At 42.8% G+C, this 72,089-nt stretch overlaps 2 protein-coding genes across 2 annotated transcripts in view; one reads left to right on the plus strand and one right to left on the minus strand.

Moving 5' to 3' along the window:
• Nucleotides 1-25,279: 25,279 nt before the first annotated feature.
• On the plus strand, nucleotides 25,280-52,387 carry LOC117002796 (cartilage associated protein). Its single transcript, XM_033072230.2, has 7 exons — nucleotides 25,280-25,859; nucleotides 32,946-33,095; nucleotides 33,710-33,881; nucleotides 36,147-36,275; nucleotides 37,209-37,354; nucleotides 39,326-39,409; nucleotides 51,700-52,387. Exons 1-7 carry the CDS (start codon nucleotides 25,413-25,415, stop codon nucleotides 51,757-51,759), a joined length of 1,188 nt encoding a protein of 395 aa, XP_032928121.1. The 5' UTR covers nucleotides 25,280-25,412; the 3' UTR covers nucleotides 51,760-52,387.
• A 7,812-nt stretch (nucleotides 52,388-60,199) lies between these two features.
• The window catches only part of SUSD5 (sushi domain containing 5), a 21,425-nt gene continuing 9,535 nt past the window's right edge, over nucleotides 60,200-72,089 (minus strand). The window contains exon 4 of the mRNA XM_033053065.1: nucleotides 60,200-63,606. Within this exon, the coding sequence (XP_032908956.1) occupies nucleotides 62,327-63,606 (1,280 nt within the window). The 3' untranslated portion in view covers nucleotides 60,200-62,326. The remainder of the gene's footprint in view (nucleotides 63,607-72,089) is intronic.

Consider the following 72,089-nt stretch of genomic DNA (forward strand, 5'->3'; position numbering starts at 1 on the left):
TGCCATCATCAACACCCAAGAAGAAGATAGGAGCTGCTGCAGCAACATCAGTTTGACAGGAGCAGCTTCTATTTGGGACTCCATACCAAAACTTAGCATGGAATTTAATGTCTGTGACGTTGCTTTCGAGACTGATGCGCTTTTGTAATAAACAGCCTTTTAGCAACTACTAGCTGCTTTGCTCATTTAAGAAAACAACCCAACTAAGTTGGTGTCTAAGAATACTGGAGGTATAACCTCACTTTTACTTTTGTTCCCTTGGGTCCTTGTTTCTTCTCAGCGTTCAGCATACTTGTTTGGTGTGTTGTATTCTTGGATCATTTCAGAGCATTTTTTTTAATCAGCTTTTCAGGAGATTCAGTTGCCACGCATAAACAAACAAACCAAGAATGACTGGTACTGTAATGTCAGCAGAAAGTTGCCACACCATGCTGCTGCCAACACGATGTTGCTATGGCACATGGAAAGCCTGACTGTCTAGAGCAACTCATTGACATACTTGTTTCAAGAGGGTTCTCCTGATCAAAGGGTTTTCAGATGACAGGCAGTTCCTTGGCACTAGTGGTCCCATATTTTCTCTTTTCAGTGCACAGTCTGTGAAAGTACTGCACAGCATCACTAAAATCCAGTGGCCTATTCTATCTATTCTTGCCCAGACGTAGTCTGGTTGGTGACTCACCTAACAAGTAAGCAGAGTTTTTTTCCTAGTTGCATCTGATCTGGCTTTTGTATTAATGTATTGTTCATGTTATCTCTTAGTAACTGAGTTGATTTTGAAATGAAAATGCCATTAAGGTACTAGGAGTTGGGTAAAGCTCATGTCAATAGCTTCAGCCAAAGAGGGGATGTCTAGCTGTCAGCTGTCTAGCTGGCAGCTTTTGTAATTGAACCTGCAGGGGGTCTTTTGCTTGCATGGGTTGGTATGTGGCAGTATGATCTGTAATTTCCTCAGCTGCTGGTTCAACAAAAACAACTTCCAAGGTGCAGACTGGCAGAACTTCTGGGAAGTCTGTCTAAAGACTCTGAGGTTACCTTCAAAACTGAGGGAAGCAACTTATTTTCTAAATGTTGTGATTAAAAGATTTGATGGTCTGACTTTACAATGGTTTTACAATAACCTAGTATATTGTGTTGTTTTCTTGCTTGCTATGTAAAAGAATCATTACTATTGGAGGGGAATCCTGGAAGAAAAATGCTCTTTAGTTGAGTTGACTCATTCTGTGGGATTTCCCACAACAGACAATTTTCTGTAAAACATCTCTTTTATCTTTCCCTTACAGAGGAAGTCACATAAGGATACAGAAAAGTCCATGCTTTGGTGAGTGGCAAAATAACCTCTGACATTCCATTCAGAATCATGGAGCAAGACATGAACTTTGCCTGCTGCAATAGGAGCCAGCATTGTAGCCTGAAAGAAAGTCCATTTCAGTGTCTTTGCATCAGCAAAAAATAAGTCCTTGGATGTTTTGTAATTTTCTCTTGACGAGTTTTTAAGCAGATGAAAGTCTGATTTTGCAGACAGAAATTTGCTTGCTGTTTTGTTTTTAGCCATGGTGGAATATATGATTCACAACAATATGCAGTACTCTCTAACTATACCACTCTAATCTAGTTTTAGAAACTCAGAATCCCATTTCTATCCAAGTTTATGATTTCTCCTCAATATAGCTGGATAGATCGATTCATATTAATAAGATTGTAAATAATATATATCACCCTGTCACGCACACTGCTGTCTGCCCATGGAGCACAACACCAGAATCAGAAACTGCTTGGGTTCCCTCTGTTTCTATAGAAGATGATGATAAGGAGGAGGACAACCAGGTTCCATCTGTTTTTGGACCAGAAGCTGAGCTTCCAGAATCAGTAAGGGTCAGCTTTGGTCAGCACCATGTTTGGTGTAATTCAGATCTGTCTGCTTCTGATCAGGCAGCACTGGTGACTCATGGCTGAAAATTTTGAGGGCTGGAGTCCTGCTGTGACAAAGTGCTTCTCCCACTGACAGCTGTAAAATCAACTCTGAAATTTCAAGTTTAGTCATCATTTTCCTGGTATTGTAATGGGGATCATGACTTTATATTAGCATTGGAAAAGAGGTAGGATTGTGCCATCAAACGCATCTGGTGTAAAAGTGATCTACTTTGTATCTGTGCAGGCTCCCTGACATTGGAAGAGCCAGTGGTCCGAAGGCAGTTTCACAGTAACTGAGGAGGTTCAAGACAACTTGCTAAAGTCAAAGTTATTCAGCTGGCCCTGGACATTGCCAAAAAAGAGAAGTGGTCAAAGCTCTACCTTTACACTGATTCATGGTTGGTAGCCAATGCTCTGTGGGGTTGGCTGGAAAGGTGGAAAAAGGCTAACTGGCAAGGTAGAGGAAAACCAGTCTGGGTTGCTGATGAGTGGAAAGATATTGCCATCTGGGTAGAGAAGCTACCTGTGAAAGTTCGTTCATCATGTAGATGCCCATGTCCCAAAGAGTCAGGCTAATGAGGAGCACCAAAACAACAAGCAGGTAAATCAAACTGCAAATATAACGGTGTCACAGACAGATTGGCAACACAAAAAAAAGTTGTTCCTAGCCTGATGGGTCCATGATGCCTCAGGTCATCAGGGCAGAGACACCACCTATAAGTGGGCACGAGACCGAGGAATGGATCTAACCATGGACAACGTTTCTCAGGTTATCCATGAAAGCGGGACATGTGCTGCCATCAAGCAAGCCAAGTGGGTGAAGTACCCCTGGTGGGTGTTGGTCCAAATATAAGTACGGGGAAGTCTGGCAGATTGACTACATCACACCGCCTCAAACCCGCCAAGGCAAGCGCTACGTGCTAACCTTGGTGGAGGCCACCACTGAATGGTTGGAGACCTACCCTGTGCCTCATGCCACTTCTCCGAACACCATCTTGGGCCTTGAAAAACAAGTCCTTTGAAGGCATGGTACCCCTGAGAGAAGTGAGTCCGACAATGGGACTCATTTCAAGAACAGTCTCATAAACAGCTGGGCTAGGGAACACGGCATTGAGTGAGTGTACCACCTTCCTTATCATGTACCAGCTGCTGGGAAAGTGGAATAATGCAATAGCCTGCTTAAAAACACCTTAAAGGAACTAGTGGGGGGTACTTTCAAGAACTGGGAGATTAATATACCAAAAGCCACATGATTAGTAAACACCCGAGGTTCCACTAACCAAGCAGGCCCTGCCCAATCTCTGCCCTTGGAAACACCAGATGGAGATAAGGTTCCAGTGGTACACATAAGAAGTATATTAGGAAAAACTGTTTAGGTGAATTCTGCTTCCAGCAAAGACAATCCCATCTGTAAGGTTGTTTTTGCTCAGGAACCAGGTTGCACCTGGTGAGTAATGCAAAAGGAGGGAGAAACCCAATGCATACATCAAAAAAACCTTGTTTTCGGGTAAACTACCCATAATACTGTACCTGTATCTGTAACTGCATGTATGCATATAATTTAAAGGTTTTAATCTGATGTACCATGTTGGTATGGAAAATGATTGGGGTGGATAATGTTGGGGGTTGGTTTCTTTCCCTTTCTTTCTCTTTTCTCTCCGTAAAATATTTCCCCATTGCATGCTAAGAAGCCTTGATGGCTAGTCCCTAGCACTGATGGATAGTGACAGGAGGAGGGGGAAGACACCCTGTTCCTTTTTTTTTTCCCTAGAGCTTCTCTCACAGAGATTAAGCGGGAAGGGAGGGAACACCGCAAAATCAGAAGCAGGTAAAGGGGAGGGGGGGGCACTTCCTTGCTTACTCGCTCTTGGAGTTGGAGGAGGACAGCCACTGCTGCTACCCCCATCCTGCCATCCCAAAGCCAGGACCCACCTTTTCTGTAGTAGGACCCTGCACTGCAGCCCTGCTCAGATGCTGTCCTGCTTCAGTCTGCCATCTCCAAGCATCCTGCTGGAGCACTGGGACCAACATTCCTAGAATCTGTGAGCAGACACTGCCTTAAAGGGGGAGGATCCAGTGATGCTGCAGTGGAACCCATAGATGTTACATCTGCCCAGGTTCCAGCTGAATTGCCAGGGCACACACAGCCAGCAGCAGTCACCCCTGTGGAAACTAGAAAGTTTAAAATGAAAACAAGGCACCTAGACAAAGAGGACCAGAGAGGAAGGCCCTCATAACCAGCAGGGGAGACAGAGGTTGAAATCATAACTGAGTCCCTGTCATATGAAAATCTCCATAATCTGCGTAAAGATATTGCATGATGGGGCTGGGAGGATTTTACAACTTGGTTATTCAGGTCAAGGATCTTATGGGTACAGGTGCACTTGGATGATACAGAGGCAAGGAATTTAGGATCCTTGTCCCAGGACTTGTGGACCAGATATTTGTAAGGGAGCCAGGTTCCCTTCCCCTCTGGGAGTGGCTTTTAATGAGTGTAAGAGAGAGGTTTGTCAACAAAGAAAGAATGCAGGAGTACCACAATAGAATGCACTGGAAGATCCTTGAGGAAGGAATTCAACAGCTGAGAGAAGTGGCAGTATTGGAGGTACTCTTTGGGAGGGATGGACAGCATGATGATGACCCTGACAAGGTCAGGTGCACAGGGCAAATGTTGTGGAATCTGGCAAATCTAGAACCATCTCAATATACCACCTTCATTGCAATGATTAATGCTGATGAACACTGAGAAACAGTGAGCTCTGCTGCTAACAAGCTTAGGGATTTTCACAGTATGATGAATGGCGCAGTGCAGGCTCACGTTTCTGTCATGGTCAAGGATTGCAATACAGGCGGGGATGAGGGAGGAGATGAAAGAGGTGAGGGGGATGAGAGGTGAGGTGAGATAAGGGAAGAGGTGAGGAAGATCAAAGCAGCACGTGTGCAAGTCTCATACCCCAAGGTTACAGCCCAATGTCCCCCAGTTAGTGAAAGAGGGTACACCCCACAAGCTGACCTATGCTTTTTTCTGAGTGACCATGTGGAAGACATGGGAAAATAGGATGGGAAACACACTTCTGTTCTGGCAGCATGGATGCGTCAACTCAGGGAGGGAAATGCTAACCAAGGGAGCTACACTAAAGTGAAAGTAGCCTCAACCTCCCATGACCAAGGTGCTGGGCATTACAGAAGGGAGGATAATCTATCAGACCCACTTGAAGGAACATCCACTATGTATGCCCAGGAAAGGAATAATAGCTAGGGCTAGAGGGGCCCTGCCTCTAGCCAGGGAGAGGCATGGGATAACAGAGTCTATTGGATGGTGTGGATCTGATGGCCCGGCACATCAGAGCCACAAGAATATAGGGTATTTGTTGATACTGATTCACAATGCACCCTAATACCATCAGAACATTTGGGGGAAGAGACTGTTTCCATTGCTGGGTGACTGGGGGATCGCAGGAATTGACTTTGCTGGAAGTTGAGGTGAGCCTGACAGGGGAGGGGTGGCAGAAACATCCAATTGTAACTGGCCCACAGGCACTGAGCACTTTAGGCATAGACTTTCTCAGGAATGGCTATTACAAAGACCCAAAGGGATTCAGGTGGTCTTTTGGAATAGCCGCTGTAGCGGTTGAGGGCATTAAGCAGTTGAACACCTTGCCTGGACTGTCAGAAAACCCATCTGCAGAGGGATTGCTGAAGGTGGAAGAGCAGCAAGTGCCAATTGCCACCTCAGCAGTGCACCGCCGGCAGTAGTGGATGAATCGAGATGCTGTGATCCCCATCCACAAGATGATCCATGAGCTGAAGAGCCAAGGGGTGGTCAGCAATACTCACTCACCCTTCAACAGCCCCATCTGGCCTGTGCACAAGTCTGATGGGGAATGGAGATTGACTGTGGACTATTGTGCCTTGAATGAAGTGACTCCACTGCTGAGCACTGCCGTGATGGACATACTGGAACTTCAGTACGAGCTGGAGTCCAAGGCAGCAAGGTGGTATGCCACCATTGACATTGCCAATGCATTTTTCTCCATTCCTCTAGCAGCAAAATGCAGGCCTCAGTTGGCTTTCACCTGGAGGGGCGTGCAGAACACCTGTAACCAACTGCCCCAGGGGTGGAAACACATCCCCACCATCTGCCATGGACTGATGCAGGCTGCACTGGAAAAGGGTGAAGCTCCAAGAACACCTGCAATACATTGATGACACCATTGTGTGAAGGAACACAGCAGTGGAGGTATTTAAGAATGGAGAGAAGACCATCCAGATTTTGCTGGGAGCTGGCTTCACCATCAAGAAAAGCAAAGTAAAAGAAAGGACCTGCTCAAGAGATCCATTTCCTGGGAGTAAAGTGGCAAGACAGACGGTGCCAAATCCCCACTGAGGTCATCAATAAGATCACTGTGATGTCTCCACCGACCAGCAAAAAGGAAACATAAGCTTTCCCAGGTGCAATAAGCTTTTGGAGAATGCACATTCCTGAGTAAGCCAGATTGTGATCCCTCTCTACCTGGTCACCCGCAAGAAGAACAATTTCCACTGGGGTGTGAAACAGCACCCTATGGGCCTGCCTGCTTCCCAAATACCCTGCAGAGCTGGCCTGGGATGCTGTTTCATGTAGAACAGAAAGATATTAGAGGCTCTTTATCCCAGGGTTGGTATCCTGTTTTATTCTTAGGCTTCCATGTGGTCCGAGCGGGAGAGCAGGATAAAAAGAGGAAGTTCCAGTGGAGGGCTCAGGTTTTTAAGGGTCAGGAAAGGGGAGGGGTCAGCCTTGGCTTCAGGCCAATCCCATCGCAGGGGTCAGTCCATTGGTCTTGCAGGGGTTACAGGGTTAAAGGGACATACCATTCTTAAAACAGTAGGGTAGTGGGTTACAACATCTCACCCTTTTTTTGTTTAAAAGAAGAGAGAAACGTATTAGGTTGTTAAAAGGAAAACAAACATTTTAAAACATGTTAAAAGTCTCTGAGTCTGCCGGAAGGTCGTCTTCTGTGTCAGTTCTCTCTCCTCTCCGGCTGGAGCTGGTTGTTTGGCGACAAAAGGCTTCACCCATTTCTGGGGAATCCACCGAGGGCCTGAGGGAGTGGATACGCACGCATAACCACGTCCCCAGGTAACAAGCTCATAGGGACCTTTGGTTTCCCAGGTTTCTGGATCCCTAATCAAAACTGGTGGATGCTCAGACAGCTTGAACTGTTTGCCACTGTTAAAATGACGAACCACAGGAGGATTCATGTTTTCAAATGAGCAGTTCAAGAAATTGATAGTGAACAGGGCTTTACACAGCTTCTGCTGTGGAGACATCCACACAGTTGAATTGCTCTGTCTAGCCAGAACATGCTTGAGCGTCTGATGTGCACGCTCAATCACAGCTTGGCCTGTGGGGGAGTGGGGGATGCCGGTCTTATGTTCCACTCCCCACTGCTGGACAAATTCCAGGAACTCCTTGACACATACGCTGGGCCATTATCTGTTTTGATTTCCTTAGGGATCCCCAATACTGAAAAAGCTTGCACCAGGTGTTGTTTGGCATGCACAGCTCTTTCTCCTGCGTGGGCAGAGGCATAAACCGCACCTGAATATGTGTCAATGCTTACACGAACATATTTGAGGCGACCAAAACTGGGAATGTGTGTGATGTCTGTCTGCCACACCTCACAGCTGCCAAGGCCTTGGGGGTTAACCCCTGCACCTAGCGATGGCATGGCCTGGAGCTGGCAGCTGGGACAGGTGGCCACAATGGCTCGAGCCTGACTCCGTGTTAGCTTGAACTGACGGATCAGACCTGGCACATTCTGATGGTATTGCTGGTGGCTCAGCTTTGCCTGTTGGAAGATGTCTGGGAGGCGTGCTTGTTCTGCTGGGGTGGCAAGGGAATCTGCCTGACGATTCCCTTCTGCGATCTCACCTGGCAAATCGGTGTGTGACCTCACATGCATCACATAGAACGGATGTTCTCTATGAGAAATCAGATAGATTAGTTTTGACAGCAACCTGAAAAGCTGCTCATTGTCAACCTCTTTGAGCACTGCCTGCTCCGCCCTGGACACTACTCCCGCTACATAAGCTGAGTCTGTTACCAAGTTGATTGGCTCTGAGAACTTCTCAAAAGCTCTTACCACTGCAGCCAGTTCAGCTACCTGAGGCGAACCCTCCACAAACTCAACATCAGCTTCCCAATGCTGAGTCTGAGGATTTCTCCAAGTCATCACCGACTTGTGGGAAGCCCCAGAAGCGTCTGTGAACACTGTGAGAGCTTTGAGTGGTCTCCGACTCCTCTTCTCACGAGGAATGAGGTGGAATTCCTCATTGAACAGCTTGTGAGACGGGGCATGGACTGATATTTGTCCACTGTAGCTGTCCAGAGACAACTGGAGACTGGCATTCCTCTGGAGCAAGTGCTCGAACATCTCCTTTGTCAGCCTCTCAGGAGAGTTCCTTCCCTCCTCAGAGAGTTTGACTGGAAGGTGAATACATGTGAAGTCACAACCTGCCAGCTCATACAGTCTCATCCTTGCCTTATGAATCAGCTGAGCTATGAGTTCTTGAGGCTTTGTGATGGTTTTGGATCTTTGGTGGGAGAGGAAGACCCACTCTATGATTAAGAGCGAATCTCTCTGCCCCTTGATCCACTGGAATATCAAACCGTGTAAGTGTGGTAGTTTTCCCAGAATTATGAATTTGAAAGGCAGTTCAGGTTTGTAGCGATGAGCCTGCCTCTCTGCTAGAGCTTTCTGCACCTTTTCGATTGCAGCTTTTGCCTCTGGGGTCAGTTCCCTGGGAGAAATCAGCTCTCTCTCCCCCTTCAATAAATTGAAAAGGGGCTCTAGGTCCTCATTAGTGAGGCCTAGCCAGGGCCTAACCCAATTTAAAGACCCACACAAGGAATGGAGATCTGCTAAGGTCTTTGGGTTACAATTAATGTCCAATTTCTGAGGAACAATGGTCCTTGCAGTGATTTCCAGGCCCAGGTACTTCCAAGGTGGCATCCTTTGGACTTTATCCTCCTGCAATTGAAATCCAGCAGAGGTTAAAACCTTAACCACTAGGTCAAGCGTGTGTTGGAGTATAGAGTCATCGGGGGCACACACAAGCAAGTCATCTACATAATGCAGGATGATAGCTTCCTTTCTCTGAGCACGCACTGGAGACAACAATGAGGCCACATACCACTGGCATATGAAAGGACTACACGTCATCCCTTGAGGGAGCACTTTCCAGTGGTAGCGCTTCATTGGGGCTTCTCTGTTGATGGTAGGAACAGAGAAGGCAAACCGTGGAGCATCTGCTGGGTGTAAAGGGATTTGAAAGAAACAGTCCTTAATATCTAAAACTGCCAATTTCCAATTTTGAGGGAGCATCGTTGGAGAGGGCATCCCTGGTTGAAGTGATCCCATGTCTGCTATAATTTTGTTTATTTCCCGGAGATCATGTAACAATCTCCATTTGTCCTTCCCTGGTTTCTTAATTACAAATACCGGGGAATTCCAAGGACTTGTAGTTTCTTCTATGTGTCGTTTTGCCAATTGTTCTGCTACAAGCTCCTCCAGCGCCTTAAGTTTTTCTTTACTCATCGACCACTGAGCTGTCTAGATTGGAGAATCATCTAACCATGTCAATTTGTGGGCAGGGCGCTCCTCAGTGGCCGCCTTTAAAAATCCTGAGAATTTTTTGGGGATTACTATTTTCATTCCCCACTGAGACATGGTATCTCTTCCCCACAGGGGGCACTTATAGTCTGTAACAAATGGACGGACACTAGCTATTTTTCCATCCGGCCCCTCAATTTGCACGATGCTTTTTGATATTTTTGCCAATTTGATTCCCCCTATACCTTGGATTTTGCCTGCCACGGGTTGCAATTCCCATTGTGACGGCCACATCCTTTCGGGTATGATCGTCACATCTGCCCCTGTGTCCAGCACCCCCTCCACATGGAGATGGTCTGAACCATGGGTCAGATTGCATGCCACAGAGGGTTTTTCCTCACCCACCACCTCTGCTCAATAGACTTCCGGTGATTTTCCTTCTGTTGTGATTTCCTTTGGAACAGGAATGGCCTGGGCGAGGATTTGCCCCTCGTTCAGGTAATAAGGTGGTTGTGAGCAGCGTGCTAAGAGAACGAAACCTGAGACATTTTCTTTCTTGGATAATGGAAGTAATTCCATCTCCAAGGGTGTGTGTGCTGTGTCCCCCATAACTAAATACTCACAGCACAGTTCCAAATGCAACAGCGTCAGGTCCAGTGAAGTGTTAGACAGGTCCACTGTAATTGCTGTCCACTCTGTTGACATAAAATAAACACCTTTAGTGGTCTTAAGATTGAGACGACCAAAAGGCGTCCAACCCTTGCCAATTGAATATTTAACATTTATGCTATCATTAATCCCCACACCATTTGTCCCGTCCTCCCCCTTAGTTTTAAAGAGAGAGGTTTTTTCCCGTGTGGAACCTGCAGTATTTATATCTTTGCGCGTTATGGTATTTATGGCGGGTATGCGCTGTACACCTAGTTTTTTTGTTTGATGGTCTTCTTCTGTTTCTGGTTGTGTGGGCAGTCCCTTGCATAGTGTCCTGTTTTCTTGCACTGGAAGCAGGTGATGTGCTGCAGCTGCTGTGGTGGTACCGGTTGCTTCCTTGGTCCTGGTGTCATAGCTGCTGCAGACCTTGATTGTGCTGGTCCTGGGTTTCTCTCTGGTGCACTGAACAGTTCTGCTTTTCTGGTGCAGGTTTCTATCATCTGTGCTAAGCTAGGTGGTGGGTCGAGGGGAAGACTAAGTATGACCCTGCGACATGATTCATTAGCGTTTTTCTGAGCCATCTCCTTCAATAGCTCTGCCTGCACCTTTGGGTCCGAGACTTGTCTCTCCACCTGAGCACGGAGGCGATCCAGAAACTGCAAGAAACTTTCTGAAGGAAACTGTTTAATATTAACATAACTACCTGTAACTTCAGCAGTAGGTAATTGATGGAAAGCTTTTTCTGCTGCTAGAGAGATCTTATCCAAAACAAATTTAGTTAATAAACGTGCCTGTTTATCAGGGTTTTCAAATTGTCCCTCTCCTGTTAGGTGTTCCTGTGTAATATCATTATTATCCTCATCTTTTGCACTTTCTGGGCTTTGTTGTAGTTCTTGCAAAAGCACTCTTAAAGATCTTTTCCAAATACTTTCCCATAAATCAAATTCAGAAGGGGATAACAAACATCTGAATAAATCCTTAATATCATTGGGTACCATCTCATGAGAACTAAATGTTGCTCTTAAAAATCCTTTAAACATTTCACTGTGTCTGCCAAATTCTCTGTGAACCTTACAAATTTCCTTTTTATCTTGGTATGTCAGTGGCTGATATGTTCTCCTGCCATTTCTCCTACCCATATAAATGACAGGAGCCACATACGGTATCTGAGTTTCCAGATCTAGGGTTTTACGGATAGGCACTACCCCTCCCCCTGCTCTGGGTTGTGTTATCTGTGTATTCTGTCCCTTTGCAGAGACAGTGTCCTGAGGAATGGGCGGAGCCGAGGGCCTTATCTCAGAGGGAGGTTGTGTAAAACCTGTAAAACCAGTTCTTCCACACCCACCCCCCTCTGTGCTAGCCTGATAGCTTGGGGGAGGGGATGGCAAAACCTGAATAGAGTGAGAATTGCCCTGAAAACCCAGGGGCCAGGATGAGTTTAGGGGTGGATTTGAGGGTGGTAGCAGGGGATAAGGAGTATTATGGGAAGAAGAAGAATTGAATGCCATGTGGCTGGAGCCATGTTGGGGTTTGCTTTCAGCCTCAGTAGTAAAAGACATGTGGCTGTCAGCATGAGTTAGAGAGACAGAGGAGTCAGATTTCTTAGGTGAAGAGGGAATAACACATGTAGAGGGACAGATACAAGAACTGGTTGACTCTGAAGCAGTTTGCTGTGGCTGCCTGTTATTTTGTGTTTGAAGTAACAGTTTTCTAATTTGCAAAAATATTGGGACGAACATTAAGGCTTTTTTTTCCCCATGTTCGACTTTTAAAGTTAATAAATCTCCAATTTCATTCCAAAAGAAAACCGAATTCATATCTGCCAAATTAAGATCAGATCTTTCTACAGACAGCCACCTAGCAAACCTATGTAGTTCTCTGTTAGTAATAATCACATTTGCAATTTTTAAAAGTTCTCTAATTTGTGAAGCCACGCTCTGTTGCAAAGTAGATTGCTGTGTACCCATATTTTTCACAGCAATTTACTCTAATATCTCACTACAAAGCACAGTTAAAACACAGTAAGAGAAGACTGCTAGTTGCCGGCTAAACTGGCACCTCCCCCCACAGAGAATCACAGGCTGCAGCAAAAACGGCACCTCTCTTTGAAATCAGCTGTCTGGCGTGATACTGTACACACGGCAGAAACTGTTTCAAGGTGGCCTTGCTACCCCCACCAGCGTCTCCGGCTGCATACAGCTCCAAAACCCCCAGGGTAGACGCTGTGCAGCCCAGCTCCCGGCACCTTGATGTAACAGAAAAAGCACCTCAAAATCCCCCTCCCCACGGAGGAAAATTTATACTTACCACTCTGTGCGAAGTACCGAGGAGCTGAAGAACTGTACTTTGTAACTGTTCCTGAAACCGACCACCCTATTGCTGAATGGTTTACCGGTTTCGTCCCCTTAAGCTAGACCTGCTAGAAAGCAAGTTTCGCCCGCAGGGTAGTTGGGCTTCCCGTCGGCTTTTGAACCTTCTAAGGGCACAGCCTCTCACGTGGATTTTAATTTAAAAAGCACCACGTTCCGGGCGCCAACTGAAACAGCACTCTGGGGGCCTGGCCCTGTACCTCAAATACCCTGCAGAGCTGGCCTGGGATGCTGTTTCATGTAGAACAGAAAGATATTAGAGGCTCTTTATCCCAGGGTTGGTATCCTGTTTTATTCTTAGGCTTCCATGTGGTCCGAGCGGGAGAGCAGGATAAAAAGAGGAAGTTCCAGTGGAGGGCTCAGGTTTTTAAGGGTCAGGAAAGGGGAGGGGTCAGCCTTGGCTTCAGGCCAATCCCATCGCAGGGGTCAGTCCATTGGTCTTGCGGGGGTTACAGGGTTAAAGGGACATACCATTCTTAAAACAGTAGGGTAGTGGGTTACAACAGGGGTGCTGAGCAGCAGCAGGCCTTCACCCAGATCAAGCAGGAAATCACTCATGCAGCAGTCCTTGGCCCAGTCAGAACAGGACCACAGTGAAGAATGTACTTTATTCTGCAGCTGGGAACCACAGCCTGTCCTAGGGCCTTTGGCAGAAGGTGCCTGGTGAAACTCAAGGCTGGCCACTGGGACTCTGGAGCCGAAGCTACAGAGGTTCTGAAGCCAACTACACTCCAACAGAGAAGGAGATCTTAACCACCTATGAAGGGAGTCCAAGCCGCCTCAGAAGTGATTGGCATGGGAGCACAACTCTTCCTGGCACTGCGACTACCAGTGCTGGGATGGATGTTCAAAGGAGAGGTGTCCTCTACCCACCATGGCACCAATGCCACATGGAGCAAGTGGATTGCCCTCATCATGCAACATGCCCATATTGGAAACCCGAATCGTCCTGGGATTTTGGAGATAATTACAAACTGGTCAGAAGGTGAAGATTTTGGTCTCGCTGATGACGAGAAGCAAGAACAAGTGACCCGAGCTGAAGAAGCCCCACTGTACAACCAACTGCCAGCAGATGAAACATGCTATGTTCTTTTCACCGACAGTTCCTGCCGCATCGTGGGGGTAAACCAGAAGTGGAAAGTAGCCGTATGGAGCCCCACACGACAAGTTGCACGAGCTGCTGAAGGAGAAGGTGGATCAAGTCAACTTGCTGAACTCAAAGCCATTCAGCTGGCCTTGAACATTGCTGAGAGAGAGAAGTGACCAAAGCTCTATCTCTACACTGATTCATGGATGGTAGCCAATGCTCTGTGGGGCTGGCTGGAAAGGTGGAAAAAGGTTAACTAGCAACGTAGGGGAAAACCAATCTGAGCCACTGATGAGCGGAAAGATATTGCCACCTGGGTAGAGAAGATACCTGTGAGAGTTCATCATGTGGACGCCCATGTCCCAAAGAGTCAGGCTAATGAGGAGCACTGACACAACGAGCAGGTAAGTCAAACTTGCAAAGATAAAGGTGTCACAGATAGATTAGATTGGCAACACAAGGGAGAATTGTTCCTGGCTTGATGGGCCCATGATGCCTCAGGTCATCAGGGCAGAGAAGCCACCAATAAGTGGGCACGAGACCAAGGGGTGGATCTAACCACGGACAGTATTTCTCAGGTTATCTATGACAGTGGGACGTGTGCTGCCATCAAGCAAGCCAAGCCGGTGAAGCCCCTCTGGTATGGTGGGCGTTGGTCCAAATATAAGTACGGGGAAGCCTGGAATATTGACTACATAACAGTGCCTCAAACCCGCCAAGGCAAGTGCTATGTGCTAACCATGGTGGAGGCCACCACAGGATGGTCAGAACACCATCCTGGGTCTTGAGAAACAAGTCCTTTGGAGGCATGGTACCCCTGAGAGAATTGAGTCAGACAATGGGACTCATTTCAAGAATAATCTTATAAACACCTGGGCTAGACAACATGGCAATGAGTGAGTGTACCACCTTCCTTATCATGCACCAGCGGCTGGGAAAGTCTAACAATGTAATCAATGGCCTGCTTAAAACCACCTTAAAGGCACTAGGTGGGGGGGACTTTCAAGAACAGGGAGAGTAATCGACCAAAGGTCACATGATTAGTGAATAACCGAGGTTCCACTAACTGAGCAGGTGCTGCCCAGTCTGAGCCCTTGGGAACACCTGATGGAGATAAGGTTCCAGTGGTACACATGAGAGGTATGCTGGGGAAAACTGTTTGGGTGAACTCTGCCTCCAGTAAAGACAATCCTGTCCATGCGGTGGTTTTCGCTCAAGCAGGAGATTGTACCTGGTGGGTGATGCAAAAGGATGGAGAGACCCGATGCATACCCCAAGGAGACTTTGTTCTAGGGTGAACTGTCAATGATACTGTGTCTGTAACTGCATGTAGGTATTTAATTTAAAGGTTTTAATTTAATGTAGAATGTTAGCATCAAAAAAATTGGGGTGGACAATGTTAGGGATTGGGGGGGGTTACTCTCCGTCTTTTGTGGAGAATTTTTCCCATTATCATGTTAAGGAAATCTGCTGAGCAACTCCCTCAGCTTTTAATTGCTCAAGAATATAGAGATGGGTGGAGGCTGTCTCTCTGGCTGAATCGCTGGTGGGGTTTTGGGGGGCCTGGGTGGCTGGTTGTTTTTTTTCTAGCTGGGGACACACTTGCCGATCCGAATGCCGAGGAGAGAGTTTTCTCTGCAGTCGGATTTGTCCTGTAGCCCTGCACTGCTACAGTCTCCTTCTTCTCAGAACAATGTAGAGCACTGGGAACCAAATGGTGTGCAGAGTCTTCCTTCACCCTTCTCCCACCTGGGACCTGGCCCTGCTGCCTCCGCCTTTGCCTCCCTGCTCCCGCCTGCTGCTGCCGCAGCTGCAAGGGGCCTGCCCCACTCCACCGGAACCGTGCGGAGGAGAAGAGTATCTGCGACTAGGAAAAAAAAAGGATGGAAACTATGTTTTGTTCTGTTTTGTCGCTGATTTTTTTCATAGCTGTCATTGTTCTTGTTTGTCTTGTAGATATATCACTAAAGAACTCTTATTCCTAAACCCATAACTTGCCTGAGAGCCCCTTAATTTCCAAATTATAGTAAACTGGGAGGGAAGGGATTTTCACTCTCCATTTTAGGAAAAGCTCCTGCCTTTCTTCTGGTAGTACCTGTCTCCTAAACCAGGACAGCCATTTTCTTTCTTGGTGATGAAATCAGGTCATTAATTTTTGTCCTCCTCTTTGTTTTTTATCTATTAGCGCCTGCAAGCACTAAATTCCTTTCACTCCAACCTCATGATCCATAGAGATGTAAAAAGTGAGAACATTTTTCTTGGAATGAATGGATGGATGGATGGATGGATGGATGGATGGATGGATGGATGGATGGATGGATGGATGGATCAACTGTCAAATGTCAAACCGCATAGGTCTTCTCGGTCTGACACAGCATTCCTGGGATGTGGGGTGTAGGACTGCTGAAGACTGACCACCAGTTCCCCAAGAGTGGCGCCTGTCTGTGTGTATGGAGCACTGCTGCAAACTAAGAGTGCAGTTTTCCTGCGCAGAGAGGTCTTGAGAGAAACAAGGTATCAAGACTGGCTTTGGTTTGTGTGAGACCCTTCCAGAGAGTGGGAGTTACTGTCTTAAACTCCAAGTGAATAAAAGCCACTGAGTGAAATGTGGAGGTTTCTCTAAGTGATCAATTCCATATTTCCTCAGAGTTACCACCCTGAGGAAACAGAGCATGGCTGCTTTTCCAGCTACATTCAACACCACATTCTCTCCCTTTAATTTGGTTTCTTAATTCAAACTGGCTTGAATTGTGTTTCTTCCTCAGCCGATTTTGGCTCTGTGCTCAGATGACTTCTGAGCAGATCAAGGGGAGCTGGATGGTTGGAATGGCTCACTGAATAGCACTGGAATATATGAATAAGGATGAATATAGGACCAAAGTAGATATTTGGTCCCTTGGCAGTGTGGTCATAGAAATGCTGCAAGGTGAACCACCTTACTCTAAGGAAATTCCTCTCAGGGTAAGGTACAAAAATACTAGCAGATTTTACTGTCTCTGTAATCTGTCTCATGGTCTGTCTCCCATAAGACTAAATCCCGTTCACATCAGCTTGGACTAGTTCAACCAAGGCCCATCAACCAAAAGCTCTCCTTGGAGCACATCAGCATCTGGTGTAGCTTCAGCTGCATCAGTGGGAGAAGCTCAGAAGAGGAGTGACACGTTCCAGTCTAAAAAATGTCCCATTTTGGCCTTCAGTGATGCTTCAAATTTCTCATACACTTTTTGAACTCTTTTTGAGTTGTGTTTCACAGTGACAAGAAATGTTCAGTGGCAAGTTTCTCAAATTGGGGAATTTGTATGAAAAGCTTTTCAACCATGTCTGCAGGCGCAGAACCCTTTTCAGTCTTGTACCAGTGCCAATTACAGTAATTTCACAACTATAAGGCGCACCCTTTTGGCTAAAATTTTGGCTCAAGCCTGGAAGTGTGCCTTATAGTCTGGTGCACCTTATATATGGACAAAGTTCGGAAATTTGCAAACCTGGAAGTGTGAGCTGCGAGTTGCGGCAGGAGCTGACAAGGCTGCGGTAGCCGGGTAGAGGTGGGGCCGTGGGGCCGTGGCTGCCGGGTGAAGGCAGGCCTGCAGGGCCACGGTGCCGCGGCAGCCGAGTGGAGGCAGGCCTGCGGGGCCACGGTGCCACGGTTGCTGGGTGGAGGTGGGGCTGCAGCCAGCAACTGTGAGGGGGCGAGCCGGCGGCGGATCCACGCTGCAAAAAAAGAGTGCGTCTTATAGTCCGGTGCGCCTTATAAATGCACAAAAGCTCATAAATTTGCTGACACCCGGAAGTGCGCTTTATAATCCAGTGCGCCTTATAGTCGTGAAATTACTGCACTTACCTGAGCCTTTCAGGAAGTGCCTTAATTATTTATTACCAAATCCTTTTCTAAAAGTATGTTTTGGTACAGGGATTAGCTTCATTAATGCAGCCACTTGAGTATCAAAATTAGCAGAGAGTTACCATAGGGATATAACCTTGAGAGTTACCATATTCCTTTTTCCGATTAGACCATTAAAAGTTTTTCTTTGACCGTGGAAATGAAGCTGATTGAGAATTTGGAGTCTGATAAAAGACAGAGGTGCAGGTGGCTCCTGTCTGCCTGAGTCATTTTCATAATAAAATATTTATGGAAGTAACTAAATGTCTGTGTTGAACTGAGGTTCCAAATGTTTCTGTTCCTTTAAGCAAGGAATAAGTTGATGGATTTCCTTTTTGACATCTGGTTACTATTTTTATTGGGAAGAGAGCAAAAAATTTGACGACCTATCTTTTTAGGGAAGCTGAGTTTTAGAGACCAGTGAGCATTGCAGAGGTTAATTGTATATAACAACACATGGAAATAATGTGGTTAGACCAAATTCACTCTTAAAAAGAGCCTGCAAAGCTTGTAAAGTCAATCCGCAGGGCAAGAAAATGTGCTTTTGGCTGACATAGCTCCTACTAACTTGGTCAGCCCATCAAATCAGCTTCAAGGCAAGATCATTGTTAGCATATTGGAATAGCTGTGGTTGCTATTTTGTGGGTTCTTTTTGTTGGTGCAGAAAAATAATGTCGAATGCTCTGCAGGGAAGAAACTGCCACTGGAGCTTAAGAAATGGGGTTTGTGTGAGCAGTTAGGGATATGAAAGTATCAGGAGTCTTGTGCTTTCTTTTTCTCTAGGCCCTGGATCTCATAACTAAGAAAGGGATACCAAAGCTGAAGAATGCTGAGCCACATCTGCTGTTCCAGGACTTTCTGAACTGCTGCTTGCTGATTGATGAGGACTCTTGAAGGTCTGCTGAGCAACTTCTGCAGGTACAATGTGACGCAGCTGCAAGTGAAACAGCCATCCAATGGATCAGTTTTCTTGTCAGATAAACTCAAAGGCATCAGATGAACTTCCCCTCATATTAATGTCCAGTCTGCATGGTTTGCAAGAGAAAACTGAGTAGAATCACAGAATACTTTGAGTTGGAAGAGACCTTTAAAGGTCACGTACTCCAACTTCTCCACTATGAGCAGGGACATCTGGAAGTAGATTAGGTTGCTCAGGTCTGACCTGACCTTGAATGTTTCCAGGGATGGGGCACCTAGGATCTCTCCGGATAACATCTTCCCATGTTTCCTCACTTTCCTTATAAACAATTTCTTCCTTAGACATAATCCGAACAGATTGTCTTTTGATTTGAAAGCATTTCCCATTTTTTATAGGCCCTGATAAAAAATGTGTCCCCATCTTTCTTAGAATGCCCTCAAAGCATTGAAAGGTCTCAGTAAGGCCTCCCCAGGGCCTTCTCCAGGTTGAACCATCCCAAGTCTTGCAGCCTTTCCTTAAAGGAGAAGTGTTTCATCCAATAATCGTTTCTGTGGCCCTGTTCCGTGTTTTGGTTTCAGTTTTCCCTGGTGTCTTAAGAACTGCAGTAGGATGATCCCAGGTATGGAGGGCTGACATGATGCTGACAGTGAGTGAACCCAACAAAGCCATCCCAGCCAAGCAGTCCAAGACTTGGCTGTGGGAAGGAAGGGCTCCCTTTGAGCATCAGAGTAGCCTCAGCTTGTCCATGCTTCCCCACTCCTCAGAGGTTTCTGACATCACAGTCGTGTTTTTAGAGGTTTCTGCCACCAAAACAGGGACAATGAATGGGACTTGTCACAGCCCGTTTTACTGCTTGGCACAGTTGAGTAGATGAGAACTACTGCAGGGCTGCTGCCAGGTTTTGTGACAGATTGGGAGCTGGAGAATATGCCACTTGGCTGTCCCTGCTGTGGATGTGCCAGCCAGCACAGGAGATGCAGGGGATGCAAACGTAGATGCTGCTCTCCCTGCAAGCCAGAGCCTAATCCATCAGCATTCCACCACTTGTCTCCCTGGTCTTGGTGCTGAAAACCTCAGTGGTCTTCAGATTAATACATGGGCCCAAAGCCTACTGGGATAAACCATTCTTAGCTGTCCTCAAGTTTCTTGAAAAACAGCTTATGCTCCTCATCTTTTTTGACAAGTAAAATAGCCCATGCCTAAAACAAAGAGGACCCCTAAGTCAATATTTCCTGAAAGTGGAAAATTCCTGGACTGCAAGCAGCATTCCCAGAGTCTTGGCAAGGCAAATATTGCATCAAGCTAGAGACACCTTGGTAAATAGATTAATAGAATCATGGGCCAAGAATTCCAGGTACTGGACATGTGATAGAGAGGTACATTAACACAGAGGTGCAGATAGCTCCTTCAGATCTATTTCTATATCTTTCTGGTATCTTGAGGGATAGTGCTTGAGACCATGAGGAAATGAGTTTGGAAAGTCCTGGTTAATTTGTTTTCTTTTCCTTTGGGCCGCATCCATTTTTACTCTCAGCCAAATCTCTCTTCAGCCTCATCCCTCTAATCATTGCAGCAAGAAAGGTGAGGGAAGACAGGAGAGGCAACTGCTTTGTCCAGTGCCGGTAATGGGTCACTCTGTCCTGGTTTGGAGGAGAGGTGTCTGCTAAGAAAGGCAGAAGACTTTCTTTGAAATGGAGAATGCAAACCCCCTCCCTTCAAATTATTATAATTTTGAAATTAAGGGGCTTTCAGTCAAAGATATGGGAATTGGGAATAACAGTTCTTTACTATGAAAATTAAGATAGAAATACAGTATTACAAAGAACAAACCCAAAACGCGGACAGAGTCAGAATACAATCTGACACCCCATCAGTCTGTCAGGGTGTTGGTAGCAGTCTGATTAAATGGTGGCTGCAGTCCTCCTGGAGTGACAGATGTGGTTCAGTTGAAACAGTGGTCCTGTTTTCCTTTAGGATCCAGTGGAAAAGGCTACCTTAGTGTTCCAAATCTCAGTTTTTATCTTGATAGGAGAGGCTTGGCTCCATCCCCTGGGTAGAGTACCTCCCAATGGGATGATGTAATTTTATCAGTCATACAGTGGGACTCAATGGGTCATTAACAGAAGATACACCCCTGAAGGAAGGATGGGTTGTGAAAAGATAAACATGACTGCCCCACCTGATTTTAACAGATGGCCCATTAGCATAATATCTCCCATGGAGATAAGGATCACTTGCCCCACCTGGTCTCAACAGATGGTGATAGAATACACACTTTTGGTCACATCCTATATTGCAAGCCAAGACAGGCTCTCAGAATAAAAACTATTTAAAACCTCAATTCAGTTGGAAGATACCCTTACCCTGTGATTAAGCTCTACATTCCCTCTTTAATTGTCATTTGTTTCTTAAAGATGCAAAGTCCCATTTATGGGGGTCTTTGGGATGGACTGGGATTGGAGAAGGGTCTCTTTAATTCCTAAACTCCAGACTGCACTGCTTTTGGACTACAACCCATTGGATGGTTTTTGCTCGGTTATGGTCCTCCTAGATAAGAAAGAAAGCACATTTGCATTTCCAACCAGACACGAATGAAGAGTGGGGCAGACAAAATATCATGTGGAGATGCAGGCTTTTAGCTGTAGCTCTGGATGGTTTCAGCTCTCAACCATTGGATTTGTACAACTAATATAAATCTCTTTGCCTGGATAAGAGTCTTACTCAAATGAAAAAGCATCAAAATCAGCCAGTGAGGTTTAAAAGGGCCCATATGATGCAAAGCTATCTATGGAAATGTGAGGTGAGAGGAGGTCCAGCCATGATCAGTGCTGAGCCCCAGCAGACCCCTGTCAGAGCATAGAGCAGTCTCAGTATTCACAACCTGGAAGAAGGAGTTTGTAGCAGCAAGCAGCAGTAGACCATCCCTGGATGCTTGCTTCTTCCTGGGACCAGACCATTCATCCTGTATCAGAGCCCAACTGGCAGTAGGCTGCTCCCAATGGGAATCATAGCCATGCATAGCCATGCCGTGAACTGCGCAGCCTGGGATTGGCTATGTTGAGTCTGTGCAAGAGTAGAGAAACACCAAAGAGAGGGGAATTGTGGTGTCACTGTTGAGGAGGCCACAGAAAAGTAGAACAGACCAATTGAATTAGAAATAAAGGAATTAAAATGCCTGGGTTGTTTTCTCACTTCCAGGAAGACGGCAACAAAGAGAGGAAGGAACACTTCTGTGAGAAGCCATCACCTGCAGGACAAGCAAGAGCCTTTTACCAAGACTTAAAGAAGAATTTTGGGGCTAACAGGACTTAAAGATGGAATAGGGAAACTAATGAGCTTTACTATCTACTTTTGCCATAAACTTATAGTCATGTGCCACATCCTAGATGTCACCTGCCTATTTTTTTTACTATTGGTTTTCTTTTTTCTACTTAATTTATGTATGTAATTGTGTTTTGAATAATGACACTAAGTGGGTTTGGGTTGGTTATATTTTATAATGTGTTTTTACAATGTTTTATAATATGTTTATATATTTATAGTATATAATGTTTTACACATGGTTTAATATGGTTTTTTATTTGTTTTATTAAGTTTCATAATGTGGGGGTTTTTTTAGTTAAACCCAAATTTGTTTGCTTCCTTCATGTTCCAAATGCAGCACTGACTTGGAAAAAACTCAGCCACTCACTTTCTTCCCCTTGGAAAGAACCCAGCCCCTCTCTCAGTAGACGGGGAATGTGAAGGTGGATCCTTCTTCCTCCAACCTGTGGGATTTTACAATTTATTCCTAAGAATTCCAAAACATAAGTTTGAAACTGCAAACCTTTCAAGCTTGGGGACTGATGCAGGTTTAACTTGCTGTTGCATGGAAGCTCCTTTACTTTCCAGCCCAAATATAAACATTTCCTTAATTTTGCTATTTCAAGTCCTTTTGCCACAGGGTTCCCTGGGAGTGGATGCCAGGGTGTTGCCTACTTTATTTTACCACCCTGTGCTGCTCCTATATTCCCTGTGGTGCTGCAGTCCCTGCTTCTGCGGCTCCCCTCATTCCTGAGAATCTCTGACTAGCAGCACATGGCCCTCAGGTTTCAGCCCTCTGAACACAAGCAGTAGGTTTTAGTCCAGCACAACAGAATGAGTCAGTCCCAGATCCCACTGCACCATCTACTGTCTCCTGCCTGTACTTGTTGGAAATCAGATAACTTTCCAAATTAATAGTTGTAATTAACTTTTTATTAATTGTTTTAATAACCATAAGTAGTGTATTTGTCTTTAGCAGTGTAATTTTCCATTTTAGCATGTACCTAAATTTTTTAAATGGATCTGTTAGATCGTCAGTGTGATTATTAGCTCCTCAAAAGTTTTAAGTTTTGATAAACTAATCTTGATAAGCTTTGATGAAGAAAGCCCTGGAGATTTAAAGGCTGAACACCTGGAACCCAGAATTTATAGCCCTCCAAGGAACTATTGAAGTAACCAAAAGATAAAAAAGAGACTAACAAAGATGTTTCAACAGGCTAGAGACTACCTGCCTGGGAAAAAGATAATTAAAAAACCTAAAAGATGTTATTAGACTAATATTAGATGTATTAGACTAATAAGCATGAGAAGTGATAAATAATTAACCAATAGAAGATAGAATAATAATTGATGCAAAAATTTAGGTAATTTAGAACCAATGAACATTAACTACTTTGCTAAAAATGTCTAAATAAGTGAAAAGTTTTGAAAGTCATGTGCATCTAGGTGGACCACCCCAGCCTGGAATAAAGTAATACCTACTCCCTAATACTGCAAAAATTGTTAGAGCGTTTCATTCATCCTGATGTTTTTGGCAACATAGTGGCAAGTCTCTGGGAATCAGCTGGCAGCAAAACTCCAGAAACTGTCAGTAAGTAAGAGCAGGAGTGACTGTGGGAACAGGACAACAGTCATTTCAGTAGGAACGATGGCAAAGTAAACAACATCCACATGCACACACCTGTCAGGCTCTTCCTCCTCCTGGGGGTTCCTTCTTGGTGTGTAAGCTCCCAAATGCATCTTTTTTACCCAAGAAGGCTTAGAAATGGGATTCAGAGTGCTTACAGCCATCTGCCACAAAAACCAGGAGAATCATCTCTATTACATGCAAAGACAAAATGCAGAGTCCAGGCTGGCAGAGTTGACATAAAAGACTGGCAACAAGCCAAGGTTCATAGTCTGGCTGGGGACACTTTGGTGCTTGGCTCTCTGTGGAAAGGAAGCAAACATCAGTGACTTTTGATGTTTTATTTTGCCTTGGTTTTGGCTTTTGGTGTTTGTCTTCCCATAGGAAAGAGGATCTGTGATTCCAGGTTTCTCAGCCATTCAAGCCTGAAGTGTGAAATAATAACTACTTAAAACATTTTCCAGCACTTGCACCTGCAGGTGATTTTGAGCTCAAAAGGGCAGGCTCAGCTCTGTAAAACTATAAAGGCAGCCACTGCAGTGAAGAACTCTTGAGTAGTTCACCAGCCTCCATCCTTTGGCTGCCTCTGCCAAGAAATGTAGACAAACATTTCCAAGCCCAAGTATTAAGAGTTTCTAAGGAATAATTTTCTTCATGATTGGTCATTTAGATCACACACCTACATAAGCACTGATACTCAACCTAAGAAAGCAAAGCAATAGAGAACTATTCTTACAAGATCCAGAAAGCACACAGTTAAATGTCATCTAAAGGAAAGGTAAATACTGTAACTGTCAAAAGGCTTGGGGGTTTTTTTGGTTGGTTTTGTTTTGTTTTTCTGGGGTTTTTTGTTTGGTTGTTTTTTTTTAATGGGGTGTGTTTTTTTGTTTTGTTTTTAATTACCTGTGACTACTACGTTTTTAAAAACAAAAAGGATAGACAAAGATCTGGGCCTTCAGTATTTGTCTGGTTTTGAAGCCATGCTAGCATTTCAAATGACTCTACACAAGTTTTTTCCAAGCTGGAGGGTTCTCCAGCCCCAAGATCACCACTGATCAATGCATGAGTCCACCAAGAGCAGTGAAGAGAGAGCAGCTGGTCCAACTCTGATTGTGAAATCTGGAAGGTGGCATATTGTCATAATGCAAATAATCTCTGTGTCAGACTGAAAGAACAATTCTAAATAACTGCTTGATTAGATCAGGAACTTTCAAATTCTTTAGATCTACAGTCAGGGCTTTTCCCACTTATTAATGATTATTAATTAATTTATGTAGCTGGACATCAGAAAATGCCCCAAAGCACTGCACAGAACCAGTGGAGGACACACTGTTGGCATTCTATAGCTCTATAGCTCACATTTGAAGTATACTTATCTGGCAAATATCCAAAAAAATTCAAAACCACTTTCATTATAAATCTTCTACATAATTTTTCCTCAGGAAACCAAACATCTAACAGCAACATGAGGCAGAAACAGTACTTACAATTCTGCAACACCTTCTAACACCATACCTAAAATTCCAATTTCAAGGGAAATAATGCCCAGAATCCTAGGAGTATTCCAACAATGCACTTATTGCTCTTCATCACAATATGAATGCGTGAACCTATGTCACAGATTTTGTAGATAAACACACACCAAAAAAAAATTGAAGTGAACAGACATTGATTTGGAACATATATTTTCCAAACAAAACCCCTTTGTGGATGGCAAAAAAAGTAATTCTTATGGACATTGGGAAAACACACTTAACGAAACGTTTCCTTGCAGATGTGACTGCTGCCGGCACCAGCTCCAGCTCCAGCTCCAGTTCCAGCTCCAGCTCCATCCGGGAAGCAGCACCAAGTGCGGCCGGACGAGCCGGCGCCCCTCTCGCCCCGCCCCGGTGCGGCCGCGCTCCCTCCCCGGGACGGCCTCCCCTCCGCCCCGGCCCCGGGACTGCCTCTGCCCTGCCTTCGCCCGGCCCACCCACTTTTCTCTTCCCTCCGCCCCGCCGCGGCCCTCTTTTCTCGGTCCTGCGCCCGGTAGGCGGCAGCGACGCGGTGCTGTGAGGTGGAGGAGGCGCAGTCATGTGGCTGGCGGCGCTGGCGGCGCTGCTTGCGGCGGCGGGGGCGCAGTACGAGCGCTACAGCTTCCGCAGCTTCCCGCGGGACGAGCTGATGCCGCTGGAGTCGGCCTATCGCTACGGGCTGGACCAGTACAGCACCGAGAACTGGCCCGAGAGCGTCAGCTACCTTGAGGTCAGCATGCGGCTGTACCGCCTGCTGCACGACAGCGAGGCGTTCTGCCACCGCAACTGCAGCACGGCCGGGCAGCCGCCCCCCGCGGCCCCCGCGCCTGCCGGCGAGGCGCTGGAGGAGCTGCGCCTCCTGTCCGGGGTGCTGCGGCGGGCGCAGTGCCTACGACGCTGCAAGCAGGGGCTGCCGGCCTTCCGACAGGCGCAGCCCGGCCGCGACCTGCTCGAGGAGTTCCAGCGCCGCGAGCCTTACAAATACCTGCAGTTCGCCTACTTCAAGGTGAGGCACCCCCTGCCGCTCCTCGATCCTTTCTCCTCCCACCTCTCTGCCCTGCCTCCACTCCCCCTGCCTTTGTCGCAGGCTCTCCTCCCCGAAGTCTCGCCGGGTGCGGTGCCACCCTCTAGCCAGGCCAAGCGCGCCTGTCAGTGTCGTGATGGAGGGGGCAGCATGATGTGTCCCTGCAAGTGGCGTGTCCCAGGACAGTCTTGAGACACCCCAAATGCATCGTGCACCCAAATGCTAGAAAAACCTCTTGTTATGTCGACCTCTTTCTTACCTGTCCCTCGGAACAGGTTACTCTAGGCCACAATTTCATTCCCCATTATCTTCCCCACACCAGCTGTCATCTACCTCACCTCCATTTCTTCCCTGCCCCATGGTTAGTCCTTTCCTTCCTAGGCTGCCAACCCTGCACTTTGTTATGCTCTCCTTGACAAGCCTTTCAGTTGTTTCCTTCCACTTCTGTAACCCACTGTGGGATTAGTGTGTGCCTTGTCTTTCCCCTTGCTTACCCACATACTATCCAGCTTGCTCTTCACTCATTTTTACAACCCATCCAGCATGTCCCCTAAAATCAGCCCTTCCAGTTCATCCTAGACATCTGGCCACTGGACACGGCCTCTGTGTCCAGTAACTGTGTCATTCCTGCCTCTCATCTTTCCATCTGCCTCATTTTCTAACCTTCTCTGGAACCTTTTTCAGACTCTTCATGTCACAGCTCTGGTATTGCAAGCGATCTTCACTACTTCTTCTTCAGCGTGTCCACCTTCTTCACTTACTCGTTTCTGGTCCAGTTCTATCAAGTGCAGCAGCCCCCAATCTGTGACTTGCAGATAGCCTCATGCCTGGAAAATTCCAGCTTCATTACAGCTGTGAGAAGGAAGGAAGCAAAAATTGGTTCTTGAAGTGAGACACTATAATGCTAGCCCTGGAGTGGTATTTACCTTTTACTCTTGTATCAGCAAAGACTGGGAACATGCTCCTCTCTTAACAGATTTCATCTTGTTTTTCTAGCTTCTTTTTGTTCTTCTGTCCAGGGTCTAAATGATTATTTTCTCCCTTCTCATCTTCACCTTCTGTTCTCTATATCAAGGTCCATCCCTCCTGCCATCTCCTCAGATACTGCAATTATTTGCATTTGAAATAAACAGGGCCTCTCTGAGGGGAGGAAACAAGCAGAGCTCTTTGGTTGGATTGTTTTCCCTTTTAGGGATTCACTCCCAACGTATCCCAGTATACATTCTATAGGGTTGTATGCTTGTGTGTTATTTTAAGATTACCTCTTGAAAACACATATCTTCTAAACTGTTGCCATGTCCTGTTTTTAGGAGTGCTGTTTTGTCAGCAGTTTTTCAAACAGACACAGGGAAATGTGTTCTCATAAAACCAGAACAGTATCCACATGCACAATATCCTGCTGGCGTCTAATGCCTTCCCTAAGACCATAGAAAAGAATAGAAAAGAACTTGACTTGATACATTAAAGCCTCTGCCTTTTATTTTGACTGAGAGGGGCAGAAATTCCTCAAATTCTCAAAACCATATATGGATACCAAAATGACACCACCGCAAATGTTTCCTCGTCTTATCTTAATTTAACTTATCTTAATTCCCCCCTTGTGCCACGTACCAAGTTTGCAATGTATGGATAACAAATATAATTTCTTCTTACCTTTTCAAATACAGTCAAGTAACTGCCAGGTAGGAGTGTGTTAGGGAAATTGGAGAAATCCCTCCTCCTCCCTTTAAACTCTTTTTTCTATCATATTTGCATTAAGTTTGAGCAGCGTAGTTTGGTGGTTTTGCCTTTAGTGTCTGTTGTTTATATTGTGTTTCATACCAGATTTGTAGTCCAACTCTGAGCCCTTATCTCTCTCTTGGGGAGTTCTGAATGGGGCTTCTAGAGCTACAAACTGCTGCATCCAAAGGACTTTTTCCTGGCTAGTGGTTTCTGCGAAAGAGAAAGAAGCGGGAGGGAAATACTTTATGTAATTTTTTAGAGTGACGATATATGTATTCAGGTGGACTCCACAGAGAAATTTGCCACGTTGTAAGATTCTGGGAGTAGCTGTTCCTGCGTTGCTGCTTGCTCCTCTGGAGGGAGCTTTCTCAGAGCCATTGAGTTCACTTAGGAGTGTGTTTCTACAAAATAGTTTGTGGTGAGCTAGAAAGTTCGTTCAGAAGACATCGTTATGCACGAGGAGTTAGGCCCTGCCCTCTCCATGGCGTTAGCCAATCACAGCTGTACCAAAGTTACTTAAGCCGGCGTTTGCCGAGAAATAAATGCATTTCACCGTCGACTGTATCAGTGTAGCGAGTGATTTGTCCGGCGACTGGGATTGTGAAAGTGTATATGTGTGTGTTCGCCGTGGCCCACTCTAACCAGGTCGCCACTTGCCTTCGTTTCTCCCCCAACGAAGGCAGCATAGTGGTGCCGAAACCCGGGATCGCCCCCAGGTGTTCGGGTGAGGGAATAGCCCCCGATACACGCGGCTGAGGGCGATCGGGTGATGGGACTCGTGCTGGAAGAGGTGGGCGGTCGAGGCAGCTGGGTCTGACCCCGACGGTGAGGACGCTCATGTACCGCCAAGAAATGGATGCGCTTGGCAAGGTAGTTTCCCAATTGCATAGGCAATGTGGCATCCAATGCAAATCAAGGGATTTTGATTACGTAATCATGCAGTTGTTAAAATCGAGGGCAATAGACCGTACCACAGACACCCTGCATTCAGGGTGCTGGAGGGAGTGTACTAACGCCTGCGCTAACAACGTGATTGTCTCCAGCTCTGGTAAATGTTTGGAGAGCTGGGGAGGAGTTGTGAGGACTCTGGAGGGAGCGTGGTTAAAACGGGAAACTTGGAGAGTGGCCCGAGACCATTTGGAAATCACACCGAAAGTGGAGGTGGCCGCCACTCAGACTGCGTCTGGTGATTGTGCGGGGTCGAAAACTAACAACTGCTTGCAGCCCCAGTCCCTTATCTCAACCCCCAATCCAGCTACTAATCGGTCGCCAGGCTGCAAGAAAGTATGTGAGCCTCAGGGCATCTTTAAAGAGGAGAGCCCTGAAGAAGTTTTTTAAAAAAAACCGCTACTCTACGCGTCACAAGATGGCGCCGAGCCTGAGGGCGAGGGGCGGGGCCAAGAGCTTTCTCGCGCCTCACACACGGGCAGTGACGAACATGGGGGGAGGGGCGCGGACAACGAAAGGGAGGAGAGCCCAAGAGCCAACCAGGGAGCTCACCCCAAGATACTCCCCTCAGAGGAGGAGAACTCCCCCAAAAAAGGACAGAGAAGGGGAGGGGGGAAAGAAAGGCAGAGCTCAGACAAGAGTCACCGGTGGCCAGAAGCTCCTTATCACTCTACTTCCTCCGACTCGGATAGCGAGCTCGGGTGGGCCGAGCAAACATCATGGCACGAGCGGTGGGGAAAGCAAAGACACACAATACATATCCAGTACAGACTCGGAATCCGATTGTGATAGAAGCTATGCGCCAGCCATTCTCATCGAACATACCGGCTTACTCACACCGCGCGCAGACAAAAGGAGTCCACCGGACCCAGGAAGTGAAAGTCCCGGAGCGCCGAAATATTGTTAGCCATTCAAAGAACTTAAGGATGTTGCTTCCTTTAACATTATAGGTTTGAGGAACCAAATTGAGTGAATTAGTTTGGTGAAAAGCATTCCATGTTGAATTAAAATTGTGTGGTTTTCTAAAATACTTACCCCTTACCACTTTTCAAAATTTAGTAAAGGCTGGGTTTTAAAATACAATAGGAAAAAACATTTTACCTAGTCTAATATCTCACCCCTGGCCAGGTGGGAATGTTAGCTAAGCAAAGAACGTTTGCCATCAAAACCTTCTCAGTCTCTTTCAATTGTGGCCAGATTGGAATTGACTGACAAGCGGAGAAAACGATAAAGTTCAGATATTTCCGAGTTAAAATTGAAAACAAGTAATTTGGACAGGTTGATTCGGCCTCGTAAGGGCTAGAACCTTTTCCTTTGAAGGGAACGCGGAGAATCTTGTCCCGAGAGGATTCTCCTGGGTTGTCATTTGAAAGGAAAGTTCTCAAACAATATTAAATACTAAGATGGGATTGTAAAATATTGGGAATCGTGGTTTTCACCAAATTAAGGAAATTCAAATGCATGTTTTCCTCTGTTGTGGTTTCAAAAAAAAAAAAAGGGGAAAAGAAGGGGGGAGAAAGGCAGGAGATTTGCCCCAAGGCATCTGGGCATCGAACCAGCCAGTCACAGAAGAAGAACATCTAGCTCACATCCACGCAGCAGTCCCTCCATCAGCTTCTTCTCGCGCCAGGACTGCAGGCGCTCCTCCTGGAGGGGCACCGGGTCCCCATCCAGCAGTCCAGGCGAGAGTGCGCCCACACATCCGAGAATTCCTCTGCCGGTGCCCTGGTGCGCGGACTCAGCTGCAGGTAACAAGCAAGAGAAGACATGGCAGAAACAGCTGAAGAACATTCTGATATTCCAGCTGTTGTTCCTTTATCGGAGTATGAAGCAGCAGAACAGGAAAAGATGGAAGCCCAACGAGTGAAAGATGCTGAAGCAATGAGAGAACAAACCTCAGAGGAAGAGAGAGCAGAAAAGTTAGAGGAGACCCTGAGGATGGAGTAAGGATCTGAAGGGCTGGTACATGCAGTTGCTGTTACCGTTGTGAAAGAAGAAAGGGTGGTGAGCAGCATTGAGGAGAGATCACCATCATGGATATCTGCTGCTCTGACAGAGTGCATTGAGCAGGCAAGAGAAGAGGAAGAGAAAGAAATTCAGAAAGCATCTGAACTGGGTGTTACTGTGGAGGATGCACTGCTAAGACAGTGCCAGAGACTAGAAAGAATGTAAGTGATGACACCACAGCAAGTGAACTAGAGCTAACCTCTGAAGCAATGACTGCTCTGGAGACAGCAGAAGCTTCCTGCGCTAAAGAAACGATGGAAGCTAGTTGTAATGGGCAGAGAGTACGCGGCAGTAAAAAATGATGATGTCATCAAGTGGTGCCCATTAAAATCCATAAAGCCCGTGCTGTCTAACAAAACCGATGAAACTAACGAGATCTCTGAGTTTCTTTTGACAGGTTCGCTGCCGTGATCCATCTCATCAGCCTCGTGTTCCATCTTCGTGCTTCGGTGTTCTGTTGTTGCCAAACCCGCTTCATCGGCAAAGCAAAGAACTCGAAGACAAGTTCCAACGTCATGGCCAAAAGCTCCAGCAATGAAATCAGTTCAACTCCCCTGTTTATCCAACAGCCCTAGTTTACCACCCATGTGTTCACCCTAGTGGGACTAGTTGCAGTTGTTGTACCCATGTTAATGTTCAGTCCCCGTTTCATTGTTAGGCTGGATAAGTTATAACCAAGTTGCGATTGCATTTTGACATTTAAAATAGTTCACGTGTTGTTACTAATATGTTTCACGAGTTGTTACTAACATCAGTTTAGCACAACTGCGAAGGCTTAATCGGTCATGGAGAGGGGGGAAATGTGGTGAGCTAGAAAGTTCGTTCAGAAGACATCGTTATGCACGAGGAGTTAGGCCCCGCCCTCTCCATGGCGTTAGCCAATCACAACTGTACCAAAGTTACTTAAGCCAGCGTTTGCCGAGAAATAAATGCATTTCACCGTCGACTGTATCAGTGTAGCGAGTGATTTGTCCGGCGACTGGGATTGTAAAAGTGTATGTGTGTGTGTTCGCCGTGGCCCACTCTAACCAGGTCGCCACTTGCCTTCGTTTCTCCCCCAACGAAGGCAACAATAGTTTTTAATTTTTTTACTAAGTGGTGAAAATTGAAATCAAGAGTGAATCATGGACCTAAGTAACAATGAGATTTGTCACCCTAACAAAGAAACAGGGTTACAACTACAGCACAAAAGAAACCAAGCGTTCAATGAAAGTGCAGTTGAGATTGCCATTTGCATGTAGCACAATCTGAGCTGACTGGAAACACGTAATTTTGGGAAAGCCAGGAAGGGCAGCTGGCAGACTTCCAATGCTCTGGATGGGACACTCCTACCGGCACAGCAGCAGTGGGTGGGTCAAAGTCTTGCTTCTGTGCAGCCATCTCTCAGGTTCCTTTCCAAAATGAAGGTGCACCTTTTATGGATGCGAGCAGAAGGGTGCATGTGCATACATGCCTGTGGTTCTTGCTTGCGGTTTCAAACATGCACTGCCAGAAGCTATTTCACATGTGAGCTGAAACTCTGTGTAACCTGTCCATCAATACACTGAATGGGCTGATGTGGATCTTGGCCTAGAAAAAAGGTTTTAACATTCCACAAATAACCCAGACTTTTGCTTTCTGTCTCACTCTTCCTAAACATGTGCAGATATACTATATAATTTATGAAAATGTACATGTGTGTGTATACATAAAATATTAAAAAATCATAGCTGGCATGCGCACAGAAGTGCAAATGTGTTTGGTACCTGCAGTTGTAAATGAGAACTGTACACCTTACAAAGTATATCTAACAGGGATTAAAGTTAGTTTAAAAATGGGCACAGAAAATTGCTTTAGGACACAATTTTTGACCAAGTTTCTGCTGTATGCTCTAACTTTGTGATGCCACCAGGAAAATACATTACTGTAATAATGTCCTCTGTGCTGCTAGGCAAATAAGTGACATAAAGACATATGAACAATGGTGACTCCTGACCAATATCCATAGGTTAGCATCAGTACTTGCTGTGAGATTAATCCCTCTCAGGAACCCTGGTATAGACTTTTGCCTTGTCAGCTCTATGAACAGGGGAAGGCAAGGGAAAAAACCTAATCTTTTTGATTTGCAGCAATTGTGCTATATGCAAAAATAATGTATTTCTAAAGTTAAAATAAAATTATTCATAATGTGATGTAGCTAGGAGTAAAACTGAGAAGAATTATATCAGTTTTTCTGTACCATTGTATCTGCTGAGACTATGCTCTCAGTAGAAACAAATTTGTGAATATAGAGAATGCAGGAAAATTAATTAAGAAAACTGGGAACGTTTGAATTGTTTTGTTTTTTGGTGGTTTTTTTTTCTCCCTCCAGTTAATCTTTTTTAACACCTTCTTTTCCCTATCCCTGTTTAGGCTAATAATCTTCCAAAAGCTATTGCAGCAGCTCACACTTTTCTTCTGAAGCATCCAGATGATGAAATGATGCAAAGAAATATGGCCTACTATAAGAGCATACCTGATGCTGAGGAGCATATTAAAGACTTGGAGACAAAGCCTTATGAGGTATGCTTATTCAGGAGAGTCAACACTTTTGGAACTGTTCTGTTACTCCTTTTATTGGGTGAAATTCAGGAATCTTGTTTTCTTATGTGTTCTCAGTTCTTAATCTACCTGTTCTTGTCTTCTCAGTCATGTTTGTTCTGCCTTCTTGATGCATTCAGTAATTCTCACCTCTCCTGCACTTCATTGGTCCATAAATGAGTCACAGCAAGTCAGACAGTGGTGTACCTGAAAGCTACTACATGCATGTCACTGCTGGAGCTAAGCAAGTGTGTAGTTATCCAAATTCATGAGTACTGTAGTGGCGCAGCTGAAAATAGCTCAGACATTTGGCTGAGCTATTCCATCAAAAATCTCTGTCACAGCCTGTGCTTTAGACTCACAGTGTTACTTCTTTCCAGCAGGCTTTTCTTTTGTTTGGAAATGGAATTACATACTCTGCTCTCCAGGAAATACCTGTTAAAATCCATTAATCTCCAGTATTTGTTTCCTCATACCATCTGGAGAGCAGCTCATAGAGTCATCCAGAAATGGGGAGACATCATTTACTGTATTTGAGTTTACACAACACTTCTCATGGGTCACTTACTGCTGATTCATTCCTACCAATTTTTCAGAATCTCTTTGTCAGGGCTGTGAGAGCATACAATGGTGACAATTGGCGGACATCCATCTCGGACATGGAACTGGCTCTTCCTGATTTCTTCAAAGCCTACGATGACTGCATAGCAGCCTGTGAAGGCTCCCGAGAAATCACAGATTTTAAAGACTTCTATCTTTCCATTGCAGGTGAGTGGTTAGGAAACATGAATGAAAGATGTCCCCAAAGTGCATTTCAATTTATTCATAGGATTGGTTACCCAAGTTCTGATCCTGAGTTTAGGCCAGTAGGGGTTTATGAGATTCAAAACTGCTTGAATTGGGGTTTACTTTTTTGCACTCTTCAGTAACATAAGTGAGGTCTATCAGGAAATTGGAACAGAGAACTTACATTAGCATGGAAGTTCTGTGTCAGAGTAAAATAGATGTTTAAATAACAACTGCTCCGTCTTGGTAGCAGTGGTCATCCATCCAGGTCTTTTGACCATTTCAGTATCAGTCTGACCACCTTTGAGGCTCAGTGGTTAGCCTGCCTTTGAAATCAGCATTGTGGTTTGTGTAGGTCTGGTGATCTCTATCTCCTTTCTCATAAGTGATAAGGTTCTGTTGGCTATTCTTAATCTTTCTTATATTAGAGTTTTACTAGTAGGTAATGTCTATATTTTGTGTGTATAGCCAAAAAAAACCCCAAAACATTGCTTTGCAAAGGAAATGGGACATCAACTTTTTGATTGTTTCAAAATAGCACATATGCATTTCCTATGCTCTTTGGCAGCAAAAGAAACAAGTAATTTCTCCAGTGCTCTGACAACTCAGTATTGTTGGTAATATTTTTTGTGGCGAATACCTGCATGTTTTCTCAATAAACTTAGAAATCCTCTTGCATTTTTTTATGTTCTAAGTTGCTCTAAGGAAAAATATTCCAACTTCTTGTTGTAATATGTCGTAGTAAGGGGAAGCTGTTGTGAAATATGTTTATGCATGAGCAGCTTCAGTTTCTCGTGGTGTGCAGCTGGTATCCACCAGTACAGCTGACATGGAATAGCTATTGCAGGCTATTCCTCAAGCATGACTTGCTCTTGGACAAAACAGGCAAGTGTCTAGGATAGCAAATACAGAGTGAAGCGCAGATGATGGGTGGTAAAGTAAGGAACACAGACTTTCTTCCCCAGTGGGTCAGAGCTCTGATGTCAGGACAATCCCCAAGCCACTGTGAAGAGTAGTGTCTATACTCAACTGTGATTGACACTTAATTTCACCCTCCCTCTTCCTCCTCGGAAAGGAAAGATAATTCCCAGCAGTAGTGATGGGAAAGAAAGGTAGGAATTACTGCATGGTGTCACCATGACCACATTCATGCATTTCAAGTATTTCGCTCTTGATATAAGAACATTCAAATTTATTTGCATTGCCCGGGCTGACCTGTGCTCATGTTCCAGGGAGAGATATTGTGCCTCCAAGGGTCTGCAGGAAGCAGATGTATATGCTTATATATGCTGCTCTTACAAAAGATGTGTCTAGTAACTTCATTTGGCCAGTTGTTTTTAGTTCGTTTCAGTGGTTATTTTTAGTTAACCTCAGTGTTCTTCATGTTAAGAGTTGTCAGGGATGAAAAGTTCTTTTGTCTTGGTCAGAAATTTGCTGCACAAGCTTAGCTAACTTTCTTTCACCTGGCAAATGTGGCTAACAGGGAAACTAAGACTTCAAAATATTTCTTTTCCGTGCAGTTGATGAATGTGATATATCTGTAATATGCTTGAAATTTTTTGCTGGAAGATTTTCTTGAAATGTATTTTCTTGAATATAAAATTACCTGTAGTCCTATATTGCATTATATGTAGCAATTTTTAGACTAGGCAAGCCTGTGAACTTACATGTTCCTGGCTGAAAGTTTTTCTGTGGTGAGTAGCATATTCTCTTTCTTCTCTCTTAAAACATCCAAACTCTGGGCCTGTAACACAGCCATATCTGGAAGTTATTTTGCAAACACCTCTTGTATCTGTCTGTGACACAGCTGTACTCAGCAGCATGGGGACCTTATTTGTACAATAATGTAATGGTATTATGAAGGCTTGCAAAATTTAGAAAACAAAATGAAGTGCTGGTAAGTTTGCAGCTAGGAAATAATGCAGTGCTATGTAAGACTATATGAAACCCACCACCACATGCTGCCTGTAGGTGTCAGTAAAACGTAAGTGCTCGGTTCTCTGGCGTTCCAGCTCTGATGCCTTAAAAGTCAGCCGCACAAATTTTTACAGAAGGGCCTAGTACCAACACTTGATTCCTACTTCAGATGTAGTTGTAGATTCTCAGTACTTCGAAGCAGCAAGATCCAGATGCCCAGGACCCAGGAGCACATTATAAGGCCAGATTTTAGTGGGTGACTAATGGGAGGGATTGTAACAATTCACTCTGTGCTATCCATACCCTCTGTTGCTGTTTTCTTCCTTCCAGATCATTATATCAAAGTCCTTGCATGCAAAGTGCAGTGTGAGAGCAATCTGACACCCATTATAGGAGGCTTTGTCGTTGAAAAATTTGTGGCCACCATGTACCATTACTTGCAGTTTGCATATTATAAATGTAAGTAGTGATTTATTGTGCTTAAATAATGTCGATGTTGGATGATGTGGGACAGATTCCATTCGTAATATTTTCCCTCAATTTTATGCTTTAGAATGTAAGTACTGGCCTCCAGAATTCTGCATTTTAAACTGTTCTGAGACAGAAAATCTGTTTCCTGGTGTCTTTTGTTCCCTATTGTCATTGTAGTTAACAGACATGGGACAGAATTTCTTCCACAGACAAACCTACAGAGTATTTCATACTATTTGCTTTTTTCTAGTGAATTCTTATCATTCTGTTAGAATGGGGCTAAATGGGTTTTGAAGAAAGAGGGGACCAATTTAAAAGAAATTGTAGTGTTTGGTGCTCAGTGATGGCATATTTGATAGGTAAATTAATCAGAAAATTGTGGTTTCTTGAGGAGCTACTTGCACTGTAAAGAACACATGTAGCCCTTGCAGCTGTTCCTGCAAGCTCCAATGTCAAAGGGAAAACACATTCAGCTTGATGATGTAGCATCAAGCCATTAATGACTCTTGCTTGTGTTCTTTGACTACACACTTTACACGTTTACTCTTCCCTCTTTATCAATTAGTACAGAGAAGTAGGGAGGGGTTTAATATATTTTTGTTTGTTTTTAAAATAAATGTCCCAGTGTGTATCATCAAACTGTGTGGTGATACTAGGATAGCTGAGAGGAACATTTGGTTAGGATTTTCCTAGTAAACCATCAGAGACTGATGATGAGTTGATTTTTGAATCATGGCCTTAGGTTTTTCAGAACACAAAAATAGCATATTTTTTCTGGGGAGCAATTTTTTTTCTCTGTGCAGCTGGTGAGAAGGTAGAATATGGGCTGTGTTTCCGTTTGAGTTTTCCAGAGCTTAGATAATAGTAGAAATTTGTTCATTTACCTTACCTGGATTTTTTTGGTGTGTGTATATTAATTAGTGAATGACATGAAGAATGCAGCTTCTTGTGCCGCTAGTTACCTCCTGTTTGATGAGAAAGATGAAGTAATGAAACAGAACATGGCCTATTACCAGTACCACAAAGATAAATGGGGACTTAAAGAGGAGGATTTTCAGCCCAGATCGGTAGGTAGATTACCTAAAATCCAGTCAAATATTTCTCTGCAGCTCAGTGGGAGAATGTGTGATATCTACTGTTTCTGGAGTTTAACATGCCCTGTTTTATTAAAATCATATAAGTTGTACACAGAGGTGTAGTGTGTCATGTAAACAGTGAATGTCGTTGTAACTCTTCCCTTTCCATTGGAATATGCTACAATAACACATAATATATGATGAGATGTAAACTCATGCTGGTACTTCTCTGACACTTAGGCATATTTATATCTTTATATACCTATATAAATAAAACTGCTGGCGCCTGAAATCTCCGATGAAGAAATCTCTGAGTGGCATTCAGGCTTTTGTGAATCATTATTTGCCAACACATAATTGCCCACTCGCTTGTTATTTCAGGTTCTGTGGGCATTGGAATGTGTCTGAATATGACTATTCCAGATAAACTGTCTTTCCACTTACTCCATTTAGAACAGTTGGGTGGATGAGGATGGAAAAAGGCTCAGGACTGTATTGTGTCTAATTACCTAAACTAAAATGCTTACTGCAAAGAAGACACCAGTCCATCCAGCAACAATTGTCATCTGGCTTTGGAAAACTATTTTAAACATGGGTTTCCATGCTATTCTTAAATTTCCATGTCCAAGGAAATTTTACAACCTGGACTGGGACATCAGCAATGTTTCTTTTTACTAGGATTTAAGTCATGCAGCTAATTGTGACACTTGACGATTGCTTAGGCATCAGTCATATGGGCTGTACAACTAGTTAGTCATTAGCAATACATGTTGCACAAATTTAATTTAGTGCCTTCTAGTCATACGTCTTAGAGCACACACTTTATTGGCACAGTGGGAACCCAGGCCTGCCCTGCAGGGCTGACTGAGACAAAAAGCAGCAAAAATGCATTTGGTTCTTTTCAGGCAGTAGCAACCAGTCTGAGCTCACAGGGGAAGGGAGCTGCTCCTTTGCCACTGCTTTTGGGAACAGAATGGTGCTTTATAACCATATAGGAGACAATGTTTCATGATGGTGGGAGTGAGGGGTAGCAACAGTAGGAAACTGCAAACTGCGGACAGCTTTGGCATACATGTGTGAAGAGGGCAGAACAAGGGCCCTACACTTGCATTCTGAATGTTTCTATGATAACTTCTGGAGCTGGGTACTACAGATAATTGGATTTTAAAATACAAAATATTAAATGCCACAGCTGTATTTTCTTGTACTTTGATCTATGTGACTATCAACAGAAGTTTTTTGCTGTCCTAATCACTTGTGTGAATACCATAATGCCTCTGGTTTATTTTCAAAAAGTGGTAATAGGGTGACAGGAGCATTTAGCTCTGGCACTAACCCTTAGATATTCTTGTGCAAGAGGGAATCTCCTGTTTTCTTCCCCAAAAAGCATTAAATGGAATAATCAAGGTGGATGACAGTTGGTACTCACAAATATGAGAGTATGAGACTGTGCTGTCTGGGCACGTAGCCGGGAAGGAAGGAGGGACAGGTGAGTGACCTTGCAGTTTCCCTAGCCCAGGCTCAGGCTGGGGTGGTGAGTCATTATCATGCAAAACAGTTCAGTGTGTCTTTTTCCCAGAACTGCCTGCTGCCCTATGCCAGCACAAGGAGATGGAGGCTTTCTCCTGTCCAAAGCCCACTGGAATGCAAGCACAGGCTGCTGCTCAGCCCTGGCAGTCTCGTTCCTTATTCTCAGACTCGCCAGTGCTTTGAAATATGAGAAAGAGGAGAGTGCTTTGTTCTTGCAGTGGGGGAGCCTATGCTTAGGAAGATCCACAGAAGAGTTTGGAATATGCTATTTGCTGTTTTATTGTTTCCTTTCTCAAACACTGTGAGCCCTGCCTGGGATCTGTCTTTACTAGGTCTGGGTCTGACTTCACTGGGGTAGTTTCAGGAGGCATGTGATGACGCTGCCCTGTCTTGCTACCCTAAAGTGACAGAAATTCTGGGGTTTTTTGATAGGAGGCAGTTCGATACCACAACATTACTACATTCCAACTGGAAATACATGAATTCGCAAAGGAACATCTCATGGATGATGATGAGGTGAGTTTTCTAGAAATTAAATCATGGTCAAAAAAGCAGCAATCATGTTTAAAGTGAAGATGATACGTAACTGTAATTCCAGGATTTCACTAATATGGAAAAATCTTCTTGTAACCATGGCCAATTTATAATAAATTTTTTGTTTGGTAATTGGATATTAGAATGAACCCAAAAATGTAATGTACCATTAAAAAAAACCATGGACAGAATTAACACGAAGCACTGAGCCGACAGTTTTCAAGTTGTAACACCAGGGAGCAGAGAAATGGTATATATATGTACTTAAACCAAGTGTTTTTGTGGATTTGGTGTTTTGAGGGGGCTGGGGGTATTTTTGTTTTTAATGTTGTTTAAATTAGATTTAAAGGTCCTTATGATTTTGTCCAGAAGTAACCACCTAAATTGTAATTTTGGTCCAAAGGAATTCTTGTTATCTGTTATTTTTTTCTGCTGCTGTTATTTTGGTCACGCAGCTGGCTTTTTAAATGGTTGAAGTTCATGGTCAAATAACATATAATGACTACTATTTGCACTGGTAAATATGGAAAAATGATTTTTTATTTTGGTGCAAGAAAAGAAGTTTAATTGTTAAAAGTGCATTTCTTTCCGCAACTGAAATTAAAGTATAATTCATGGGAGGTTTTGGATTGCATTTTGCTTTCATTTAGAAGTTTAAAAAAAATCTTCAAATGATGAAATGTTGCTGGCATTGACAAAGAAAGTGCTGTGCTTAGTTATGACATGAGGCAAGGGTACCTGTAATGAGCACTGCTCATGCCTTTCTTAGTTAGGAAAGATGAAGACGGTTTATATTAAGAAATGAAAACACCTTTGCAATTGTTGTTATCCAGCATGTAGGGAGAGAGAATATTTTTACAGCAGAGAAGTAATGTCTGTGCTGCCTTCGGTATTCTTGTGATCTGAAAACAACTCTATGTAAAATTCCATTGCAAGGTTACCAGACTTCAGGAAGACTTTAATTGTGATAAGCCCCCCTGAAAGACAGTTTAATAAGTTTGCTTCAAGGTTAAGCTTAGATAAAGACTAGGCTGTATGGATTTTCATCAAGGTGTGAAATACTTGAGCACTTTTTATATTCTCTTGTTGATTTGTGTTTTGTCCATGATGTTTTCCTTTGTTAAGTGTCAGCTTAGTTTGTACTTTTTTCCTTCTTTCCTATCTGCTGCAGGGATGAGTACAGTAATTTCATGAGTATGAGGTGCACTGGAGTATGAGGCGCACTTCCAGGTGTTGGCAAATTTCGGAACTTTGTCCATATATAAGGCACACCAGTGTATAAGGCGTACTTTTTCTTTGCAGTGAGAATTCGCATGCAACAAAGTAACAAATTAGTAATGGAATCACGTGATCGCGGGGTTTACTGGCTCGGCTCGGGGCTGAGTGGGCTCGACCCCGCTTGGGGCTGCCGCGGGCTCGGCCCTGCTTGCGGCTGCTGTGGCCCTGGCCCCGCTCGGGGCTGCTGCCGGGGGTGGCCCCGACCCTACTCGGGGCTGGGCAGGTTCGGCTCGGGGCTACTGCAGACTTGCACTTCTGCATTGCCAAATTTCCAAACTTTGTCCAGATATATAAGGCGCTCCGGGGTATGAGGCGCACTTCTGGGTTCGGACCAAAATTTTAGTCAAAAGGGTGCGCCTTATACGCGTGAAATTACTGTAATTAAGGAGGCGGTGAAAAAGACCATTTTGAGGGTTTTCCCCATATGTTTTAGAATAAGGGGTTATAGGACAACCTTCAGCCTCCAGCACTGTGTGTAGAATAAACAAGCATTCATTTGGTGGCATTCGTTCCTGTAACCCCTTTCACCGGGGCAATTACAAATGACCTTGCTATCTGCAGGGAGGTGGTGCAGTGTAAACCTCAGTTAAATTTTTGGGCTGACAGGGGAGTCACATTACACTGGATTATATGTTTGGATTAAACAACCAAACTTACTGGGCATGTTTATGGCACAGATATCCCTAGCTCACACTCTGTTTGTATTAGGAAAGTTAGCATTCTTCTTCTCAGGGGAAAAGCTGAACAGCTTCTGTACCCTCCCTTGCTAGGGCCCAAAAACCTGTGAGGGATGGAGGCTGTCCATGCCTCTGGATTTTGGTAGTGAACTCATGAATTGCTGGCTACCAGAACTTGTCTTTGGCTGCAGGAGACTTCTGGGGAGTGCAGGCAAAGCAGGAATAGCACAAACGTAAAAACTACTACCTTGCAGTTTCTGCTCTATGATCAGGACCTGGTAATATAAGTGGAATTTTTTATTTTGTTTGATATTTCTCCTGGCATGGATAGAAAAGTTTGTTCCATAGGAATGTTGAAAACTGATTAATACCTGGAAAAGCCATTACAGCAGAAACTTTATTAAAAATTGTTAAGGATGGAAGCAAGCTCTCTTCTAAGTGCACTCTGTCTATTTAAACCATGTGCTTCTGGGGCCATAGGCCATACCTTCTGTGAGTTTCTGTGGTCCATGTTTGCTGTTTGTGAAGCTGCTTGTGGACCAGTAAGATAGCCCACAAAATAATCTGCAGGAAAAAAAAATCTTTTTCCCTTGGCGGAAGCAAAAGGATTGATGTGGCAAGAGGATCCCTTTCTATGTAAATGTCATTACTTTCAAGTGGAGAATCTCATTTTATCTAGACTTCTCAGTGCTCCCATATCCCAGGTCATCCATGAGTCTTTCTAAATCCCATTAGCAAAGCAAGTGAAAACATTTGGCTTCTCCTGGAATACATAGCAGTAATTGCAGAGGCTGGAAAAGGCAGTAATGATTTTTGCATATATCTCTACAAGAAACTGTCCTGCTTGTGTTACTCTATTAATGTTTTTCCACAAGGAAATGAAAAACCCTTAATTCAAACATTTAACACAGTAGAGATGACAGTATTAGTGCCAGCTAGCTACAAATTACTTTTAAGAAAAAGTAATTCTTAAATATCCTTGCAGTTTTCCACAGGGAAGTTAAAAGAACACTACAGTGTTGTCATCTTAGTTGACCATGGACAGACAAGCTTCTTGATTTCTATTCAGTTGTGTAATGCATCAGGGATATCATGGATACAACTCCTCATACTGCACAGATTTAAGTGGCAAACTGAAATGCTGTTAAGAACCAGACACTCAGCTAGTGTAGATGTAACCCCAGCACCACGTTAACTGTATGAGACGTGTTTTTGGTCCATAAAATTGGTGTTCTTACAGATTTGTTTTTGGAGGGGATAGCTACTTAGCTGTTCTAAATTACAGCAATTTCATGAGTATAAGGCACACCAGGGTATGAGGCGCACATCCAGATGTCGGCAGATTTCTGAACTTTGTCCATATATAAGGTGCTCTGTGTTATAAGGCGCACTATCGTTTGCAGCGAGGATGCTCATGCAACAAAGTAACCAATTTGTAACAATTGCGTGATCGCGGGTTTTACTGGCAGGTGCTCAATTTGCAAGCTTCACTCCCCCCGCAGTGCTGGCGGGAGCCCGCTTTCCCCCCATGGTGCTGGCAGGAGCCCGCTTTTCCCTCATGGTGCCGGTGGGAGCCCCCACTCTCCCCTGCACCACAGTGCCGGCGGAAGGGCGCCCCCACTCTCCCCCACGCCACAGTGCTGGCGGGAGCCCCCACTTTCCCTCATGCCGCCGGCAGGAGTCCACTCCCCCCACCACGCAACAGAGTAACCAATTTGTAACAATCGCATGATGGCGGGTTTTACTGGCAGGTGCTCAATTCGCGAACTCGGTCGGCCCGCGACTTGCACTTCCGGGTTGGCAAATTTCCGAACTTTGTCCATATATAAGACGCTCCGGAGTATAAGGCGCACTTCCGGGTAGGGACCACAATTTTAGTCAAAAGGGTGCGCCTTATACCGGTGAAATTACTGTACTTAAGAACCACAAGTGTTTGGCGGGGATGAGCCTACAATGTGTTTTTTCTTTCAGTACTTAATCAGTAGGTGAAAAGCTGTAGGCAGCTTTGACCCACTTTTTCGGACACCTTTCTTTTTATTTGTATGTGGCGTGTTTCCATTTATGTAGTGGCTGAAATGAAAACGCTCTGTGTTTCATCACATCCCTGTAATGCAAAGAAGAATTAGTACTGAACTAATGTGACTGGTGTAAAGAGAATATATGGAATAGCATTAAAACACAAGGGCCCCAGAGGAGTACTGATAGCAAACAGCAATCTGAATTCAGCTTATTTTTCTGTTTGGGAATTGCTAACAATGAACTTGGAGCTTTATTAACTCATTCCTTGCATATATTCAAATGATTTACAGAAGTGTGCTTGTAATAGCAAGTTGTAAATGGAAACCTGTAAACCTGCCCTGCCTGTGACTTCAGACCAGCATGGCTCCAACAGTACTGATGCCCTGAGAAGAGCTGGTGGCAGCTATTTCAGAGAGTTGCCAGCTAATGGGCAGTGTTGTGGTCCCTATTCAACATACACTTTTTTTAAAGAAAAAAGAAGGTGAGGGGTTTTTTTTCCATCATAGTTTTCTAGTGGAGATTATTCCCATATGGCTGGGCTTTCTCCTTTCTCCTCTTGCTTGTACACCACTTGATGTGTGTCTTGGTTGAAGGTATTCCTCCTCCCCTTTAAACCACTTCTTATCGGAAGCTGCCAGCATGGTTGGGCTTAAATGCCAGTGTGACCCCAAGCTGCAGGTATTAGCATTAGGAAGAACTTCTACTGCCCAGATTCTCTTAAGCTTCTACATGCAGCATAAATCAGGCAAGAGAGCATAAGTAGAGCTCAGAAATAAGGCCACTGGAAGGCTTCTGCTTTCAGTGCAATTGGAGCAATGTTGAAGTTCCTCTGAAATTGGGTTGACTGATGTTTTATAGGCATTATAAATGTTAAAAGGAAAGCACATTTTTTGGTTTACTGTAAAATACTACTCTAATAACGGCAATGTACTGTGATCTCCCACAACATATGAGAAAAGAACAGTTAAAGGCTCAGAATATACTGTTAAAGTGACATCAAAAAATATTTGAGAATGTGGTTAATATTCATGTAAAAAACAACTAAGCTCTCTTAATATTGGAAAAAAAAAAAAACCCCTAAAAGAATGTGGCAGCTGTCACACTATGGACTAAGTATCTGAAAAAGAAATTAGTTAAAGGCCAAATAATTTTTCTGCACAAAGAATTGAGGGATTTTCTTATTTTTTTCCCTAGCTAGAATGTGAGTAATGTCCAACCTGGATTGTACAGCTTATGGGAGGTCTGTCAGGGCTTTGAGTTGGTTACAGTGAGCTCTGAGGTTTTAACTGAAGGTTAGACCAAGAAACTTTCTCTTGGTCGAAGGCTGAATAAACCTTTCAGACTAAGCCACTCGTTGACACATACCTTACTGTTACCCTGAAATAATGTTTTCCCCCTCCAGAACATTGCTGGCCGGTGGGCTGTGTGGTGTGTGTGTGCAGGCTCTGTTAGGTCCATGGAGCAAATGTTCTCCACAGTCATCCATATCAAACCTTTGTCTTCACTCTTGCAAGGTGATTATTTGTTCTTGGACAAAATCTGCTGGTTTTCATAATCTAATCCTTGTGACTACTCCCATTACTTATTAGGGCAGTTACAGGACAATAATTAATTATAGGGCAGCTAGCTCCTCACCTAGAGGCCACTCTTCTCACAACCTAATCACCTACACCCAGTGCATGAAGGAATCAAATCTGTTGCTCTCACTGTTGAACAAGTTTCAGTCATTGAGGTCTTTGAACTTTAGCAAAATTTGAATTTTTGCTCTGAAGGACAACTGAGGGACATTTGGTGAGATAAATATTTTCCTTCTAGGTTGTAGAATATAAGGAAACACAGGTCCAGCCAATTCTTCATGCTCTGTATATTCTCTTAAGGCTGTTTGTTAGATGAGTTAGAATAAAAGCTGTTTCCTATTCATTGACTGGTAATCATATATAAAAGTATGTCCAGAATAATAATTTTCTGTGGATCTTGATTCATTCTAGAACAGTATCTTTTGTTACCTTCTCTGTTGCTTCCCTGAGGATAGGTCTGTTGCTTCCCTGAAGAACAGATATCCCACTGCAGTACATATGGAATCCCTATAGGAGAGGCCATCAGCAGATCTGTGTTGGAAAGTATGGGTTATTGCAAGAAAGCTAATGGTTTCCCATAACTTTTGCAGTCCACACTGAGAAAGGACAGAAGAGATTATAGGTGGAAGCAAAGACCCATGAATGATTCATGCTTGCAGTTGTGGAAGGCAGTCATTGCAAGCAATGGCAAAGTGTCTGGGTCTGTCAGTGGGCAATGCAGCTGCTGCTTGCTACTGTTTTTAAATTATATGTTGAAAAAAAAGTTGGTGCTGGACCATCAGTCTCAAGTGTGCCATAACAGAGCCAGGTAGCTCTCCCTCTTTGCTGTTTTGTTTTAACAGTTGGCTAGGATTCTCCAAAGTATAGATGTTTCTCCAAAAAATGTGTGTTTTGTGAGTGTGAATGTGACGTTTAATGTTGCATAAGGAAGGGCCTGGCCCAATGTATGTCCTGGTCTTGGACACTGAGTACCCTGAGATACTAAGTGAGGAGTTTTGCATTCTTCTCCTTTTTAGGTCTTTTTTTTCCCAATGCTCTAGCTTTTCTTTTGTTTGTGCCCCTATCTCACTAGCCTGGGTTTGCTTATTCAGAATTGACCAAGAACTGTGTTTTAAAATTATTTTTTTATTATAATCTATCTACTCACATACCCTCTTTATCCTTCGGAAAACCCTCTTAAATTAATTACTGTGGCAGAAAACTTGTTCTTTCTGTCTGTACCTCTGTTCAGTTGTTAGTCTATGTCAAGAGTGCTCACTTTGCATATCTAGCAGATAATTAGAGATTCCAGTTGGACATATTCAGTTTCTCTGATTCCTCCTGCCACTCACACATTCCCCTTTTTCTGCTCACTATCACACCTCCTATATTTCAGGCTATACCTGTTCCATCTTTTCCCATACATCCTTGGTCTGTCAGTCCCACTTCCCACTTGCCATCCCTGGACTGGGAGAGGGAAGAGGTTGGTAGCACAGGGAGGGAGGGTATGGGGTGCTGTAGGGCTGCTAAACCTGTACCTGGCAAATCTGGAGGACATGACTATGGACCAAGGACCAGGCATGGAGGAAATGCTTCCCTGCAGCTGATCAAGCAGCCCACGTATGTGTACTTTCCACTTCTTGGCTGCCTAACTATCACTCACAGTTGCTCTGGCAGCAAACCCTTCTCTTCCCGAGCATAGCCAGACTTCATGTCCTGATTTCCTACCTTTCAACCAGATGGCTGCATTGCCCTTTGGGCCATGGATTGCTCACTACGATTTACATCAGCACTGGGCTGAAGCAGTGTATTTATGTTACCTGCATTGGAGCTGGTGGGCATTGTGCCCACGAGTAGCTGGCAGTGGAAAGAATTACGGGTTTTCAGCTGGCTTTGCATGGAAAATTGGATGTTTTTTCTGTAAGGGTGGGGAGGAGCCAAAGAGCACAGCAGGTGACAGGAAGGACTGTCTCACTGAGAGAGTAAATAGTATCAAAGACTCATTTCAGACGCCAGGTCTGCAGGCATGGATCAGCACGAAGTTACTAGATATCAGCAGACAGAAGGCTTTTTTCCGTGAAATGACCACCTGTGGAATGTGTACTGAGTTCAGCCATACTAAATGTCTGGTGCAGTGTGAAGTAAGTGCTAATGGGACAAGGACAGTGATCGACCTGGTCACAGCTGTCAGTGTGATGTGATTGCCTCCTCTGAGGCAGCGTTACCACCTTTTCATTGGGCTGCCAACCACTCTTCTGACAACTTGCAAATATTTTACATTTTGATGGTGAAGGCACAGGCAAAAGTATTTTAAATGAGTTTTTGTTTGTCGTTTATCTGGAGGTTTTACCTTTTCCAAAATAACCAACATCCAGGCAATTATTCAGTTGTATTGTATTCAATATATTCAGTTCTGTAATTCAGTTATATCAACATATTTTATGTATATTGTTTCAGCAACTTTTTTTACATTTTTTTGCCATATTTCAGCCTCTCTTATTCCTAAGTACATCTAATCAGACCACAGCAGCCTCTGCAATGCTTTCTTTTAGAGCTCGGTTTCAAACACTAGAGATTTCAGATTTCAGGTTTGTTTGGGTTTGGTTTTTTTTTTTTTTTTGTAATATTGTTACATTTAAATATGCTATTTCATTTCTTACATGTTTCTGGACTTGAAAACATACCAGAAATTAAAAACTTGAATTTTGTCTGTATGTTGTGTGTCTTCTGAAAAATTCTATCTTAGTGATGAGTGTGACAATAATCTGAATTTGGATAGTTAAATCTTTTTAACAAATTCAAAGCACAAGTTGCCATCTTTCAGGTTTCAGGACTTGCCAAAATCTCTTCATAGCTGCAAAATCTCAGTGGTCCTTTGAGATGGAACTGTGAAGCAGGGAGCAAGAATGGCAGTTATTTCAGCCAGCTTTCCTCCTACTTTTATTTTTGTCTGCTTAGTTTCATTATTTCTCTCCCAGCTAATCATACTTCTTAAAAATTAATACTTTTTAAGTTAATACTTTTTAATCACAATATCCATAATATCATTATTGTATTCAAAATAGACAAAATTTATCTATTTCCTCTTAGTGTTTTCATTGACAGAGTTTTAATTCCCTTTTCTCATGGTAAAGAAAATGGTAAAGTTTTGAGTCTCAGAATGTTTCTAGAAGATACTGTCTTTCTAAGGAATGCGTATTTAGACAAAAAAGTGCTAAAAATGTCATTGGGATTGTAAACATCAATTCAACAGACTTAGAAGCTTAATGCAGTTCACAGAGACTTGGAACGGGTGGTGAAGGAAAGAAAGAAAATGAGCCTCCAAAAAAGGATTACAGTAATTTCACAATTATAAGCCGCACCATTTTGACTAAAATTTTGGTCCGAACCCGAAGTGTGTCTTATAATCAGATGTGGCTTATATATGGACAAAGAACGAAAAGTTACTGTTTTACTTTGGAGGACAGGTGTCTGCTGAGAAAGGCAGGAACTTCTCTTTGAAATGGAGAATGTAAACCCCCTCCCTCCAAATTATTATAATTTTGAAATCAAGGGGCTTTCAGGCAAAAATATGGGAATTAGCAATAACAGTTATTTTCTAGGGAAAGTAAAATAGAAATATAGTACTACAAAGAAACAAACTCCAAACCCTGACAAAGTCAGAGTACAACCTGACACCCCGTCAGGCAGGGTATTGGTAGCAGTCCCATTAAATGGTGGCTGCATCCTCCTGCAGTGACAGATGTGATTCAGTTGAAGCAGTGGTCCTGCAGAAGGTGCAGTTTCCCTCCGGAGGTCCAGTGGTGATGTGGAGAAATACGGTTTTCCTCTGGAGTCCAGTAGAGGAAGGGGCTACCTTAGTGTCCCAAAACCTCTGTTTTATCTTGGTAAGAAATGTTGGACTCTTCCCCCTGGCTGGAGCAACTTCCAATGGGATGAAGTAATTTTATCAGTCACACAGTGGGACTCAATGGGCCATTAGCAGAAAATGACTGGCTGGAGGAAGGATGGGTTGTGGAAAGATAAAGAACAATGCCCCAGCTGGTTTCAATGGATGGACCATTAGCAGAATATCTGCCATTGAGATAAGGATCCCTGCCCCCACCCTCAACAGATGGTGATAGAATAGATACCTTTTTGTCACACTCTGTATTGTAGTGTGTGGCTTATAATCAGGTGTGGCTTATGTATGGACAAAGAACAAAAAGTTGCTGAAACCCAGAAGTGCGGCTTATACTCAGTGCGGCTTATAATCGTGAAATTACTGTACTTGCTTTCCGCGCAACTGGTATAAGTTCTCATTATTTAAATTATGAGAGTGAGTATGAACTGATCAAGTTTTCCAGCAAAAATGACAATTTGTTTTCTAAAAAACCTAAATGACATCTTAAGACCTTTTTAGACCATAGGTTTATGTCAAGAAAGAAAGGATAGAAAGGTTTAAAGAAAACAGAGTTAAATGAAGAGTTTATCAGAACATTGTAGTTACTAGAGTAAAAGGTTGGAAATGTGGCATTTGAGCATCTGCATCTTTCTACTTTAAGTTGCATCAAAAAATGAGGATAGGCACAGGTATTCCCATGGGGTCTCCCCTCTCAGGCAATGTTTATGACCTGTGCATGGAAGGCAAACCAGAAAATACTGGTGTTTTTGAGGATGCCAGCAGATGGGCTGCTACAGTCAGTTTTGAGTAGTTTTGAGATGCTGCTGGACATTTGGTGCTGACCACCTGCTTTTCACCACTGAAGGTATTACCTTGGGCTGAAAGTGATCACAGAAGGTTTTAGCTCAGTTACTCTTGTTTAGTTGATAAAACATAAGTTCCAGATAGTGGGGCTATATCATCCCAGAGTACTCAGGCTTGACTGCAAGAAGGCATTTTACTACGGTATAGGACATAGAACTACTTTAGAAATACAGTAATTTCACGACCATTAGGCACACCGGACTATAAGGCGCACCCCCCGGGAGTCGGCAAAATTCACAACTTTGTAGATCATATAAGGCGGACCAGACTATAAGGCGCACTTTTTTTTTGCAGCGAGGTTCCACCCCCAGCTCCCCCCATGTGGTTTCTGGCCGAGGCGCCGCCTCAACCCGGCAGCCATTGGCCGCTGGGCCCGCCTGTACCCGGGAGGGGCGGTGCCGCGAGCCACCGGGCCCGCCTTCACCTGGCAGCCATGGGTCCCTGGGACTTCCTGGACCTGGGAGGGGGGGTGCCGCGGGCCCCCTGGCCCGCCTTTACCCGGCAGCCATAGGCCCCTGGGACTGCCTGGACGCGGGATGGGGTGTGCCGCGAGCCCCCTGGCCTGCCTTCACCCGGCAGCCATGAGCCCCCGGGACTGCCTGGACTTGGGAGGGGGGGTGCCGTGGGCCCCATGGCCCGCCTTCACCCGGCAGCCATGGGCCCCCGGGACTGCCTGGACCCTGGAGGGGCGGTGCCGCGGGCCCCCTGGGCGGCATTCACCCGGAAACCATGAGCCCCAGGGACTGCCTGGACCCGGGAAGGGGGGGTGCCGCGGGCCCCCTGGCCCGCCTTCACCCGGCGGCCATGGGCCCCCGGGACTGCCTGGACCCGGGAGGGGCGGTGCCGCAGGCCACCTGGCCCGCCTTCACCTGGCAACCATGAGCCCCTGGGACTGCCTGGACCCGGGAGGAGGGGTGCCGCGGGCCCCCTGGCCTGCCTTCACCCGGCAGCCATGAGCCCCCGGGACTGCCTGGACCCAGGAGGGGGGGTGCCACGGACCCCCTGGCCCGCCTTAACCCGGCAACCATGAGCCCCCGGGACTGCCTGGACCTGGGAGGTGCGGCACCGCAGGCCCGCCTGGCCCGCCTTCACCCGGCAACCATGGGCCCCCAGGCCGGCCTCCACCCGGCAGGGGCAGTGCCGCGGGCCCCTGGGCCCGCCTCCTGCCAGCTGCCGTGGCACTGCTGGCTCCCCCCACGGCTCACAGCTCACACTTCCGGGTAGGCAAATTTTGCAACTTTGTACATCAAATAAGGCGCACCGGACTATAAGGCGCGGTTCCGGGTTCGAGGGATAATTTTAGTCAAAAGGGTGCACCTTATAGTCGTGAAATTACTTCCGTTTAAATGTTTGGATTGCTACATTGTATTGGTGCACTGTGTTAGCAGAGTGGAGCTTGTAAATTTTTTGGTCTGAGTCTAAATCCAGTGTATTTGTTTCCAGTATGGAACACATTCTAGTATCCTTTGGTTTTTCACATTTTTGCTGCATTGAAGCATGGTTTGTGAAAATCCATGGTTGAAAATGGAGAAGGTATGTGTTGAAAGGTGTGACAGGATGTAAACAGTTAGAGCAGATGTACAAAGTTACGGTTCTACAAAATGCTTTGGCTTTGAATTTTGAAGCTTTCTAAAATTTTTAAATGTTTTATGGTATTCTAACAACTTCCTAATTTAACAAGTGCTTTAAACATTTATTCCTCTCAGTGTTTGAGGATTTCATTGTCTATTTAAGTGTCTGTAGAAGTACAAGAGGATTTACTGTGAAGTGTATAACATTTTCTCCTTTTAAGATCTATGTCACTGCAAGTCTTGTGCTACGTCTGTGTGGGCCATTTACCTGCATTTTATAGGTTTGTTGTATTAGTGTCTGCATGGTGGATGTTAAAAATATTCAGACGCCTATTATTGCAGGTTATTTTTTGATTAAAATAGCAGAAATTTCCCACCAATTTTGAGGGGTTAATTTTGTTCTGTTGAATTTAATCATTTCTAGGGTGACGTTGTGGAATTCCTTGATGAGCTGTTAGAAGTGGAGGAAAAGAAGGAATCCTGATGAGTGAAACTACCACAAAGTATTTTACAGCAGTGAAGACTCACCATTGCTCCTTACTATTGTTTTTGATTTCCTGTAATTCCAGTTAGATATACCTCAAAGGTACTTCTTTAAGCTGCATCTTTTGTCCCAAGATCCCCTCCTGAAAGGTCACTTCTGTGCTGCAGTGACTTCTGTGAGCATGGCTTTTCACGGTGTAGAACTGGTGCACGTGAGTTTCCCTCTTGCACTTTCTTTCCCTTACACAAACACAACAAAACAGATTATTTGTTTTCTAGCAGAGCACTAAGGTTCCTCATTTCTGTGCTGTTCTACCAAGTTGTAGCAGTACGACTGAATTCTCAAGAACTTCTGTCAGATTATGAGCTATGGAAAACATAACAGTTCCTCTTTTTGAGGTATGAATTGTATTATTTATGTATGCCTTTTTATGTGATAATGAATTCCAATGCATCTGAAAGATATTAAGGTACATTTAAATAGCTGAAATAAGGTGATTAACAAAGCACAGCTAATGATCTTGTAAACATTGCTTAAAGAATTATGAAAGCAGTGTTGATCTTTCTTGTAAGCTAAATTAAATTCCACTATGTGAAACTGAGAATAAAAATAATTTTACTTCCTACCAGTTCTTACTCTTTCTGTTGAAACAGCCTATGGTCCCTGTTGAGGTGGGGCCAGTCTTGTATGAAATACTGATGATTGATGTATTTAGTATTCTCTTCTGTAAAAAAAATAATTAGTGTGTTTTTTTCAGCCTAGTGGGACTGTCTGCATAGTTTTCATCCAGAGGTAAGTACAGGTGGAAACTGAGGTGATTTGCAGTGGAACAATGAAAAATAGTTACGTGTGAATTCCTGTCCTTTTGATTAACTGTACAGCAGTGTTCAATACAGAAGTATTGGTATGGACCAGAAAAAGGTGTGATAGAGAAGAATAATGAATTAGTGCCTAAGTGTACTGAAGAGCAAAAATCCACTTGAACTCAGAGAAAGATACAAAATTTTGTCCTGTGCTTTCCTCTTTTGTTTTCAAGGATCAAATTTTGCAAGTGGTTTCATCCTGCTTGCATCAAGAGGAGATGAACATTCAGCGCAAATGAGCATCCGGATGAGCATTCACCTCCTGTGATAGAACTGTAATTCAGTTGAATGGAAGTGAATTACAAATGTTTAATCTGCTCTGAGTTTTTAAAAAGGCAAAACATGATCTACATTTGCTTGCCAAGTTGTTGCTGCTATAGTTTATATAAGCTATAGTAGTCTACACTGTGGAGTGTCTGTAGGGAAGAAGAAGGAGAATCCATAGGATGAGGTTTCAGTGTCCTTCAGCATATGACAGCAATGAAACATTTGAATTTGAGTGTGAAGGATGTTTGGAAGATCAGATTGGCTTTTTTAACTGCTTTAATATAAATTGCAGCTAATCCACTGAAGCAGATGTCCAGACGGTTTTAATCTCAAAATGAAAATCTATCAAGACCCTTTTAACTTTAGATTTGCCCAGCTCAATTTCTGGTAAGGAGACCAGAATCTGGCTTACTGTGTGTCTTGAGCTGACTGAGGATTGTGTGTATCACATTTCCTCGTGGTTTTGTTCTGCACAATATTTGCATTCCATTAATTGTAACTTTATGTAAGAATTGAAATTTTCTTTTAAAAGTTGTTTACAAGCAGTTGATTGTAAACCATCACTTCACCCCATGAAAAACATGTACAGTAATTTCACGATTACAAGCCTCACCTGATTATAAGCCGCATGTCTGGGTGTCGGCAATGTTCAGGTCTTTGTCCATATATAAGCCGCACTGGATTATAAGCCACATTTTTGTTCTCAGGGAGGACCCGTGTGCAACAAAGTAATGAATTAGTAATGGAATCGCTGGATTGCTCGCCCTGGCCTGGTGCTGCCCCACAGTGCCGGCAGCACGGGGAGTGGAGGCGGGCTCCCGCCTGCCTCGCGGCCCAGCAGGGAGGCAGCGGGCTCCGTGTCGCTGAGTATAAGCCGCATTTCTGGGTTTCAGCAACTTTTCATTCTTTGTCCATATATAAACCGCATGTTACAATACAGAGTGTGATAAAAGGTATCTATTCTATCACCATCTGTTGAGGGAAGGGGTTTACATTCTCCATTTCAAAGAGAATTTCCTGCTTTCTCAGCAGACACCTGTCCTCCAAACTAAAACAGCAACTTTTTGTTCTTTGTCCGTATATAAGCCGCACCTGATTATAAGCGGCACTTTGGATTTGGACCAAAATTTTAGTCAAAATGGTGCAGCTTATAATCGTGAAATTACTGTAACCAATTTGTAACAATCACGAAATCATGGGTTTTACTAGCAGGTGCTCAGATTGGCACCCTGGCTCGCACTTTTGGGTTGGGAAATTTCAGAACTTTGTTCGTATATTGGCCACTCCTGAGTGTAAGCCGCATTTCTGTGTTGGGACCAAAATTTTAGTCAAAATGGTGCAGCTTATAATCGTGAAATTACTGTAATATCCTGCTGGGGTAGCTTCTCCAATTCATCCTTAGTTTTCTCTTGGAGGTGTGTGTGTGTGCTCAAAGGAGAGGTTGCTGTTCTGGAGTCCCCATTTGTCCTTCTGCCTTCCAGCCTGTGTAGACAACTACAGATTTTGTCCTCATGAGCTCAACCAGTGATGAGGGGAGACCTCATTGCAGTCTACAACTTCCTTGTAATGGGGGAAAAGGAGGGGCAGGTGCTGTTCTCTGCTCTGTGGTGACCTGAAAGAGCCATAACAAGGGATGTGGGACTTCAGATGGCTCTTTAAAATGCGGTTTATTTTATCCAGATGATACAGCAATTCACAGGTCATGAGTGAAAGAACCTTGCCTACAGCTGTCAGCCACTGCCACTTTTAGTTCTGGTTTCAACACATTATAAATTTTGCTGAGCATCTTAATATATCAACCAATCAATACCTTTATTATTACCTATAACCTATCATAACTACTAACATTACCATATTCATGTTACTATTTTCCAATCACAAAAAGTTAGTATGTTGCAGTTTAAACTAGGAGTTGTTTTTCAGTTTTCGTGCAGTGGAAAATTCTGAGACTTTTTATCTACTTGCAGTATCGGCAGTCTTGTCTGCCTGTGGAATCTTTTTGCTTGGTAAAAACATCTTCTGTTTGAGGTGGGTTTATCCTTTGCTCTGAGCCATAAAAACTCCTTCTAACTAACATACCCTTTGCCTTCTTAGTTATCCAGTAAGACTGGCTAAGCAATTCTTTTCTTCTATAACAAAACTTGCTTTCATTTCTATTCCTTCTTCAGATTCTACATTCAAAGAGCTTCCTGGTAAGCATACATATCTGTGAGACTTTCTTGTCAAACTTTCTTCCGTCCTAACAGTGACAGGATCCAAGGGAATGGCCTGAAACTGTGTCAGGGAAGATTGATGTTGGATATAAGAAAAAAGTTCATCCCCCAGAGGGTGGTTGGGCACTGGAACAGGCTCCGCAGGGAAGTGGTCACAGCCTCAAGCCTGACAGTTCCACAAGCATTTGGACAATGCTCTCAGGCACATGGTGTAACTCTTGGAGTGTCCTGTGCAGGGCCTGAAGTTGGACTCCATGATCCTTGTGGGTCCCATGCAGCTCACAGTATTGTGATTCCGTGATAGCCAATAGCTTCATCTTTGATACTCTAGCATTCAAATCCAGAAATCTCACCATTAAAGGGTGCGGAGCTGGTTGGAGATGGATGTATCCATCTACATTACCTTTGTTTTACAGCATATTTAATTCACTTTTTTGCTATCACCATTTACCAAACTGACTTCAGAGCTCTGCCAAGCTCTGGCTGTTGCCTGGCTGTTTGTTTCTGTGGTGCCCTGTGGTGCCCCAGCTGCTGTGTTTGTAGATACTGCAGTGCAAAGCCTCAAAGGCTCCAAGAGTGATGGTTGTAATTCAGGTTTCTGAGCCCAAGGTGTACTATGACTGTATATCCTGTGTGGAAATAACACATGCATTAAGCTTCTAATCAGGTGTTGCCTGTTGGAGGAGCAAGTAGCACAGACTACAGTAGGTACTGCAAGATGAGAGAAAATAGGTTCCAGAGTGTCTTTGTTTTGCACTCAGAATTATTTCTCTCCAGTTAAAGAACTCCATTGTCCTTTCCAGCACTAATTGTCTGAGATTCATGTTATGTTTTTTAAAGACATGGTAAAATACTGTCATATTTTCACTCCACCAGTAAAAACTAAGCACTGGAGTTACCTGTTTTGTGATTTATTTGACTTCAACAGATTACAGTGGGAATACATTTGGTGCCTATGAACCCTGGTTTTTTCCTCTTCATTGAACAGTTTTTCAATGGTTATTGCAAGTCTCTGAGATATTATCAATTTTCTGGCAAGCTTGTGACTTGGTCTTAAAGGCTTCCTTAGCTAATCCCTTTTCATGTTCACACATTTCTTCACCTCTTGATCTTGCAGCTAAACTCATGGTTGATAAGATGTCCATTAGCTAATGGTTTATTTTTCTTAAACCTAATTAGAGTAAGTCTGATGTCCTTTACCATTCGATTAACTTGAGAAGACAACTGATACTCTTGCAGCCTCATGAGATGGCACCGTCATCCCTTTTTCATTTTGTTCGAGTGTCTGGACTTTTTTTTCTGGCTTTCTTAATTTCCACTGCGTATTCCAAGCCAGTTCCATCTTAATAAGTACAAGTAGTTCTCAAACCCTTGTTCATTTCTAATGAGAAATAGCTCCTCTTCTAGTTCTTCAGTATTTATTGTGGTTTTTTTCAGCATTCTCAGGTTCTTTTAACTGATTATTCTTTCCCTACTGCTCTTGTTAAATGCCAACATTTACATGTGACTGTAATAGCTCAGTGTATTTTTCCACTTCTCTGATCCTGCCAGCTCTTCTTGGGAGGCAGTGGAAATATTCCTGCCTCCCCTCTGCTACCCCAAATTCCTGCAGTTGTGAGTTGTCTGCCTCAGATGTTAGCAGCTTCTGCCTAACTTGATGGGATATTTAGATTTGTCTCCACTTTTGGCAAGGTTTACAGTATGATGGTGAAGCTCATGGGAGCATCATCTTGTTGAACACACCGTGTTCATGTGGCAGGTTTGAATGCAGCATTGGTGTCTCTGTACACCTTGATGATAGTATTGCCTATTGTAGAGCTGTACAGCTACACTTCTAATAAGTACTCACATTTCTAATAACAAAGCTAGCTATTCTGGTAGCTGCTGTTGGCCTCTGATGCTCTTTCAGTGCTTGCAAGCAAGTCTGCAATAATTCAATCTGCATATTGTTCCATCACCACTTAGAGGCGAATGGTGGGTGAAGTCCATCTTCTGGCAGATTTGTAGTACAGGGGGCTGCATGCATGTGAGTCCTGAGCTTGTTTTCTTGTTGAATGGGGTCCTACATTATGGGGAACTACTTGGAAGGTGAAGATTAAACTGTCAGAAACAATGTCACACTGAAGTGGTATTTGTTTAGGCAAAAAACACCTAAACACCTGACTGCTGGCTGTCAGGAGAGTCATTTTTATTTAAGAACTAAAGCTTGGGTAAGGGAGGACATGCGCAGGTTGAAAATCAGTGCATTTCACAGACTCTGCTGATAGTCTAATCCTTTTCAAATTAATGCCTACTTTTATTATAGCAATTCTTTTTATTACTGGCCCCCTGTGATTTCATCCTCACAAATGGTAGCATTCATTAAAAAAAAGAAGAAGGGTAGTAGTGATTTTTCTCCTCAAAGCTTGGTTTTGCTCCCATAAAAGAGCGTTTCAGGCTCCATACTTCTGTGCCTTTGGCAATTCCAATTGCCAATATAATCAGCTATGAAAAACAAATACTTTTAGAATTATCAGTTCTGGCAAATTCAATGGGAATACAAATGTTCTACAGGGCCCTTTCATTTGCTGTAGCAATCCTGCAAGCAGACCTTCATTACTTCTGTTGATAAGGCATAAGCCAAAAGTGAATTCAAATTGCTCGGTTTTCCAGAGCTTTACTGCTTTGGAATGCTAGAATATAAACCCAAAATTTAGTTAGTTTCTGTTCTTAATTCATCCAAGGTGTGATTTCTCCATACTTTCCGGGCAAACTATCCGCCTAAAAATTTGATAGCATGTCCTGCTTTACAAAGTTCTTTCTCAGTAGACTGTTGCCATCAATACCCACCATTTATGTTCACATCCTTTACAGTGAGTTATTGATCTGTATTGATAATGGAGTCACACTTAGAAAATCTTTCCATTTCAAGAGAGTCTTCATGAAAATTGGTTTAAATAACATGCAAATTTCACAGCTCTGAAAATGGAGTTGTGATTAGACAAAGATTTGTTGGATTATAGAAGTACAAGTGTTTATTATGGCTGGTACTGAAAATAAACAGTTGCTTGCATATGCCAGCTGCTATGGAAATACGGTTTTAAGTTCTAATGTGAACTGTGAACCAAAGCTACTTCAATTTAAAAAATTCAATACTTAAACTGTGGGGAGGCATAGTCAGTGCCAGAGAAAACATTCCCATTTAATAATGTTTGAACATAGAACTGTGATGCAGTTTGTAGCAAGGCAGTGAGAAAAACCCACAACTAATCCTTCATTGCAGCTGTCTGAACTTTTGGTCATCTGCCATGCTTTAAACAGCGACTTCTTTTTCCTGGTCACTCAAGACTTGAATGACCTAGTGTGGAGAGTTTAAGCTCTATACAAAAAAGAAGTTAAGTAAGAAATAGCCAAAGTAAGTTGGGTTGCAAATCAAGGGTGGTTTGTATCTTGAGTTGTCTTCAGTACATAGGACAAAATATTGAAATAAATAGATACGTTTTTATTTATTTATTTTTGGCAAGGAAATATTCAGTGGTTTAGGCATCCATCTCTCCTCCTTCCCCTCTTCTCTCTCCTTAAAGTACTGATGTTATATGGAAATTAAATTCTGTAGAGAGTTCACATTTTGAAGTTTATAAATGCTAGCCTTTCCTGTAGAAAACCTTTCTAAGTTTTCTTTTATTATTTTAAACTTTTTCTTCCCATTTATATATCTCATGGGTAGGTCTTTTCAGCATCATAAGTAACAGGTTTTTTTTTCCTGATTAATTCTATTGCAAAGTAATGGAACTTTGTTACTTTCAAGTGGGAAATATGGGAGTCAGAGAAGTAATTTTATATGACTATTAACTTTAAAGGAAAATAACAAAGGGACTTTCTACCTTTGCTCTATTCTCACTATCACTTATCTAAAAAAGGATTAAACACTAAAGTATTCTTCTGAGCTCGTGGAAACGCTGTAGTTTGACAAGTCTTATGATGGTATAATAATTTCTTATTAAGGGTAATTTTTAAGTGGTCATTCGTAGCTACATATTCTGTCTTTCACATAAATGTATTATGTTTTATTGCATTACAAATTATTAGGTATTAGAAAAGGCAAATAATTGAAGAAAAAAATCAATCTATGCTGGGTTCAATGCACATGGCAACAAATCTCTGGCATAATAGGTTTTGAGGTACAGTAGGCAATAAGGCAGTACAACACAATAACCATAGTTTGCTAGGGCAAACACAGAAATTGAGGGGATTTCAGCCTGAGAACTTAGCAAACACCTAAAATGCATGAGCTCAGTGTTTCTGTACAAGGGGGAGCAAACTCCTTTTGGTTGCATGGGTTTGACCCCCCAAACACTGCCAGTAGCTGTGATGTCACACCCCACAGTGTCTGTACAGTCTCTGTCCAGACATCATAGCACAAGGTCTGTAAAAAATGGGGGTCATGTTAATAGGTTAACAAAGGAAAAGAGAGGAAAGGGAGATCATGTCTCACTCTTAATCCCAGTGGGCAAATTCTGACCAACCTGTTAGAATATGTAGTTTCCTAGAAGAGAATGATACATGGCTTTTATCACAGTGTAAAAAAATCAATGGTTGGATGTCACCATCACAAAAGCACTTCTGGTATTCCCCCCCCTTTTTTTCCTCTCCAAATTTCAACATGCAGCTGCCGGTTTGAGCTTTGGTTCCTAAGTAATTAATCTCCTACTTTATTTTGACCTTATGTTAAGATTTTGTATTCATCTTACAATGTATATATTGTTTGCCATTCCCATTATCAGTGATTAGCCAAGTTTCACACACAGAGAGAAGTCTAAGTCAAATATATCATTGAAGAGCTGTTTATCCCCATCTGTTTATTAGTTTTTTCCAAGCTCCCTGAATCATTCTGGTAAAGTGAGAACTGTAAATACAAACAGATGCTGCAAAGGAAGTTAGACGTTCTGAAGCAGAACTGGGCTGGTAGTGTAAGCTAAATACTTTTTAGCTAATATTTTTAATAACAAATTGTCTTCTACAAGAATTATGAAAATAACCATCCTATCTTTTCTCCATAAACTTGTGGGCAAGATGGATGATTTGCACAAAAACACACACACACACTTCCTTTCCTAGTATTTTTGTAACTTGAATTTTATTTAAATAACTCCAAAGCATATGTTAATGTACACTTTATTCTGGCTCATGAATAACAAATGTTTAATTCTCAAATAAGATCCTTGTATAGTTTTGTGTTTGTAATTATATTTTGAGTCTCACTTTTACATGTTCAGTTCCTGGGACAAATAGAATTGACTTTTCATTTTGAATGATGCTGCACAGAACTGTAACATCTACTTGTACCTTTCAGATATTTTTAATGGATGTTCCTGTGTTTATTTTTCAGCATATTTTCATGCGATTACAGATGGTATGTTTTAGTTGAATTAACAATCTCTATAAAGTTGCTTGGTGGGAAATCCATTGTTGGGTTTTTATTTTTTAGCTGCTTTTAAAAAATAGTTTAAAACAGTTTATTTCGTAGTGTAGAATGCATTAAAAGCATAAGGTCATGCATATGTCAGAGACATATTTACAAATTGTACAGTTTCTGTCATTTTTATTTATTGCGGCTCTTGCCAGGCAACAAGATTCAACTCTTACCACTCTGAGGTCAAACTCCCCAAGATAACCCATAGCCATTGTCTAAAAATGCTTTGTTTTGCTTGCCAGCCATGAGATTGATGGCTGCATGTAAAATGGGCCAAATTCTGCACTCCATTTCATAAAGTCTACCTTCCATGGAGTTAGCAGCGATTACCACCGCGACTCAAGCCAGAACATGGAATGAACTCCCCCCAGACACTTTTTATTACTCTTTCACAAAGGCTGAATGGCAGATGAATTTATTTCTGACCTGCAGATTATTCACAGTTACCAGACTTCCTCTTGTTCATTGTAAGGAAGACTTCATGCTAAACTCTTACGAACTCTGCTAAAGGATTCTAGAAAACACGATCCCCTTTCTTCCTCTTTATTTCCAGAAATGTTTGAGATGGAATGTGCTTTTGGAAAAGCCTCAGTGCTTTTGCACCAACACCCAATCTAAGAAGCTGAGTGCATTTTATCAACTAGATGCAATTTATTTCTTTCCCAGGTCTGCTTTTTCTTTAAAACCACAATAAGCAGCATGCAAAAGGGGCTGCCCATCTCCCAGAGCCAATGTCCACCCCTCCAGCCAATGCAAGAGCAGAATGGTGAAAAATCAGTCCTTCCACAGATTTCACATGGCTAAAGTATTACACATGGCTTCAGTTGCCAGAGGTACTACTGGCTGTGGATTAAAGTTCAGTATCTTGGTCAGTCAATATTGTGTTCAAAAAGCAGCTGACTTTATATAGGGTTCCCCTGGAAAGTGTTTTTTCCGTGTTTGACTCTGTAATGAGAGGCTATTCATCATAACACCTGCGTTCATAGGTGCTCTGACTCCTCTTCTGCTCATGCTCAAGGAAGAATGGTACTTACAGTATTCTCTGAATTCCAGGGAAACATCATCATTTCTACAGGATGATTAGTTATAAGAATGGCATTTCTTCACCAAGGCTAAAAGAGCACCTTCCAGAAAAGTAGCATAATGATCCAACATTTGCAGCTTGTTAAATTCACAACACTGAAGAAAATTACCTTAGTAATCATTGCAATACTATCCATTAAAGTCTGGTAGCAAATAGTTTTTCTTTTTAAGACACACCCGGTTATAATTTGTTATGGTGGTTTATCCTGACCAGCTTGGGCAGGTTCTGAAAAAGGAACAAACACCAAGTGTGTGGTTGTTCTAAATACATCCTTCTTCCATTCTTCCCTCCTTCTTTTCCTCTTCTAGTGAAAACAGACCAAAGAGGCCTGACCATCCCTACCATTACATTATAACTAGGTAACACAGAAATTAATCAATTAATTTATTATTAAAAGGAGCAAAATGTAAAAGCAGGAAAAATTTAAGATGCACTACTGAGCAGACTGTGTCCTGCTGGTGTCTCCAAAAGACCCTTGTGATAAAAATGTACAGATTATTTAGCTCTGAAAAGTCAAACATGCTAGATGCAATTTCAAAAGGATGAAATCTTTTCTGTCTTCTATGTTCTTGTAGCATTCTTTTTTTCTTCTGCTTTCTGCACTGCTGGATTTTAGCATCCATGAGTCATGTGATTCTTCCAGCATCAATGTGTTATTTTCTTCTGATCTCTGCCAAAAGACCCCTGGTTAAACTTTCTGCATTTCGATGTGCTGGTGATGGTAGTGGTGGTAACAGTGATGTCTGGGCTGACACCTTCCATTTAATTTATAGACAGAATTTCTCTGCTGATGTTTTTTGAAAAACCATGCTGCCAGAACAGCTGCAACCAGTAACAAACAGAGAAGAATCACTATTACAGCTATGATAGCACCTTTATTGGGCTTGGGACAATCCTCTCCCTGACATGGCTCAGAAGTGGGAACAGGCTTTTCTCCAAGGTCCTGGGTAAGATTTTCTTGCTCAGCAAATTCCTGGGATGCTGTGTCAGTAAGGATGTCTGGAGCTGCTGCAGTGGTTGCTACTTGTTCTGGGTAGGTGGTTGTGTCTCTTGGTTCTATGTATGGAGTGTGATTGGAGGGACTGAGGGTCACAGAGGTTTCTGACATGGATGTTTTAAAGCTGGTTATGTCAAACAGCATCGTTGTCGTGCGCTCCTGAGCCACAGTTTCCAGAGATGTAGCCAGATGTTCCCACGTGGCATCATCATAACCCCTGCTCACACTAGAGTTCTCCAAAACACTCACTGCTGTAAGTGGTACCGGTGTCTCTTTAGCTTCTTCTTCATCTACCCCTGTTGTTGCTACCACAATCTGTGTTAGACCTTCCTCTGGAGCTGGACTGCCATTTCCTGATTTTCTTACTTCCACGTGATTTGGTTGGTCAGTAGTGAGGATGATGTCATCTTCTGTTCCCATTGAACTATCAACTTTATCACCCTCTTCATCATCCTCTACCACCTCTTGTGTTACTGGATATCCATCTAACCATGACTGGTCAGTGATGGCAACTGCATCCATCACTCTCTTTGTATCATTAGTTGTGAGAATGGGTCCAATGGGGAAATCCTCGCTATCATAAAGCATTTTGACATCAGGTTCATCATAGGCTGCCTTCCCTCCAATGTCGTTGTCACCTTCAGAAAACTGTGCTTTAGTGGAATTGTTTCTCTTTTTCTCTGATTCAGGCTCACTGAAAGTTTCTGATGGAAACCAAAACAAGTTTTTTTGACTTAAGAGTGACACAGGGGACTCAGTTGGTGCCCTGCTTCCTGTTTCAGAAATGTCTGTGTGCTGAGTAACCCCTTTGGTACTTACAGTTCTTCCTTCCTCTGAACTTTTACTGAAGGAAAGCTGTATTTGTTCCTGCTGGATTTCCTCTTTGCCATGGCCATGGTCATTGTCAGCGATAGGCATTGATCTGTCATCAGGAAAGTTATCTTCATAGTCAATGTGTGCCTCAGTTTCATCTAGAAAAAATTTTAAAAAACATTAGCCAACATTTAATTATCTGGAAAAGCTCTGAGCTAATTTATTACAAGAATCCAAGAAGGAAGGTGCAATGAGAAGTGTCTTCTAGGCAGTATTTTTCATTCTGTGTAATTGTTTATTAGAAAAGGGCATGGTCCTTGAGCTGATACTCAATTTCAAGGTTCTTTAAAAATCACAATAGTTGTCATTGCTAACTGCTAATATCTTACCTTTCCAGATTTAAAAATGCATATAAATATCCCACTCTCTGAAGAGGACTTCATTTGCTTATTGTTTTCTCAACCTTTTCTCTCCCTAGTATGACTTCTTGCAAGATTTGAGGAAAAAATTTCATCTTATTAAAGGGAGAAATGTGTGTAAAGAGAAAGGTTTAGCAAAAATTAATCAATTAGTAATTAGTAATAAAAAAATACCCCAGACAAAACTAAAATTTTTACAGCAACTTCATCCCTTGTGAGCCAGATGATTTTAAAGAATTATGTTCAGTACATTATGCTCAAGATAGCAAGGCATGTTTTTATCAGTATACTGCTTTTCTTCAATCTCCTTGGTGTTACAGTGATACAACACCTGGGGCCACAACAGTATTTTTTGTTCCATAAGAGCTCTTCAGAGCTCTTCTGCCTCTGACTGAGGCAGACTCCACCAACAAGACTAACATTGAGTTCTGCTTGTTTTCATCTGAAGAAAGCAAGAGGAACCCCGCAAGGCTGGAAAACTGTCTCAAACACTTAAAGCTTTACACCTAGTTAACATGATAATCCAGTCTGGTGGTGATCAACTCTCAGGCTTCCAATTTTAAGGAATTAAATGTTGCCATGGAGAAAAGAGAAAAACAAAATAAAACTAAACTAAATTGGTAAAAAAACCTGAGTGCAACAGAGGGGCAGATTCATTGCAAAGCTTGAGTTTGATTAAGAAATACTCAACAGACCTACCACTCATAGCAAAATAGACTTGATTCAAAGTAGAAAGCTAAAAGTTTGAATTTGATTGGAATAGTGCATTGTAATTTATATTTATCCCACTGTTCTAAAGCCTTAGCTCAATTAAAACTTTTTCAAACTAGATAGGGTGGTTGATTTTCAGTTCATACAAGTTTTAGTCCATAGGAAGTTGATGTAATTTCTGAGATTTATGCTGGCATTAAAAGTCATAAAAAGTAATGCCTTGGGATATGGAAAATAAACTGAATCATGGTGAGAACTTTTCTTTTTAAGAAGGTGTTTAGTCTTTTATGAAGGCAATGAAGCAATAGACCTGGCTTGACATGGGAAACAAGAAATTAATAGGAGAATCTGTACTACAGATCACTGCATTAATGTAAAGCCTTAACTCTTTTTGCCTTTTTACAGTCAACCGATTTTGAATTATATTTTCATCTGGGGCCTACCTCAATTTCTGCCTGAGTCACTTTCTCCTTGGAGTCTGCTTCCCAGACTTCTGGCAGAACCATATTTGGTCTACTCTTAAGAAAGATTAGAAATATTGTCAAACCAGTAGAAATATTGTCAAACCAGTCTGACCAAAACCACTTAGCAGTGATATAGCTCATGCCAGCTCACTTTCTGCCAGAACAGCTTAAGCTAGGTGCCAGAACAGAATGAGCATTGGCAAAACGTATTTTCCTTGGAATAGATCTGTGTGTACCAGAAAGCAAAGCAGTTTTGCAAAGGAAACCCAAATGTGTGACCCAAATAGCCTGCAGAAAGGTAATACCTCTGTGAAAGCTATCATGCTGAAGAGCTGGATGTTCTTAGCAGGTCTTCTCATCTCACAGGAAGTGCCAACAACAGACCTCTCTCCCTCCTGGTCCCAGTGTCCTCATCTGCTGGTATAATCCTCTAGATCCTCCCCATCATCTCCAAAGCAGAAAAAAACTTCTGTCTCATTCAAGGATGATTTAACAGTCAGGGGAATACTACTCTTAGAGTGGAAAGCTTCCTGGTAGGACTCTAATTTTTCTAATTAATCCTCAAATCTTTTCCAGTACTATTTCAGTCTTTTGCAAATGAATGGAGGCTAACTCTGAATACCAGGGCACTTTAGCAACATACTCAGGAAGCTCTGCACAGCTCTATCCATCACAATGCAGCACTTCAACTAACAGTCAAACATTAGTCTCACTTTGTCTCTTCTCTTGCTTTCACTTAGAATTTTTCTGCCTGGCTGGCATTCTCTTTGCATGGAAATGGTGCCTCAAACTATTTTATCCTCTAATCATCCAGACTCCTGCTTGAAGCTGATATCTGTCATGCCTGCTTCACTAAAGTTCAGGGTCTGAGGACAACCTATAGATGTCTGTGGCATCATAATGTGAGTGGAACATCATAATGTGATGTTTATTAACTGTTATTGTCATTGTTTTCTTTTTTTAATTGAATCATCACAAAGGACTGCCTTAACCTCTTGTAACCTCTATTTTTGCCACCCATTTACTTTCTACACTACGGCAATCCAGCTGAGGTTGAAACAGTAATTTTTATGTTGTGGTGGCAGCTACACACATCTGCAAACAAAAATTACATCCACATGCTTGTGTTGTTTCCTCTAGACTTTTTTTTTAGTTAGCAGTATGAATGGGCAGCTAGTATTCATCTCATTGACCAGTACCTTATGTGTATGAGTGGGTCATTGGTGAATGCTTAACAACTATAGTAACACGCTTTTTAGAGATTTTGAAGCTCTTTCCCTTCAGTGTTTCTCCTGCCATGTAGTTTCAGCCCTCTAGGAAAAGGTCCTACGGAGCCACATCAGGAAAAACATGTGCTTCCAAGAAAGTACAAGTCCCCATCTATCAGAACATACTAAAGTTCTGTTGAACCATCAGTCGAGTCTCCATCAGACATGCTGCCTTTGGGCATGATCCTGCCTGTAGAGTAATGAATTGGTGTTTTCTTAATGCAGACTGGGGGAAGAAAAAGCTCATTGTAGTCTAAAGAGACCCTGAGATTGGAGCTCATTATGCAGTGCTTGTCACCACATAAGGGAGTCTTGTTCCCTCTCACAATCAGATAGTGGCCCAAGTTGTAAAGCTGCTCTAACATATTTTCATATTTAATCTCCTATATTTGTAGAGTTTATAGCAAAGACTATCAATATAAATAATGTTAGCTTATGGGATGCCAGAAAGAAAGCAACTATTGAGCTCTCTAACCATCAAAGGAAATACAGACCCCCTTATTCTGGAGCTTTGATTTATAGGATCCTTGACTGACTTACACAGTAATAATACTCTCTTCCTTCTTCTGGGCCTCAGACATTCAAATGGGACTTGGACTCAGTATTTAGTGACTCTATGTTACCCTGATAATCTTTTAAGTCCACCTGAGCTTGATTTTCTGGGAATCGCTTACAGATTTTCTGCACTTCTTTTTTGCTCACCTCTCAGCACTTTCCCAAACTTTCCAGTTCCCTGAATTTTAGTGTTGGCACTGAAGAGCGGCAGCAAAACTAGATTCAGCTCCTCCTCTTATCCAAAAAAATTGTAACCATTATTTATACACATTTTTAAAACTGCTAGCAATTGATTTAAAAGTGATTGCATCTTTCTTTCTACCTAGGCAGGTCTGGTTTTAAGAAGAGCCAGCCCTGAAGTTAATTTATCCAAGGTCAAAATCTTTCTGTATTTAGTCATTGTTCCATCTTGACCATACCCTCTTCTGGCAGATTCAAGGATCAGTGAGTTTTAATTCACTGTCTGAGGGATTACTGAGTCTGAAATGAACTCTTTATAGCAAGAGCTGCTGAAATGACATACTACCAAAGATGTGAAGCTCGGTTAAAAGTTTAAATCCTTTTAATTCTTAATTAATCCTTTTTGGGAAGCATCCAGTCCTATAGAGCTTTCATCTCCTTCAGTTTTTTATTGTAATGTGAAAACAGTGACCTAACATAAAGACAGGCAAAAACAAAGACCCTGGTCTTCCACACTCTAGGATCAGTTTAATTTTTCTTCTAGATAGCATATTGGCATCCAAGCTCTATTTTGAGTGTTGCTATTTTGGACAACCATGAAGTGCACTGCATATTTTATGGGTGTATTTTTGGAGTACAGGAAATTGAAACCTGATTCTATATAGACCGTCTTTATAAATATTTGCACTGTATAAAAGCTTCTTTAGTCCAAGAATCTCAAAGTAGCTACAGCAGACATTAACAAGATTGCATCTGTCTTTAAGGATGGGAAGGAAAAGAGCGTGTAGACTGATTTGCCTAAGAAGAGTCACATTTGTGAACTACAGCATCTCAAAGAATTATCCACTTAGTTTTGATCAGGCACACATACTTCTCTCTAGTTGACCACAGTATGCTAGACAGAAATTGTGCCTTTTATCTTTTGCAATAGCTACAAAAAGGGGGATAGTTCTTATTCCAGCAGAAAGCCTGCCAATAAAACAAATAACCCATCAAAAATTTTAAAACTTATTCCATTTGGCAGAATCTGTTCATGCCAGATCAATACTTTACATTAATCTAATACAACCCCTCAGTGGCAGGCCTGAAAAGGGAACCAAAGTTTGCCATGACAATTGTTTGGACAGGTGATGGGCATATTTGTTGCTGATTGTATTTGTTGCTAATTGTATTTGTCTCTACATTTGCACTCACGGAATGAACACACACACACAAAAAAACAATCTCAGATAAGATCAAAAGCCAGAGACATTTTGTTTGATTCCCCACATTAAAAATAAAAAACTAAAAAGAAATGGTGCTAGTTAGTCATGCTTACAGACCACATGAATGTGAACCAATATCATTCTTGAAAACTCAGAAAGCAAAATTACTCAGAAGTAATGAGAATTGTTGAGCCAGGCAAGAAGACTGGTAGCTGCAGATTAAGTGGTCAAAATTAGCCAAGTCCTCCTTACACTGACATCAGAAGGATAGTCCTCAGCTTAGAAAAGTTGGACTAATTCGGAACACACTTTTTGTATCCAAGTGTTGTCATTGGAGAGATTCCTTAGATGTGTAGAAGTTTGGACTCTCCTGCCACAAGCACATAGCAGGAAAAACCCAAAACAAAAAAGGATAGATACATGACATCCTTCTGAGCCAGTTTTAGGACAGAGATGGAACATGATTTCCCAGTCATCACATCTACCCTCTCTTTGAGGAAGCAAACCCTAGAGAATGCAGCCTAATGCAGTCCAGCCCTGACCCCTGCCACTGAAGTGTTGGTATTAATGCTTCTGATATTTAGCTCATGGTTTATTTTGGGGAAAAAAACCAACAAATATCATTTAGCAATTGTCAGTTTAGTCTCTGTGCTTGCAGGATAGCCACAGTGTGGCACATATACATCTGCTTTCAGACCTTACTACAATATTCTTCAGGATATATTTTGTGAAGCAAATGCATTCTCTTCACAGAAATAAAAAAAGTAATAAATGGCAAAATATGTGTTTTCTGGCAAAATTTCCCTGTTCTCTCTTTAAGGTTGCTTTGTTGGGCTAAATATCCCTGTGTTTTCAGCTAGAACACAGCGCCTTTTCATGACAGGGAATTACAGGAAACAGAGTCACTTATTTTCTCAAAAAGCATCTTATTTAAAAATTGCTATCTATTACCTGGTGTGTACAATGTACATTACAGCCATTTGTAATGTACTGCTTTCCTAATTTCCATCATACTTTACTGTATCCAGAATACACTTAAATTTTTGTCATACTTTACTGTGTCTGAAATCCACTTAATACAAGTCCAAAATTATTTTGTTCAGTTATGCCCATAGCCAGGTTTTGCCATGTATTTTGCATTACATGTCTATTTTTTATATGTATTTTTAAATTTTTTATTTGCAAATCTGCTGACTGTATAGCTGTACACTTATATCCCAGGTACCAGAATGGACTGCATCTCTTCTCACTGGATCAAAACAGACAGGAAAGATGATCACAAAAAGACTTCAAACAACATTTAACTGCTTTATTTAGACACTGCTATGGTGATAGTTCTGTGAATCCATATTTGCTGTGTGTGAGTAAGTGGGTATATAAAGCCAGTCTGATGCTTTTCCACAAACAAGAAAAGCACGCCATTATTGCTGTTTAGTCTGATATTCTGCCTGGACAGCTGGGTATTATAATGGGGCAGTTACTAAATAGAACAATGGTACTCAAGGTGTAACATTCACTAATCCCAGCAAGCTTTATGATAAATGGATAAATGTCATCACACTGCCACAGACAAGGTAGAGTAAGCAGCAGAGAGTAGTATAATGATTTGTCCGTAGTCTCAGAGACACTGCAAGATGTAGGAACAGGCCTTATAGCTCTTAGTGCTCTGACCAGAGTTTTGTCCCACTGGTCTCGTTTTGTTGGAGTAAGAGCATCAGGACCACTTTACATTTCCCAATTGCTCACCCAGCACAGATGCAAAGCAAAGGCTCTGTATCCTCTTACCAGGCTCTAAACAGCACTTAAATGTTCATTGAAATGGCTTCACAAACATCTTTCCATTGATGTCAGCCAGTTAGGACAGAAGTGGTCCAGTCTACCAACAGCATTATAAATTCTCCGTTAAGTCCCATCATTAACCTTCATGATAGGGAAGGTGCTCTCTTGCCTCAAAGCACTTAAAAATCAGTCTGTGTGCTGACTTCTGGAGTACTTAATAATTGTTCTTCTCTGTCCTATGATGCCAAAATATGGGTCAATTCTAAATCAGGTTCCTTTTAATTAAATTCCGTTTTTTTGGTTGTTTTTATTTTTCACTGTATTCTTACTTTTAAAAAAATAATGTAACACATTTTATTTATCCTGTAAAGTCTTCCTTCCTAAGGAATTATGTTCAGGAGGATTAAATATACAATTATTACTTGAACAATTATTTTCTCTCTCATGTCCTTAAAGCATTTGAAAAATATTAATCAGAGAAAGACTCCCAGCATGAAGTCTACATAATAAATAAATTTAAATAATTTTAAAAATCATAATCCACAATTTCACATCTCCTCCCAAGTTACAGTGTTGATGTTTGTGATTTTACAGCCACACTATTGTTCTAAAAAATATTTTTAGTCTTCCCTGTGGCTATGTCAAAGGCTTGAACAAAACAGGGGAAATAGACTATTTATCCAGAGAAAACAGTGAAACACACACAACTTAAATGGTCTGATTCTTTCCCTTCCTTACTTTGGTGTAATACAGTTTTATATCTATGTGTGATGAAGATAGCATTTCCACTAACCTCAGTAAAGGAAAAAGAATATCAATTTGGTGCAGATTATAGGAGATTCAGACTGCGTTAGTTGAAGATCTCTCTGCTTATTGTAGAGGGGTTGGAGTAGATGACCTTAAAGGTTCTTTCCAACCCAAACTGTTCTATGATTCTTTATTCTATGGTCAGATGTAGGTACTCTTTTCTCCTTTTTCCCTCCATGTTCTTCCTTGATGCCCTGCATTGTTTTGTAAAATCATCTGAACTGCTATTTGTAAAAACAGTTTTAGAAGCTGAAACAGTTGCTGGTGCTTTCATTGTTTATTTTTTTGTCTATCTATTCCAGCTGAATGGATTTGAGAATCTGGTTCCCTGGTGCACAGATGTGACCTATTTCTACTAAGAACAAGTTTGACTTTTTCTCATGATTATCCACTGTCTGATGGTATACTCATGAGTAAAAACAACTCCTTGCAAGCCTCTGGACATTAAGAAACATATAGGTTCTAAAACAGAAATACTAACTCCAGCCCATATAGATAGCTCAGCTACCCAACAGCTGCCAATTCCTTTGCTTAAAATTCATCTATTTTGCCAGAAACATTACTTTAAAGATGTGACAGCCTTCTCAAAAAATACTAAATTTTTTCTGATGATCATTCTTAAATACTGGGAAAAAATGTAGGTTTATGCATTGATCAAGGTAACGTGAGAAAGCAGAATTCAAATTACATCCACACCTGAACTCCTGGTACTGTTTAGCCTATGTTTAAATAAGGGGAAAGTTAAAAGACTGCTGTAGAATTTGACTAACAGATAAAGGTGGATTTTATTGAGGGTTTAAATTAAGGAAATGTCATTTTACAATTTGCTTGGGGGTTTTGTGGTTTGGGGTGTTTTTAGAAAAATATTTTCTTGTGTCAAGTCATTTGGTAAGAAAATCCACTTTCATTCTTTTTAATGGAGTAGATATCTTGGCAACTACTCTTGGGTTTGTAGACAAAAGTCCCAGAGGCATCATACAAGGTAAAAACTGCGTTTTTATTGGGGCAAATTAAAAAATAATGCCCTTTTTTGGTCACAGTTTATTTGAGTGGCACAGGCAGCTCTCCTAACTTACATAGGTCTTCAATATTCCCAAGCTAACAAAAGGAAGCAGCGTTTATCATACATTTAAGGACAGAAGCTCAAGGGTTTAAAGCTAAAGGAAAAGCCTAGTAAAAGCCCTGATCAACCACTGGCTTCTTAAAAAAAGCCAGAGGACAAAGTGAAGAGCTTAAAAGATTTTTTTATTTTT

Source organism: Catharus ustulatus, chromosome 1, assembly GCF_009819885.2.
Source record: "Catharus ustulatus isolate bCatUst1 chromosome 1, bCatUst1.pri.v2, whole genome shotgun sequence".
In the NCBI taxonomy this organism is placed as follows: Eukaryota; Metazoa; Chordata; class Aves; order Passeriformes; family Turdidae; genus Catharus; species Catharus ustulatus.

Coding starts and splice junctions, on each gene's coding strand:
- LOC117002796 (XM_033072230.2), top strand. CDS start 25,413: ATGTGGCTGGCGGCGCTGGCGGCGCTGCTTGCGGCGGCGGGGGCGCAG. Junction 25,860..32,945: donor TGCAGTTCGCCTACTTCAAG/GTGAGGCACCCC, acceptor ATCCCTGTTTAG/GCTAATAATCTTCCAAAAGC. Junction 37,355..39,325: donor AGGATTTTCAGCCCAGATCG/GTAGGTAGATTA, acceptor GTTTTTTGATAG/GAGGCAGTTCGATACCACAA.